Source organism: Eucyclogobius newberryi, unplaced genomic scaffold (assembly GCF_026437365.1).
Source record: "Eucyclogobius newberryi isolate DKJ021-1_F unplaced genomic scaffold, fEucNew1.0.hap1 SCAF_37, whole genome shotgun sequence".
NCBI classification, from domain to species: Eukaryota; Metazoa; Chordata; class Actinopteri; order Gobiiformes; family Gobiidae; genus Eucyclogobius; species Eucyclogobius newberryi.
In genome coordinates this window covers 418,090-489,206 of record NW_027316023.1, presented here as the reverse complement: position 1 = coordinate 489,206, position 71,117 = coordinate 418,090, and the positions used below count along the sequence as shown (strand labels likewise).

At 43.6% G+C, this 71,117-nt stretch overlaps 7 protein-coding genes across 7 annotated transcripts; 6 read left to right on the top strand and 1 right to left on the bottom strand.

Annotated features, from left to right (window-relative positions):
- Positions 1-25,156: 25,156 nt before the first annotated feature.
- Positions 25,157-25,852, top strand: LOC140376571 (histone H1-like). The gene has a single exon (XM_072462049.1). The coding sequence runs from the start codon at positions 25,216-25,218 to the stop codon at positions 25,828-25,830; it is 615 nt and encodes a 204-aa protein (XP_072318150.1). The 5' UTR covers positions 25,157-25,215; the 3' UTR covers positions 25,831-25,852.
- A 1,294-nt stretch (positions 25,853-27,146) lies between these two features.
- Positions 27,147-27,594, top strand: LOC140376604 (histone H3). The gene has a single exon (XM_072462086.1). It carries the CDS (start codon positions 27,168-27,170, stop codon positions 27,576-27,578), a length of 411 nt encoding a protein of 136 aa, XP_072318187.1. The 5' UTR covers positions 27,147-27,167; the 3' UTR covers positions 27,579-27,594.
- A 1,176-nt stretch (positions 27,595-28,770) lies between these two features.
- On the top strand, positions 28,771-29,238 carry LOC140376576 (histone H2A-like). Its single transcript, XM_072462053.1, has one exon. It carries the CDS (start codon positions 28,802-28,804, stop codon positions 29,177-29,179), a length of 378 nt encoding a protein of 125 aa, XP_072318154.1. The 5' UTR covers positions 28,771-28,801; the 3' UTR covers positions 29,180-29,238.
- A 2,751-nt stretch (positions 29,239-31,989) lies between these two features.
- LOC140376577 (histone H2B 1/2) lies at positions 31,990-32,450 on the top strand. The gene has a single exon (XM_072462054.1). It carries the CDS (start codon positions 32,007-32,009, stop codon positions 32,379-32,381), a length of 375 nt encoding a protein of 124 aa, XP_072318155.1. The 5' UTR covers positions 31,990-32,006; the 3' UTR covers positions 32,382-32,450.
- Positions 32,451-33,099: 649 nt separating this feature from the next.
- Positions 33,100-33,428, top strand: LOC140376630 (histone H4-like). Its single transcript, XM_072462116.1, has one exon. The coding sequence runs from the start codon at positions 33,100-33,102 to the stop codon at positions 33,409-33,411; it is 312 nt and encodes a 103-aa protein (XP_072318217.1). The 3' UTR covers positions 33,412-33,428.
- A 27,481-nt stretch (positions 33,429-60,909) lies between these two features.
- LOC140376635 (uncharacterized) lies at positions 60,910-62,512 on the bottom strand. The gene is made up of 4 exons (XM_072462121.1): positions 62,267-62,512; positions 61,777-62,196; positions 61,518-61,672; positions 60,910-61,406 (listed from the first exon to the last, which is right to left on the bottom strand). Exons 2-4 carry the CDS (start codon positions 62,194-62,196, stop codon positions 61,142-61,144), a joined length of 840 nt encoding a protein of 279 aa, XP_072318222.1. The 5' UTR covers positions 62,267-62,512; the 3' UTR covers positions 60,910-61,141.
- A 335-nt stretch (positions 62,513-62,847) lies between these two features.
- Positions 62,848-63,185, top strand: LOC140376614 (histone H4). The gene has a single exon (XM_072462098.1). It carries the CDS (start codon positions 62,856-62,858, stop codon positions 63,165-63,167), a length of 312 nt encoding a protein of 103 aa, XP_072318199.1. The 5' UTR covers positions 62,848-62,855; the 3' UTR covers positions 63,168-63,185.
- Positions 63,186-71,117: the final 7,932 nt, after the last annotated feature.

The window sequence follows — 71,117 nt, the reverse complement described above, 5'->3', positions numbered from 1 at the left end:
AACCAGGACTAAAGCAGGACTAAACCAGGACTAAACCAGGACTAAACCAGGACTAAACCAGGACTAAAGCAGGTCTAAACCAGGACTAAACCAGGACTAAACCAGGACTAAACCAGGTCTAAACCAGGACTAAACCAGGACTAAACCAGGACTAAACCAGGTCTAAACCAGGACTAAACCAGGTCTAAACCAGGACTAAAGCAGGTCTAAACCAGGTCTAAACCAGGTCTAAACCAGGACTAAACCAGGACTAAACCAGGTCAAAACCAGGTCTAAACCAGGTCTAAACCAGGACTAAACCAGGTCTAAACCAGGACTAAACCAGGACTAAACCAGTTCTAAACCAGGACTAAACCAGGTCTAAACCAGGACTAAACCAGGTCTAAACCAGGACTAAACCAGGACTAAACCAGGACTAAACCAGGTCTAAACCAGGACTAAACCAGGACTAAACCAGGACTAAACCAGGTAAAACCAGGTCTAAACCAGGACTAAACCAGGACTAAACCAGGACTAAACCAGGTCAAAACCAGGTCTAAACCAGGTCTAAACCAGGACTAAACCAGGTCTAAACCAGGACTAAACCAGGACTAAATCAGGTCTAAACCAGGACTAAACCAGGACTAAACCAGTTCTAAACCAGGACTAAACCAGGTCTAAACCAGGACTAAACCAGGTCTAAACCAGGACTAAACCAGGACTAAACCAGGACTAAACCAGGTCTAAACCAGGACTAAACCAGGACTAAACCAGGACTAAACCAGGTAAAACCAGGTCTAAACCAGGACTAAACCAGGTCAAAACCAGGTCTAAACCAGCAATAAACCAGGACTAAACCAGGTCTAAACTAGGACTGAACCAGGACTAAAGCAGGTCTAAACCAGGACTAAACCAGGACTAAACCAGTTCTAAACCAGGACTAAACCAGGTCTAAACCAGGACTAAACCAGGTCTAAACCAGGACTAAACCAGGTCTAAACCAGGACTAAACCAGGACTAAACCAGGACTAAACCAGGTAAAACCAGGTCTAAACCAGGACTAAACCAGGTCAAAACCAGGTCCAAACCAGCAATAAACCAGGACTAAACCAGGTCTAAACTAGGACTGAACCAGGACTAAAGCAGGTCTAAACCAGGTCTAAACCATTTCTAAACCAGGACTAAATCAGGACTAAACCAGGTCTAAACCAGGACTAAACCAGGTCTAAACCAGGACTAAACCAGGACTAAACCAGGACTAAACCAGGTCTAAACCAGGACTAAACCAGGACTATACCAGGTCTAAATCAGGACTAAACCAGGACTAAAAAAAGACTAAACCAGGTCTAAACCAGGTCTAAACCAGGACTAAACCAGGACTAAACCAGGTCTAAACCAGGTCTAAACCAGGACTAAACCAGGTCTAAACCAGGACTAAACCAGGACTAAACCAGGACTAAACCAGGTCTAAACCAGGTCTAAACAAGGACTAAACCAGGTCTAAACCAGGACTAAACCAGGATTAAAGCAGGTCTAAACCAGGACTAAACCAGGACTAAACCAGGACTAAAGCAGGTCTAAACCAGGACTAAACCAGGACTAAACCAGGACTGAACCAGGACTAAACCAGGATTAAAGCAGGTCTAAACCAGGACTAAACCAGGACTAAACCAGGACTAAAGCAGGTCTAAACCAGGACTAAACCAGGACTAAACCAGGACTAAACCAGGACTAAAGCAGGTCTAAACCAGGACTAAACCAGGACTAAACCAGGACTAAACCAGGTCTAAACCAGGACTAAACCAGGACTAAACCAGGACTAAACCAGGTCTAAACCAGGACTAAACCAGGTCTAAACCAGGACTAAAGCAGGTCTAAACCAGGTCTAAACCAGGTCTAAACCAGGACTAAACCAGGACTAAACCAGGTCAAAACCAGGTCTAAACCAGGTCTAAACCAGGACTAAACCAGGTCTAAACCAGGACTAAACCAGGACTAAACCAGTTCTAAACCAGGACTAAACCAGGTCTAAACCAGGACTAAACCAGGTCTAAACCAGGACTAAACCAGGACTAAACCAGGACTAAACCAGGTCTAAACCAGGACTAAACCAGGACTAAACCAGGACTAAACCAGGTAAAACCAGGTCTAAACCAGGACTAAACCAGGACTAAACCAGGACTAAACCAGGTCAAAACCAGGTCTAAACCAGGTCTAAACCAGGACTAAACCAGGTCTAAACCAGGACTAAACCAGGACTAAACCAGTTCTAAACCAGGACTAAACCAGGTCTAAACCAGGACTAAACCAGGTCTAAACCAGGACTAAACCAGGACTAAACCAGGACTAAACCAGGTCTAAACCAGGACTAAACCAGGACTAAACCAGGACTAAACCAGGTAAAACCAGGTCTAAACCAGGACTAAACCAGGTCAAAACCAGGTCTAAACCAGCAATAAACCAGGACTAAACCAGGTCTAAACTAGGACTGAACCAGGACTAAAGCAGGTCTAAACCAGGTCTAAACCAGGTCTAAACCAGGACTAAATCAGGACTAAACCAGGTCTAAACCAGGACTAAACCAGGTCTAAACCAGGACTAAACCAGGACTAAACCAGGACTAAACCAGGTCTAAACCAGGACTAAACCGGGACTATACCAGGTCTAAACCAGGACTAAACAGGGACTAAACCAGGTCCAAACCAGGTCTAAACCAGGACTAAACCAGGACTAAACCAGGTCTAAATCAGGACTAAACCAGGACTAAAACAGGACTAAACCAGGTCTAAACCAGGTCTAAACCAGGACTAAACCAGGACTAAACCAGGTCTAAACCAGGTCTAAACCAGGACTAAACCAGGTCTAAACCAGGACTAAACCAGGACTAAACCAGGACTAAACCAGGTCTAAACCAGGTCTAAACAAGGACTAAACCAGGTCTAAACCAGGACTAAACCAGGACTGAACCAGGACTAAACCAGGATTAAAGCAGGTCTAAACCAGGACTAAACCAGGACTAAACCAGGACTAAAGCAGGTCTAAACCAGGACTAAACCAGGACTAAACCAGGTCAAAACCAGGTCTAAACCAGGACTAAACCAGGTCTAAACCAGGACTAAACCAGGTCCAAACCAGGACTAAACCAGGACTAAACCAGGAATAAACCAGGACTAAACCAGGTCTAAACCAGGACTAAACCAGGACTAAACCAGGACTAAACCAGGTCAAAACCAGGTCAAAAACCAGGACTAAACCAGGACTAAACCAGGTCTAAACCAGGTCTAAACCAGGACTAAACCTGGACTAAACCAGGACTAAACCAGTTCTGAACAAGGACTAAACCAGGACTAAACCAGGTCAAAACCAGGACTAAACCAGGACTAAACCAGGACTAAACCAGGACTAAACCAGGACCAAACCAGGTCTAAACCAGGACCAAACCAGGACTAAACCAGGACTAAACCAGGTCTAAACCAGGTCTAAACCAGGACTAAACCAGGTCTAAACCAGGACTAAACCAGGTCTAAACCAGGACTAAACCAAGTCCAAACCAGGACTAAACCAGGTCTAAACCAGGACTAAACCAGGACTAAACCAGGACTAAACCAGGTCTAAACCAGGACTAAACCAGGACTAAACCAGGACTAAACCAGGTCTAAACCAGGTCTAAACCAGGACTAAACCAGGACTAAACCAGGACTAAACCAGGTCTAAACCAGGTCTAAACCAGGACTAAACCAGGACTAAACCAGGTCTAAACAAGGACTAAACCAGGACTAAACCAGGTCTAAACCAGGAATAAACCAGGACTAAACCAGGTCTAAACCAGGTCTAAACCAGGACTAAACCAGGTCTAAACCAGGACTAAACCAGGACTAAACCAGGTCCAAACCAGGTCTAAACCAGGACTAAACCAGGTCTAAACCAGGACTAAACCAGGTCTAAACCAGGACTAAACCAGGACTAAACCAGGTCTAAACCAGGACTAAACCAGGTCTAAACCAGGTCTAAACCAGGACTAAACCAGGACTAAACCAGGTCAAAACCAGGTCTAAACCAGGTCTAAACCAGGACTAAACCAGGTCTAAACCAGGACTAAACCAGGACTAAACCAGGTCTAAACAAGGACTAAACCAGGTCTAAACCAGGACTAAACCAGGTCTAAACCAGGACTAAACCATGACTAAACCAGGACTAAACCAGGACTAAACCAGGTCTAAACCAGGTCTAAACCAGGACTAAACCAGGACTAAACCAGGACTAAACCAGGTCAAAACCAGGTCTAAACCAGGACTAAACCAGGACTAAACCAGGACTAAACCAGGTCCAAACCAGGTCAAAACCAGGTCAAAACCAGGACTAAACCAGGACTAAACCAGGACTAAACCAGGACTAAACCAGGACCAAACCAGGTCTAAACCAGGACTAAACCAGGACTAAACCAGTTCTAAACCAGGACTAAACCAGGTCTAAACCAGGACTAAACCAGAACTAAACCAGTTCTAAACCAGGACTAAACCAGGTCTAAACCAGGACTAAACCTGGACTAAACCAGGACTAAACCAGGTCTAAACCAGGACTAAACCAGGACTATACCAGGTCTAAACCAGGACTAAACAGGGACTAAACCAGGTCCAAACCAGGTCTAAACCAGGACTAAACCAGGACTAAACCAGGTCTAAACCAGGACTAAACCAGGACTAAAACAGGACTAAACCAGGTCTAAACCAGGTCTAAACCAGGACTAAACCAGGACTAAACCAGGTCTAAACCAGGACTAAACCAGGTCTAAACCAGGACTAAACCAGGACTAAACCAGGACTAAACCAGGTCTAAACCAGGTCTAAACCAGGACTAAACCAGGTCTAAACCAGGACTAAACCAGGACTAAACAAGGACTAAACCAGGACTAAACCAGGACTAAACCAGGTCTAAACAAGGACTAAACCAGGAATAAACCAGGTCTAAACCAGGAATAAACCAGGACTAAACCAGGTCTAAACCAGGTCTAAACCAGGACTAAACCAGGTCTAAACCCGGACTAAACCAGGTCTAAACCAGGACTAAACCAGGACTAAACCAGGTCTAAACCAGGTCTAAACCAGGACTAAACCAGGTCTAAACCAGGACTAAACCAGGACTAAACCAGGTCTAAACCAGGACTAAACCAGGTCTAAACCAGGTCTAAACCAGGTCTAAACCAGGACTAAACCAGGTCTAAACCAGGACTAAACCAGGTCTAAACCAGGACTAGACCAGGACTAAACCAGGTCTAAACCAGGACTAAACCAGGACTAAACCAGGACTAAACCAGGTCTAAACCAGGTCTAAACCAGGACTAAACCAGGACTAAACCAGGACTAAACCAGGTCAAAACCAGGTCTAAACCAGGACTAAACCAGGACTAAACCAGGACTAAACCAGGACTAAACCAGGTCTAAACCAGGACTAAACCAGGACTAAACCAGGACTAAACCAGTTCTAAACCAGGACTAAACCAGGACTAAACCAGGTCAAAACCAGGACTAAACCAGGACTAAACCAGGACTAAACCAGGACCAAACCAGGTCTAAACCAGGACTAAACCAGGACTAAACCAGGACTAAACCAAGACTAAACCAGTTCTAAACCAGGACTAAACCAGGACTAAACCAGGTCTAAACCAGGACTAAACCAGGACTAAACCAGGACTAAACCAGGTCTAAACCAGGACTAAACCAGGACTAAACCAGTTCTAAACCAGGACTAAACCAGGTCTAAACCAGGACTAAACCAGGTCTAAACCAGGACTAAACCAGGACTAAACCAGGACTAAACCAGGTCTAAACCAGGACTAAACCAGGACTAAACCAGGACTAAACCAGGTAAAACCAGGTCTAAACCAGGACTAAACCAGGTCAAAACCAGGTCTAAACCAGCAATAAACCAGGACTAAACCAGGTCTAAACTAGGACTGAACCAGGACTAAAGCAGGTCTAAACCAGGTCTAAACCATTTCTAAACCAGGACTAAATCAGGACTAAACCAGGTCTAAACCAGGACTAAACCAGGTCTAAACCAGGACTAAACCAGGACTAAACCAGGACTAAACCAGGTCTAAACCAGGACTAAACCAGGACTATACCAGGTCTAAACCAGGACTAAACAGGGATTAAACCAGGTCCAAACCAGGTCTAAACCAGGACTAAACCAGGACTAAACCAGGTCTAAATCAGGACTAAACCAGGACTAAAACAGGACTAAACCAGGTCTAAACCAGGTCTAAACCAGGACTAAACCAGGACTAAACCAGGTCTAAACCAGGTCTAAACCAGGACTAAACCAGGTCTAAACCAGGACTAAACCAGGACTAAACCAGGACTAAACCAGGTCTAAACCAGGTCTAAACAAGGACTAAACCAGGTCTAAACCAGGACTAAACCAGGACTGAACCAGGACTAAACCAGGATTAAAGCAGGTCTAAACCAGGACTAAACCAGGACTAAACCAGGACTAAAGCAGGTCTAAACCAGGACTAAACCAGGACTAAACCAGGACTGAACCAGGACTAAACCAGGATTAAAGCAGGTCTAAACCAGGACTAAACCAGGACTAAACCAGGACTAAAGCAGGTCTAAACCAGGACTAAACCAGGACTAAACCAGGACTAAACCAGGACTAAAGCAGGTCTAAACCAGGACTAAACCAGGACTAAACCAGGACTAAACCAGGTCTAAACCAGGACTAAACCAGGACTAAACCAGGACTAAACCAGGTCTAAACCAGGACTAAACCAGGTCTAAACCAGGACTAAAGCAGGTCTAAACCAGGTCTAAACCAGGTCTAAACCAGGACTAAACCAGGACTAAACCAGGTCAAAACCAGGTCTAAACCAGGTCTAAACCAGGACTAAACCAGGTCTAAACCAGGACTAAACCAGGACTAAACCAGTTCTAAACCAGGACTAAACCAGGTCTAAACCAGGACTAAACCAGGTCTAAACCAGGACTAAACCAGGACTAAACCAGGACTAAACCAGGTCTAAACCAGGACTAAACCAGGACTAAACCAGGACTAAACCAGGTAAAACCAGGTCTAAACCAGGACTAAACCAGGACTAAACCAGGACTAAACCAGGTCAAAACCAGGTCTAAACCAGGTCTAAACCAGGACTAAACCAGGTCTAAACCAGGACTAAACCAGGACTAAACCAGTTCTAAACCAGGACTAAACCAGGTCTAAACCAGGACTAAACCAGGTCTAAACCAGGACTAAACCAGGACTAAACCAGGACTAAACCAGGTCTAAACCAGGACTAAACCAGGACTAAACCAGGACTAAACCAGGTAAAACCAGGTCTAAACCAGGACTAAACCAGGTCAAAACCAGGTCTAAACCAGCAATAAACCAGGACTAAACCAGGTCTAAACTAGGACTGAACCAGGACTAAAGCATGTCTAAACCAGGTCTAAACCAGGTCTAAACCAGGACTAAACCAGGACTAAACCAGGTCAAAACCAGGTCTAAACCAGCAATAAACCAGGACTAAACCAGGTCTAAACTAGGACTGAACCAGGACTAAAGCATGTCTAAACCAGGACTAAACCAGGTCTAAACCAGGACTAAACCAGGTCTAAACCAGGACTAAACCAGGACTAAACCAGGACTAAACCAGGTCTAAACCAGGACTAAACCAGGACTATACCAGGTCTAAACCAGGACTAAACAGGGACTAAACCAGGTCCAAACCAGGTCTAAACCAGGACTAAACCAGGACTAAACCAGGTCTAAATCAGGACTAAACCAGGACTAAAACAGGACTAAACCAGGTCTAAACCAGGTCTAAACCAGGACTAAACCAGGACTAAACCAGGTCTAAACCAGGTCTAAACCAGGACTAAACCAGGTCTAAACCAGGACTAAACCAGGACTAAACCAGGACTAAACCAGGTCTAAACCAGGTCTAAACAAGGACTAAACCAGGTCTAAACCAGGACTAAACCAGGACTGAACCAGGACTAAACCAGGATTAAAGCAGGTCTAAACCAGGACTAAACCAGGACTAAACCAGGACTAAAGCAGGTCTAAACCAGGACTAAACCAGGACTAAACCAGGACTGAACCAGGACTAAACCAGGATTAAAGCAGGTCTAAACCAGGACTAAACCAGGACTAAACCAGGACTAAAGCAGGTCTAAACCAGGACTAAACCAGGACTAAACCAGGACTAAACCAGGACTAAAGCAGGTCTAAACCAGGACTAAACCAGGACTAAACCAGGACTAAACCAGGTCTAAACCAGGACTAAACCAGGACTAAACCAGGACTAAACCAGGTCTAAACCAGGACTAAAGCAGGTCTAAACCAGGACTAAACCAGGACTAAACCAGGACTAAACCAGGTCAAAACCAGGTCTAAACCAGGTCTAAACCAGGACTAAACCAGGTCTAAACCAGGACTAAACCAGGACTAAACCAGGTCTAAACAAGGACTAAACCAGGTCTAAACAAGGACTAAACCAGGACTAAACCAGGACTAAACCAGGTCTAAACCAGGTCTAAACCAGGACTAAACCAGGTCTAAACCAGGACTAAACCAGGACTAAACCAGGACTAAACCAGGACTAAACCAGTTCTAAACCAGGACTAAACCAGGTCTAAACCAGGACTAAACCAGGTCTAAACCAGGACTAAACCTGGACTAAACCAGGACTAAACCAGGTCTAAACCAGGACTAAACCAGGACTAAACCAGGACTAAACCAGGTATAAAACAGGTCTAAACCAGGACTAAACCAGGGCTAAACCAGGTCAAAACCAGGTCTAAACTAGGACTAAACAGGGACTAAACCAGGTCCAAACCAGGTCTAAACCAGGTCTAAACCAGGACTAAACCAGGTCTAAACCAGGACTAAACCAGGACTAAAACAGGACTAAAACAGGTCTAAACCAGGTCCAAACCAGGACTAAACCAGGACTAAACCAGGACTAAACCAGGTCTAAACCAGGACTAAACCAGGTCTAAACCAGGACTAAACCAGGACTAAACCAGGACTAAACCAGGTCTAAACCAGGACTAAACCAGGACTAAACCAGGACTAAACCAGGTATAAACCAGGTCTAAACCAGGACTAAACCAGGTCAAAACCAGGTCTAAACCAGCAATAAACCAGGACTAAACCAGGTCTAAACCAGGACTAAACCAGGACTAAACCAGGACTAAACCAGGACTAAACAAGGACTAAACCAGGTCTAAACCAGGACTAAACCAGGACTAAACAAGGTCTAAACAAGGACTAAACAAGGACTAAACCAGGTCTAAACCAGGAATAAACCAGGACTAAACCAGGTCTAAACCAGGTCTAAACCAGAACTAAACCAGGTCTAAACCCGGACTAAACCAGGTCTAAACCAGGACTAAACCAGGACTAAACCAGGTCTAAACCAGGTCTAAACCAGGACTAAACCAGGTCTAAACCAGGACTAAACCAGGACTAAACCAGGTCTAAACCAGGACTAAACCAGGACTAAACCAGGTCTAAACCAGGACTAAACCAGGTCTAAACCAGGTCTAAACCAGGACTAAACCAGGTCAAAACCAGGACTAAACCAGGACTAAACCAGGTCTAAACCAGGTCTAAACCAGGACTAAACCAGGTCTAAACCAGGACTAAACCAGGTCTAAACCAGGACTAAACCAGGACTAAACCAGTTCTAAACCAGGACTAAACCAGGTCTAAACCAGGACTAAACCTGGACTAAACCAGGACTAAACCAGGTCTAAACCAGGACTAAACCAGGACTAAACCAGGACTAAACCAGGTATAAACCAGGTCTAAACCAGGACTAAACCAGGACTAAACCAGGTCAAAACCAGGTCTAAACTAGGACTAAACAGGGACTAAACCAGGTCCAAACCAGGTCTAAACCAGGTCTAAACCAGGACTAAACCAGGTCTAAACCAGGACTAAACCAGGACTAAACCAGGACTAAACCAGGTCTAAACCAGGTCCAAACCAGGACTAAACCAGGACTAAACCAGGACTAAACCAGGTCTAAACCAGGACTAAACCAGGTCTAAACCAGGACTAAACCAGGACCAAACCAGGACTAAACCAGGTCTAAACCAGGACTAAACCAGGACTAAACCAGGACTAAACCAGGACTAAACCAGGTATAAACCAGGTCTAAACCAGGACTAAACCAGGTCAAAACCAGGTCTAAACCAGCAATAAACCAGGACTAAACCAGGTCTGAACCAGGACTAAACCAGGACTAAACCAGGACTAAACCAGGACTAAACCAGGACTAAACAAGGACTAAACCAGGACTAAACCAGGTCTAAACAAGGACTAAACCAGGTCTAAACAAGGACTAAACCAGGACTAAACCAGGACTAAACCAGGTCTAAACCAGGTCTAAACCAGGACTAAACCAGGACTAAACCAGGTCTAAACCAGGACTAAACCAGGTCTAAACCAGGACTAAACCAGGACTAAACCAGGACTAAACCAGGACTAAACCAGTTCTAAACCAGGACTAAACCAGGTCTAAACCAGGACTAAACCAGGTCTAAACCAGGACTAAACCTGGACTAAACCAGGACTAAACCAGGTCTAAACCAGGACTAAACCAGGACTAAACCAGGACTAAACCAGGTATAAAACAGGTCTAAACCAGGACTAAACCAGGGCTAAACCAGGTCAAAACCAGGTCTAAACTAGGACTAAACAGGGACTAAACCAGGTCCAAACCAGGTCTAAACCAGGTCTAAACCAGGACTAAACCAGGTCTAAACCAGGACTAAACCAGGACTAAAACAGGACTAAAACAGGTCTAAACCAGGTCCAAACCAGGACTAAACCAGGACTAAACCAGGACTAAACCAGGTCTAAACCAGGACTAAACCAGGTCTAAACCAGGACTAAACCAGGACTAAACCAGGACTAAACCAGGTCTAAACCAGGACTAAACCAGGACTAAACCAGGACTAAACCAGGTATAAACCAGGTCTAAACCAGGACTAAACCAGGTCAAAACCAGGTCTAAACCAGCAATAAACCAGGACTAAACCAGGTCTAAACCAGGACTAAACCAGGACTAAACCAGGACTAAACCAGGACTAAACAAGGACTAAACCAGGTCTAAACCAGGACTAAACCAGGACTAAACCAGGTCTAAACAAGGACTAAACAAGGACTAAACCAGGTCTAAACCAGGAATAAACCAGGACTAAACCAGGTCTAAACCAGGTCTAAACCAGAACTAAACCAGGTCTAAACCCGGACTAAACCAGGTCTAAACCAGGACTAAACCAGGACTAAACCAGGTCTAAACCAGGTCTAAACCAGGACTAAACCAGGTCTAAACCAGGACTAAACCAGGACTAAACCAGGTCTAAACCAGGACTAAACCAGGTCTAAACCAGGTCTAAACCAGGACTAAACCAGGTCAAAACCAGGACTAAACCAGGACTAAACCAGGTCTAAACCAGGTCTAAACCAGGACTAAACCAGGTCTAAACCAGGACTAAACCAGGTCTAAACCAGGACTAAACCAGGACTAAACCAGTTCTAAACCAGGACTAAACCAGGTCTAAACCAGGACTAAACCTGGACTAAACCAGGACTAAACCAGGTCTAAACCAGGACTAAACCAGGACTAAACCAGGACTAAACCAGGTATAAACCAGGTCTAAACCAGGACTAAACCAGGACTAAACCAGGTCAAAACCAGGTCTAAACTAGGACTAAACAGGGACTAAACCAGGTCCAAACCAGATCTAAACCAGGTCTAAACCAGGACTAAACCAGGTCTAAACCAGGACTAAACCAGGACTAAACCAGGTCTAAACCAGGTCCAAACCAGGACTAAACCAGGACTAAACCAGGACTAAACCAGGTCTAAACCAGGACTAAACCAGGTCTAAACCAGGACTAAACCAGGACCAAACCAGGACTAAACCAGGTCTAAACCAGGACTAAACCAGGACTAAACCAGGTATAAACCAGGTCTAAACCAGGACTAAACCAGGTCAAAACCAGGTCTAAACCAGCAATAAACCAGGACTAAACCAGGTCTGAATCAGGACTAAACCAGGACTAAACCAGGACTAAACCAGGACTAAACCAGGACTAAACAAGGACTAAACCAGGTCTAAACCAGGACTAAACCAGGACTAAACCAGGTCTAAACAAGGACTAAACAAGGACTAAACCAGGTCTAAACCAGGAATAAACCAGGACTAAACCAGGTCTAAACCAGGTCTAAACCAGAACTAAACCAGGTCTAAACCCGGACTAAACCAGGTCTAAACCAGGACTAAACCAGGACTAAACCAGGTCTAAACCAGGTCTAAACCAGGTCTAAACCAGGACTAAACCAGGACTAAACCAGGTCTAAACCAGGACTAAACCAGGTCTAAACCAGGACTAAACCAGGTCTAAACCAGGTCTAAACCAGGACTAAACCAGGACTAAACCAGGTCAAAACCAGGTCTAAACCAGGTCTAAACCAGGACTAAACCAGGTCTAAACCAGGACTAAACCAGTCCTAAACCAGGTCTAAACAAGGACTAAACCAGGTCTAAACCAGGTCTAAACCAGGACTAAACCAGGTCTAAACCAGGACTAAACCAGGACTAAACCAGGACTAAACCAGGACTAAACCAGGTCTAAACCAGGTCTAAACCAGGACTAAACCAGGTCTAAACCAGGACTAAACTTGGACTAAACCAGGACTAAACCAGGTCTAAACCAGGACTAAACCAGGACTAAACCAGGACTAAACCAGGTATAAACCAGGTCTAAACCAGGACTAAACCAGGACTAAACCAGGTCAAAACCAGGTCTAAACCAGCAATAAACCAGGACTAAACCAGGTCTAAACTAGGACTGAACCAGGACTAAAGCAGGTCTAAACCAGGTCTAAACCAGGTCTAAACCAGGAATAAATCAGGACTAAACCAGGTCTAAACCAGGACTAAACCAGGTCTAAACCAGGTCTAAACCAGGACTAAACCAGGTCTAAACCAGGGCTAAACCAGGACTAAACCAGGACTAAACCAGGTCTAAACCAGGACTAAACCAGGACTATACCAGGTCTAAACCAGGACTAAACAGGGACTAAACCAGGTCCAAACCAGGACTATACCAGGTCTAAACCAGGACTAAACCAGGTCTAAACCAGGTCTAAACCAGGACTAAACCAGGTCTAAACCAGGGCTAAACCAGGACTAAACCAGGACTAAACCAGGTCTAAACCAGGACTAAACCAGGACTATACCAGGTCTAAACCAGGACTAAACAGGGACTAAACCAGGTCCAAACCAGGACTATACCAGGTCTAAACCAGGTCTAAACCAGGTCTAAACCAGGTCTAAACCAGGACTAAACCAGGACTAAACCAGGTCTAAACCAGGACTAAACCAGGTCTAAACCAGGACTAAACCAGGTCTAAACCAGGTCTAAACCAGGACTAAACCAGGACTAAACCAGGTCAAAACCAGGTCTAAACCAGGTCTAAACCAGGACTAAACCAGGTCTAAACCAGGACTAAACCAGTCCTAAACCAGGTCTAAACAAGGACTAAACCAGGTCTAAACCAGGTCTAAACCAGGACTAAACCAGGACTAAACCAGGTCAAAACCAGGTCTAAACCAGGTCTAAACCAGGACTAAACCAGGTCTAAACCAGGACTAAACCAGTCCTAAACCAGGTCTAAACAAGGACTAAACCAGGTCTAAACCAGGTCTAAACCAGGACTAAACCAGGTCTAAACCAGGACTAAACCAGGACTAAACCAGGACTAAACCAGGTCTAAACCAGGTCTAAACCAGGACTAAACCAGGACTAAACCAGGTCTAAACCAGGTCTAAACCAGGTCTAAACCAGGACTAAACCAGGACTAAACCAGGTCTAAACCAGGACTAAACCAGGTCTAAACCAGGACTAAACCAGGTCTAAACCAGGTCTAAACCAGGACTAAACCAGGACTAAACCAGGTCAAAACCAGGTCTAAACCAGGTCTAAACCAGGACTAAACCAGGTCTAAACCAGGACTAAACCAGTCCTAAACCAGGTCTAAACAAGGACTAAACCAGGTCTAAACCAGGTCTAAACCAGGACTAAACCAGGTCTAAACCAGGACTAAACCAGGACTAAACCAGGACTAAACCAGGACTAAACCAGGTCTAAACCAGGTCTAAACCAGGACTAAACCAGGTCTAAACCAGGACTAAACTTGGACTAAACCAGGACTAAACCAGGTCTAAACCAGGACTAAACCAGGACTAAACCAGGACTAAACCAGGTCAAAACCAGGTCTAAACCAGCAATAAACCAGGACTAAACCAGGTCTAAACTAGGACTGAACCAGGACTAAAGCAGGTCTAAACCAGGTCTAAACCAGGTCTAAACCAGGAATAAATCAGGACTAAACCAGGTCTAAACCAGGACTAAACCAGGTCTAAACCAGGTCTAAACCAGGACTAAACCAGGTCTAAACCAGGGCTAAACCAGGACTAAACCAGGACTAAACCAGGTCTAAACCAGGACTAAACCAGGACTATACCAGGTCTAAACCAGGACTAAACAGGGACTAAACCAGGTCCAAACCAGGACTATACCAGGTCTAAACCAGGACTAAACAGGGACTAAACCAGGTCCAAACCAGGTCTAAACCAGGTCTAAACCAGGTCTAAACCAGGACTAAACCAGGTCTAAACCAGAACTAAACCAGGACTAAAACAGGACTAAACCAGGTCTAAACCAGGTCCAAACCAGGACTAAACCAGGACTAAACCAGGACTAAACCAGGACTAAACCAGGTCTAAACCAGGTCTAAACCAGGACTAAACCAGGACTAAACCAGGTCTAAACCAGGACTAAACCAGGACTAAACCAGGTCTAAACCAGGACTAAACCAGGACTAAACCAGGTCTAAACCAGGACTAAACCAGGACTAAACCAGGACTAAACCAGGACTAAACCAGGTCTAAACCAGGACTAAACCAGGACTAAACCAGGACTAAACAAGGACTAAACCAGGACTAAACCAGGTCTAAACAAGGACTAAACCAGGTCTAAACCAGGTCTAAACCAGGACTAAACAAGGACTAAACCAGGACTAAACCAGGTCTAAACAAGGACTAAACCAGGTCTAAACCAGGTCTAAACCAGGACTAAACCAGGTCTAAACCAGGACTAAACCAGGTCTAAACCAGGTCTAAACCAGGACTAAACCAGGTCTAAACCAGGACTAAACCAGGACTAAACCAGGTCTAAACCAGGTCTAAACCAGGACTAAACCAGGACTAAACCAGGACTAAACCAGTTCTAAACCAGGACTAAACCAGGACTAAACCAGGTCAAAACCAGGACTAAACAAGGACTAAACCATGACTAAACCAGGACTAAACCAGGACCAAACCAGGTCTAAACCAGGACTAAACTAGGACTAAACCAGGACTAAACCAGTTCTAAACCAGGACTAAACCAGGACTAAACCAGGTCTAAACCAGGACTAAACCAGGTCTAAACCAGGTCTAAACCAGGTCAAAACCAGGACTAAACCAGGACTAAACCAGGACTAAACCAGGACCAAACCAGGTCTAAACCAGGACTAAACCAGGACTAAACCAGGACTAAACCAGGACTAAACCAGGTCAAAACCAGGTCTTAACCAGGACTAAACCAGGTCTAAACCAGGACTAAACCAGGTCTAAACCAGGACTAAACCAGGACTAAACCAGGTCTAAACAAGGACTAAACCAAGTCTAAACCAGGACTAAACCAGGTCTAAACCAGGACTAAACCAGGACTAAACCAGGACTAAACCAGGTCTAAACCAGGTCTAAACCAGGACTAAACCAGGACTAAACCAGGTCAAAACCAGGTCTAAACCAGGACTAAACCAGGACTAAACCAGGTCTAAACCAGGACTAAACCAGGACTAAACCAGGTCTAAACAAGGACTAAACCAGGACTAAACCAGGTCTAAACCAGGACTAAACCAGGTCTAAACCAGGACTAAACCAGGACTAAACCAGGACTAAACCAGGTCTAAACCAGGACTAAACCTGGACTAAACCAGGACTAAACCAGGACTAAACCAGGACTAAACCAGGTCTAAACCAGGTCTAAACCAGGACTAAACCAGGACTAAACCAGGACTAAACCAGGACTAAACCAGGTCTAAACCAGGACTAAACCAGGTCTAAACCAGGACTAAACCAGGACTAAACCAGGTCTAAACCAGGTCTAAACCAGGACTAAACCAGGACTAAACCAGGACTAAACCAGTTCTAAACCAGGACTAAACCAGGACTAAACCAGGTCAAAACCAGGACTAAACAAGGACTAAACCATGACTAAACCAGGACTAAACCAGGACCAAACCAGGTCTAAACCAGGACTAAACTAGGACTAAACCAGGACTAAACCAGTTCTAAACCAGGACTAAACCAGGACTAAACCAGGTCTAAACCAGGACTAAACCAGGTCTAAACCAGGTCTAAACCAGGTCAAAACCAGGACTAAACCAGGACTAAACCAGGACTAAACCAGGACCAAACCAGGTCTAAACCAGGACTAAACCAGGACTAAACCAGGACTAAACCAGGACTAAACCAGGTCAAAACCAGGTCTTAACCAGGACTAAACCAGGTCTAAACCAGGACTAAACCAGGTCTAAACCAGGACTAAACCAGGACTAAACCAGGTCTAAACAAGGACTAAACCAAGTCTAAACCAGGACTAAACCAGGTCTAAACCAGGACTAAACCAGGACTAAACCAGGACTAAACCAGGTCTAAACCAGGTCTAAACCAGGACTAAACCAGGACTAAACCAGGTCAAAACCAGGTCTAAACCAGGACTAAACCAGGACTAAACCAGGTCTAAACCAGGACTAAACCAGGACTAAACCAGGTCTAAACAAGGACTAAACCAGGACTAAACCAGGTCTAAACCAGGTCTAAACCAGGAATAAACCAGGACTAAACCAGGTCTAAACCAGGTCTAAACCAGGACTAAACCAGGACTAAACCAGGACTCAACCAGGTCTAAACCAGGACTAAACCAGGACTAAACCAGGTCCAAACCAGGTCTAAACCAGGACTAAACCAGGACTAAACCAGGACTAAACCAGGACTAAACCAGGTCTAAACCAGGACTAAACCAGGACTAAACCAGGTCTAAACCACGACTAAACCAGGTCTAAACCAGGTCTAAACCAGGACTAAACCAGGATTAAACCAGGTCAAAACCAGGTCTAAACCAGGTCAAAACCAGGTCTAAACTAGGACTAAACCAGGTCTAAACAAGTACTAAACCAGGTCTAAACCAGGTCTAAACCAGGACTAAACCATGACTAAACCAGGTCAAAACCAGGACTAAACCAGGACTAAACCAGGACTAAACCAGGTCTAAACCAGGACTAAACCAGGACTAAACCAGGTCAAAACCAGGTCTAAACCAGCAATAAACCAGGACTAAACCAGGTCTAAACTAGGACTGAACCAGGACTAAAGCAGGTCTAAACCAGGTCTAAACCAGGTCTAAACCAGGTCTAAACCAGGACTAAATCAGGACTAAACCAGGTCTAAACCAGGACTAAACCAGGTCTAAACCAGGACTAAACCAGGACTAAAACAGGACTAAACCAGGTCTAAACCAGGACTAAACCAGGACTATACCAGGTCTAAACCAGGACTAAACAGGGACTAAACCAGGACTAAACCAGGTCTAAACCAGGACTAAACCAGGACTAAACCAGGACTAAACCAGGTCTAAACCAGGACTAAACCAGGTCTAAACCAGGACTAAACCAGGACTAAACAAGGACTAAACCAGTTCTAAACCAGGACTAAACCAGGACTAAACCAGGTCTAAACCAGGACTAAACCAGGACTAAACCAGGACTAAACCAGGCCTAAACCAGGACTAAACCAGGACTAAACCAGGACTAAACCAGGTATAAACCAGGTCTAAACCAGGACTAAACCAGGTCAAAACCAGGTCTAAACCAGCAATAAACCAGGACTAAACCAGGTCTAAACTAGGACTGAACTAGGACTAAAGCAGGTCTAAACCAGGTCTAAACCAGGACTAAATCAGGACAAAACCAGGTCTAAACCAGGACTAAACCAGGTCTAAACCAGGTCTAAACCAGGACTAAACCAGGACTAAACCAGGACTAAACCAGGACTAAACCAGGTCTAAACCAGGACTAAACCAGGACTATACCAGGTCTAAACCAGGACTAAACAGGGACTAAACCAGGTCCAAACCAGGTCTAAACCAGGACTAAACCAGGACTAAACCAGGTCTAAATCAGGACTAAACCAGGACTAAAACAGGACTAAACCAGGTCTAAACCAGGTCTAAACCAGGACTAAACCAGGACTAAACCAGGTCTAAACCAGGTCTAAACCAGGACTAAACCAGGTCTAAACCAGGACTAAACCAGGACTAAACCAGGACTAAACCAGGTCTAAACCAGGTCTAAACCAGGACTAAACCAGGTCTAAACCCGGACTAATCCAGGTCTAAACCAGGACTAAACCAGGACTAAACCAGGTCTAAACCAGGACTAAACCAGGACTAAACCAGGTCTAAACCAGGACTAAACCAGGACTAAACCAGGACTAAAGCAGGTCTAAACCAGGACTAAACCAGGTCTAAACCAGGTCTAAACCAGGACTAAACCAGGTCTAAACCAGGACTAAACCAGGTCTAAACCAGGACTAAACCAGGACTAAACCAGGTCTAAACAAGGACTAAACCAGGTCTAAACCAGGACTAAACCAGGTCTAAACCAGGACTAAACCAGGACTAAACCAGGACTAAACCAGGACTAAACCAGGTCTAAACCAGGTCTAAACCAGGACTAAACCAGGACTAAACCAGGACTAAACCAGGTCAAAACCAGGTCTAAACCAGGACTAAACCAGGACTAAACCAGGACTAAACCAGGTTTAAACCAGGTCTAAACCAGGACTAAACCAGGACTAAACCAGGACTAAACCAGTTCTAAACCAGGACTAAACCAGGACTAAACCAGGTCAAAACCAGGACTAAACCAGGACTAAACCAGGACTAAACCAGGACCAAACCAGGACTAAACCAGGACTAAACCAGGACTAAACCAAGACTAAACCAGTTCTAAACCAGGACTAAACCAGGACTAAACCAGGTCTAAACCAGGACTAAACCAGGACTAAACCAGGACTAAACCAGGTCTAAACCAGGACTAAACCAGGTCTAAACCAGGACTAAACCAGTTCTAAACCAGTTCTAAACCAGGACTAAACCAGGTCTAAACCAGGACTAAACCAGGTCTAAACCAGGACTAAACCAGGACTAAACCAGGACTAAACCAGGTCTAAACCAGGACTAAACCAGGACTAAACCAGGACTAAACCAGGTATAAACCAGGTCTAAACCAGGACTAAACCAGGTCAAAACCAGGTCTAAACCAGCAATAAACCAGGACTAAACCAGGTCTAAACTAGGACTGAACCAGGACTAAAGCAGGTCTAAACCAGGTCTAAACCAGGACTAAATCAGGACTAAACCAGGTCTAAACCAGGACTAAACCAGGTCTAAACCAGGTCTAAACCAGGACTAAACCAGGACTAAACCAGGACTAAACCAGGTCTAAACCAGGACAAAACCAGGACTATACCAGGTCTAAACCAGGACTAAACAGGGACTAAACCAGGTCCAAACCAGGTCTAAACCAGGACTAAACCAGGACTAAACCAGATCTAAATCAGGACTAAACCATTACTAAAACAGGACTAAACCAGGTCTAAACCAGGTCTAAACCAGGACTAAACCAGGACTAAACCAGGTCTAAACCAGGTCTAAACCAGGACTAAACCAGGACTAAACCAGGACTAAACCAGGTCTAAACCAGGACTAAACCAGGTCTAAACCAGGACTAAACCAGGACTAAACCAGGACTAAACCAGGATTAAAGCAGGTCTAAACCAGGACTAAACCAGGACTAAACCAGGACTAAAGCAGGTCTAAACCAGGACTAAACCAGGACTAAACCAGGACTAAAGCAGGTCTAAACCAGGACTAAACCAGGACTAAACCAGGACTAAACCAGGTCTAAACCAGGACTAAACCAGGTCTAAACCAGGACTAAAGCAGGTCTAAACCAGGTCTAAACCAGGTCTAAACCAGGTCTAAACTTGATCAACATGAAGTGTGCCCCTCATTTTGCTTCACAACAACTATATTACTGGCAATGAAATACTTGAAATACTAAAACTCTTCAAAACTACTCAAAAACAGCATGATTCCTTTCGTTCGTTCTTCCTCTTTGACTATTTGTCATGTGACTAATGTTTACATTACTCGTGTGCGTCCTGAACATCCGGGTTAGCACAAGCTAACGTTTTTTTCAGATCCTTTTTATCACAAAAGACGACAAAGTTATTATAATAAATGCAACGCGCGCATAAAAGAGCGCATATTTTTCCGCACATTTTTAATGGAATTGAAATGATCATTACTTCGGTTTTATTAGGTGGATTTACACAAAACTTTACTCAGACGTAGCATGTTCATGAGTGTGAGTTGGTGGGCGGAGCATGTTCATGAGTGTGAGTTGGTGGGCGGAGCATGTTCATGAGTGTGAGTTGGTGGGCGGAGCATGTTCATGAGTGTGAGTTGGTGGGCGGAGCATGTTCATGAGTGAGTTGGTGGGCGGAGCATGTTCATGAGTGTGAGTTGGTGGGCGGAGCATGTTCATGACGCTGTAAACATGCCACAGTCTTTCATGCTCTGTCCCACATAAGATAAGGTAAGATAAGCCTTTATTGTCCACACATGGGGAAATTTTGATGTTGCAACGCAGTAGATACAGGGGTAAAGAACAGAAAACTTATAGGAAGTTAAAAAAAACACTCTTAATAGAAGAATTCTTATAAAGAAAAAAAAAAAAACTCTTATTAACAAAACTCCTGTAAACAGGTCCTCTCATATCTTAATAGGGAATGGAGGGAAGAAAATAAAAATAAAGATAAAATAAGATAAGATAAGATAAGATAAGATAAGATAAGATAAGATAATCCTTTATTGTCCCACATGGGGAAATTCCATTGATGCAACGCAGGTAGATACAGAGGTAGATACAGAAGAAAAGAACAAATAACTTATAGAAAGTTTGAAAAACACTCTCAGTAGAAGATCTCTTATAAAAAATCTCAATAATAATAATAATAATAATAGCTGGCATTAGACAAATAATACTAATAATAATGGTAAAGTAAACACTCTTATTTACATCAGTTATATGCACATGGGTATGACAGTATTGCACATGGGTATGACAGCATTGCACATGGGTATGACAGTATTGCACATGGGTATGACAGTATTGCACATGGGTATGACAGTATTGCACATGGGTATGTCAGTATTGCACATGGGTATGACAGGATTGGACATGGGTATGACAGGATTGCACATGGGTATGATAGTATTGCACATGGGTGTGACAGTATTGCACATGGGTATGACAGTATTGCACATGAGTATGTCAGTATTGCACATGGGTGTGACAGTATTGCACATGGGTATGACAGTATTGCACATGGGTGTGACAGTATTGCACATGGGTATGACAGTATTGCACATGGGTATGACAGTATTGCACATGGGTGTGACAGTATTGCACATGAGTATGACAGTATTGCACATGGGTGTGACCGTATTGCACATGGGTGTGACCGTATTGCACATGGGTATGACAGTATTGCACATGGGTGTGACAGTATTGCACATGGGTATGACAGTATTGCACATGGGTGTGACAGTATTGCACATGGGTATGACAGTATTGCACATGTGTATGACAGTATTGCACATGGGTATGACAGTATTGCACATGGGTATGACAGTGTGTGTTGAAGAGTGTGACAGCAGCAGAAGGACAGACTGTGAAACGTCTCCTTCACACAGCGAGGGTGGATCAGTCACTGAAGGTGCTCTCCAGAGTGGACAGAGTGTCCTGCAGGGGGCAGAGTGTCCTGCAGGGGGCGACACTCATGGTCCAGCATAGATGTGAGTTTAGCCAGGACCCTTCTGTCCCCCACCTCCTGCACCGAGTCCAAAGGACAGCCCAGGACGGAGCTTTGTCCAGCTTCTTCCTCTCCCTCTCTGTGATGCTGCTGCTCCAGCAGACCACACCTACAGGAGCTGATGCACCACAGAGTCAGAGAAGGTCTTCAGGAGTGGCCCTGTCAGGAGTGGCCCTGTCACTCCAAAAGACCTGAGTCTCCTCAGGAGGTAGAGCCCACTCTGGCTCTTCCTGTACAGTCTGTGTTATGAGTCCAGTCCAGTTTGTGGTTCAGATGAACACCAGGTCCTTGTATGAGTCACTCTCTCAATGTCCCGTCCCTGGATGTTCTCTGGTGAGGGGGGCGTGGCCTCTGTGGAAGTCCACCACCATCTCCTTGGTCTTCCCCGCGTTGATGAGGAGGTGGTTCCGCTGACACCAGTCCACAAAGTCCTGCTCCAGTCCTCTGTCCTCCACATCATCATCGTCCGTGATGAGTCCGATGATGGCAGAGTGGTCAGAGAACTTCTGCAGGACACAGCTGTCCGTGTCGTGTCTGAGGTCTGCAGTGTAGAGGGTGAAGAGAAAGGGCGCAAGGATGGTGCCCTGGGGCGCCCCCACACTGCAGGGCCCCCACACTGCAGGTCCCACACTGCAGGTCCGAGTGTCAGACACACAGTCCCGGGCTCTCACAAACTGGGGTCGGTCTGTGAGGTCGTCCAGGATCCACTCTGCAGGTCGTACTCCACACCAGCCGTCTCCAGCTTGTCCCTCAGGAGCTGATGGTGTTGAAGGCGCTGGAGAGATGAAAGAACAGGATCCTCACAGAGCTGCCAGGCTTCTCCAGGTGAGAGAGAGAGCGGTGCAGCAGGAGATGACGGCGTCCTCCACTCCGATGTCAGGCCGATATGCAAACTGCAGCGGGTCCATGGCTGGGCTCACGGTGGAGCGGAGGTGGTCCAGGACCAGCTCCAGTGTCTTCATCAGGACGTGAGACCCACCGGCCTGAAGCTGTTGAGGTCTTTGGCGTGTGGTGTCTTGGGCACAGGTACCAGACAAGAGGTCTTCAGACCTGTGGTACCACCCTCAGCTTCAGGCTCATGTTCCGCGGCTTGTTGTATGGAAAACACCGTCCGGAGGGAACAGTGTTCTCAAAACAGAAGTTGATGTAGTCCTGATGCTCTGTGATGGTGCTGATGTCCTCCCCATGTGGGCCATAGAGCTCAGTCCAGACAGTGGTGCTGAAGCAGTCCCTCAGAGTCTCCTCGCTCTCAGCAGAGCACCTCCTCACCACACGGGGCATGTTTAACACTTTATATGTGACACATGTTTAACACTTTATATGTGACACGTGTTTAACACTTTATATGTGACACGTGTTTAACACTTTATATGTGACACGTGTTTAACACTTTATATGTGACACGTGTTTAACACTTTATATGTGACACGTGTTTAACACTTTATATGTGACACATGTTTAACACTTTATATGTGACACATGTTAAACATGTGTCACATATAAAGTGTTAAACACTTTATATGTGACACATGTTTAACACTTTATATGTGACACATGTTTAACACTTTATATGTGACACGTGTTTAACACTTTATATGTGACACATGTTTAACACTTTATATGTGACACATGTTTAACACTTTATATGTGACACATGTTTAACACTTTATATGTGACACATGTTTAACACTTTATATGTGACACATGTTTAACACTTTATATGTGACACGTGTTTAACACTTTATATGTGACACGTGTTTAACACTTTATATGTGACACATGTTTAACACTTTATATGTGACACATGTTTAACACTTTATATGTGACACATGTTTAACACTTTATATGTGACACATGTTTAACACTTTATATGTGACACATGTTTAACACTTTATATGTGACACATGTTTAACACTTTATATGTGACACGTGTTTAACACTTTATATGTGACACGTGTTTAACACTTTATATGTGACACATGTTTAACACTTTATATGTGACACATGTTTAACACTTTATATGTGACACATGTTTAACACTTTATACTTCTGTTTAAAAGGCCTCGATTGTTACAGCTGTCCTTAGACAATGGAGCGGTATATATTTTTAACACTTTTTGGTTTTTTTTATTTTGACAATTTGACACCAGGAAATGATCATTAACATATGATCACTTATGGTCGTATCATAACTGTTTGTAAAATATATGATCCTATTATATTATAGCACAATCTCCACTTATTTGTGTTGGTTTGGGTTTTAATCCAAAACTGAACATCTCACTTTACATCTTAATACTTAATTTGTCATGCACCGTTGGTAACTCATGTATAAAATGTGCCCGGGCATGGACGTATACTTTGACTGTCATCTGTTTTTAAGGCAAACGTTCCATTACTTAATGTATAACTGAGCCATCAGTGATTTACCTACAATATTGTGCTTGTACTTACAATGCCTGTGTACATCAAATACATTATATCCTTCTAACACAAATTCAGCAATTAACCAAGTCGCCATGGTTTGAAATGTACATGTTGATTTCTGATATTCCTTAATTTGTTCCAAAACCTTTCTCCACACAGTTTCCACACATCACACTCGTGTAAACACATATAGTTATGTACATGAACAGAATTATACCATTGCCCCAGCGCAGACTGACACAGAAAGGCTCCTCAGCTTTGTGTTTACTACCGCCACAAACTCGGTTAATTACAACTAAACACTGAAGCCACACTACAAGTTTAGTTTGTGTATTTACTCCTTGACATCTCTTTTGTTTGTCTAAATACAAATAGTTTCTTATGTATCAAAGTTTAGTCCACTTTAAAGCTAAATGTAGGAAAAAGTCGATGCCGAGTGTCTCGCTGGTGTGGACATGGCCAGGGTTTGATGGCTCGTTCTTAAAAACACAAGACTCTGTCAGTCTATGACTGCATTAGACAACTAGATGTGACTTTGTTCTAAAGATTCGTGTCAAATAGTTTGCAAAAAATTAGTCACGTTACTGTATTTTTAACTCTAAACTGCGAAGAGAAAACACAAAGCGGAGCCGGCGCCGCTCAGCAGAGAGGGTTGAGTCTCTACGGTTCTCATGTCCGTTATAAGGATCCTCCGCGCGCGCCCCGGCTCCAGACACAGATCTAACCGACACGAATCATGGCAGAGACCGCTCCCGCAGCAGCCCCGGCTCCGGCCAAAGCCAAGGCCCCCAAGAAGAAGGCCGCGGCCAAGAAGAAGGACGCGGGCCCCAGCCTCACGAAGCTGATCACCGACGCCATCGCCGAGTCCAAGGAGCGCAAGGGCACTTCCGTGGCCGCGGTGAAGAAGGCGCTGGCGGCAAAGGGCGTCGATGTGGCGAAAGCCAACAAGCGCATCAACACCACTCTGAAGAAGATGGTGGCCTCAGGCACCGTGAGCCAGACCAAGGGCACGGGGGCCTCCGGCTCCTTCAAACTGGCCACGAAGGAGGCCAAGCCCAAGACCGCAGCGAAGAAGAAGAGCCCCGTTAAAGCCAAGAAGCCCGCGGCGGCGGCGAAGAAGGCAGCTTCCCCCAAGAAGAAGGTGGTGAAGAAGGCGCCCGCCAAGAAGGCCAAGTCCCCGGCCAAGAAAGCGGCGAAGAAGCCCGCCAAGAGCCCCAAGAAAGTGGCAGCCAAGAAGCCCGCCAAGAGCCCCAAGAAAGCTGCGCCCAAGAAGGCCGCCAAGGCAGTGAAGAAGAGCCCCGCGAAGAAGGCCCCCGCAAAGAAGGCCCCGGCAAGGAAGGCCAAGAAGTAAAGTCACAGCGACCACCACGACCCTCAAAAGGCTCTTTTAAGAGCCACCACTCTCTCTAAAGAGCAGCTCTTCCCTTGAATATCAATGTTGCAGAATCACAATCACAGTAATCATGAAACACATTATGTTTATTACTGGGAGAGTCAGTTTGGTTTCAGGAAAGAACGACCTACATCTTTAGCACTTCCACAGAAAACAGAACATATCACCACAGCAATTGAAAATAAACAGCGCTCTAGCACTTTATATCGACCTCAAAAAGAACTTCCAAACCATAGACCATATTCATTGAAGACAATTACAGGGATTGCAGGGGGCGCCACAATGACAATATCTGTGGCTCGGGTAAAACTTTGGGACTCATTGGATTGTCACTCAAAAACATCACCTAAGCTCTCTATATTTATCAGTTTAAAGCAACAACAAAATCATATTAATTTGAAAAGGGAAAAAAAATGACTGAACCATTGAAGTGTGGCATGTCGTAAATGAGAAACGTTAAACAAGTTGTCTTAAACAAAATGTGTTCAAAACCATCTTGTTTTGTTGTTGTTTTTATATATTTGTTTTCTTCTCTGCTCCTTTTTGATTGTGCTGGTCATTTCTGTGAACGTAAATAGCACAACATTGACACAAAACGGTTCTTCTGTGAGACTCACCCACAGAAGAACAGAATTATAATACAATACTATAGTACTTTACAAGGCAGTGCAATAGGCACGTTGTCTTGCTTTATTTCATCAGTTTCACGTTTTTATACATTTATAAAAATAGTATATATTTTGTATTTTTTATTATTATGTTTTCAATATTCTCTGTCCATGAAACAGCTGTAAATAAGAGTGTCACTATTGTTATTATATAGTATAAGAGCTTTTTTTATAAGAGCTTTTCGAGTTGTTTTCATCCGTTATTTTTCACTTCTGTACCTACTTTGTGTTGCAACAGTGGAATTTCCACATTGTGGGACAAATAAAGGCTTGTGATCTTATATCACTACAATATATTATTCTATGTGATCCTGAAACATGGACGCATTGTGACGTTTTTGACGAACAAAGTGTTTAATATGTTTGATGAGGACAACTCAAAATGAACTGTTACAGTTTCAAAAGCCTTGAAGAAACTCAAACTAAAATCTGATCACGTTATTTATGAAGTTATAGAATGAAAGGGACAGAACACGGGGCGCGTGGGACAGAGGCGTGGTTAATGTTTGAATTCAGAGCGCGAGCCCAGCTCAGCCAATCGGCTTCGCCCTGGTTGTATAAAGCCCGCTGCCGCTGGCTGAGAGAGCAAAGAGTTTCAGGTTTGACACTGACCCAAGAGCAGAGAAAATGGCCAGAACGAAGCAGACAGCGCGTAAATCCACCGGAGGAAAGGCTCCCAGGAAGCAGCTCGCCACCAAGGCGGCCCGCAAGAGCGCCCCGGCCACCGGCGGCGTCAAGAAGCCTCACCGTTACAGGCCCGGCACCGTGGCCCTGAGGGAGATCCGCCGCTACCAGAAGTCCACCGAGCTGCTCATCCGCAAGCTGCCCTTCCAGCGCCTCGTCAGGGAGATCGCCCAGGACTTCAAGACCGACCTGCGCTTCCAGAGCTCTGCCGTCATGGCTCTGCAGGAGGCCAGCGAGGCCTACCTGGTGGGTCTGTTCGAGGACACCAACCTGTGCGCCATCCACGCCAAGAGAGTGACCATCATGCCCAAGGACATCCAGCTGGCCCGACGCATCCGCGGAGAGAGGGCTTAAACTGACCCCGAGTGAACCCAAAGCAACGGCTCTTTTAAGAGCCACCAACACATTCTAAGAGCCATACTTGACCAGAACATTGCTTGGAATCCTAAATAGGGCCACCTTTAAAAAAACATATTAAATACCAACTCAATTAGGTGAAACTGTCATGTTCATGTGCAATTATACTCTAAAGCAATTAAGGCCAAGTTCATGTGCCTATAACTGATGTAAATAAGAGTGTACGTAACTGTATTAGTATTTTAGTCTTATTCTAGCTAGTTTTACTTTACTTTTATTTATGGTTTTCCTCCATTCCCTATTAAGATATGAGAGGAGTTTTGTTCTATAAGAAGTTTTTTTTCTCATACTTCCTAAAGTTAATTCAGCCTAACACGTATGTTATATCATATATTTATAAGACATTTTTTTTTTTTGCCATTGCCAATGAACTGAATTCACGAACATAAGATTAAGATAAACCTTTAATAATCCACACAGTGGGGAAATGTCAGTGTTACAACATAGGTACAGAAGTGAGACATCAGATAACTTACACTTTTAATAGTTAAGATATTCCTTTATTGTCCCACATGGGGAAATTTCATTGGTGCAACGTTGGTAGATACAGATCACTTATAGGAAGTCTGAAAAACACTTTCAGTAGAAGATCTCCTATAAATAAATAAAAACTCCCATAGACAAATAAATAAATACATAAATACCATTGCATGTGATCACGACAGTAATTGCACATGCATATGTGTCACGACAGCACATAGACTGCACATGCATTTCACAGTAATTGCAATTCATGTGCAAATAGAGGAGCCCTTACAAAAGGAAAAAAAGAAAAACCTTATATTCTTAACAAAAGTAAAAAAATAAATGAAACAAAAATGTACAATGATAAAACAACTTTTATAAACTCAAAACGAAAAACAATTCTAATCTGCTACAGGATACAATTATCAACATTACAATTTAGTAGTAGTGTTATAGCCACAGTGTTGTTCCCCATTGTAAGTTCTCTTGTCCTAAATGTACAGTCGTGAACTTGAATGTATTGTTTCATGTATTGTTACTTTGGTAAAGCGGAGAGGATATCCGTGCTCTGATTGGAGAATCAAACTAACGCTCAGCCGACCAATCAGAAGTCAGCACTGCTGCTATATATACCGCCTGTGAGCGGCCACAGAGAACAGTTTCTCCCTCGTGTGAAATCATCTGATACTACAAACATGTCTGGAAGAGGAAAGGGCGCCGGTAAAGCCAGAGCAAAGGCAAAGAGCCGCTCCTCCAGAGCCGGGCTGCAGTTCCCCGTGGGCCGTGTGCACAGGCTGCTGAGGAAGGGTAACTACGCCCAGCGCGTCGGAGCCGGAGCTCCCGTCTACCTGGCCGCGGTGCTCGAGTACCTGACCGCTGAGATCCTGGAGTTGGCCGGTAACGCCGCCAGAGACAACAAGAAGACCAGGATCATCCCCCGCCACCTGCAGCTGGCCGTCCGCAACGACGAGGAGCTGAACAAGCTGCTGGGAGGAGTGACCATCGCCCAGGGAGGCGTGCTGCCCAACATCCAGGCCGTGCTCCTGCCCAAGAAGACCGAGAAGGCCAAGTAAAGCCAGACCCGGATAACAACACAACGGCTCTTTTAAGAGCCACCCACTCCAGAGAAGGAAACAAAACTGTTGCCTGATTTCTAACTGAAACTTGTTTGCAGGTCAACTTGTCCACATTTTAGTGACTTACAAATGGGTGAGAATATGTCAAACATGGCAAAGAAAATAATTGTCAAACGTCTCACTGGTCAAAACTAACAGTGATGAATTGGTCAAATCCCAAAACTAAAAGCCTGTTAAATATTCCAACAACCGAATTGAATTAAACCATATAAATTATAAAGTGCTGTGATTTCAGGTACTCTTGAGTCTTGTTTTGCTTTGTCTGTCCAAAAGTTAAAACTTGTCTAAATCCAGTTAAATGCCATATTATCTTCGCTCTCTAGTGGTGGATTTGATCACTGACGGTCATTTAACTGTGTATTCAAGTCACAGACAAAGCTCCCATTTATATATATATATATATTACATTTTTTTACGATTAAATAAACACAATTTTGATTGTTTTGTTTCATTTAGCAAAACCCTACACACAATTAGCACAACCACAAACCCAATTAGCAAAACACCTTAGCTCCTTTGCAAAATGAACCACTCTTGTAAAAACTCTTCACTAATTGATCAAAACCATATTTTTTTACCATATGAAACACACATGTTGCATATGACTTATCTATGTTTGCACCAGTTACACACCAGTTACACACCAGTTACACACCAGATACACACAAGTTACACACCAGTTACACACCAGATACACACCAGTTACACACCAGTTACACACCAGATACACACCAGATACACACCAGTTACACACCAGTTACACACCAGATACACACCAGATACACACCAGTTACACACCAGTTACACACCAGATACACACCAGATACACACCAGTTACACACCAGATACACACAAGTTACACACCAGTTACACACCAGATACACACCAGTTACACACCAGTTACACACCAGATACACACCAGATACACACCAGTTACACACCAGATACACACCAGATACACACCAGATACACACCAGATACACACCAGATACACACAAGTTACACACCAGTTACACACCAGATACACTCCAGTTACACTCCAGTTACACACCAGTTACACACCAGATACACACCAGATACACACCAGTTACACACCAGATACACACCAGATACACACCAGATACACACCAGATACACACCAGATACACACAAGTTACACACAAGTTACACACCAGTTACACACCAGATACACTCCAGTTACACGCCAGTTACACACCAGTTACACACCAGATACACACCAGTTACACACCAGATACACTCCAGTTACACAGCAGTTACACACCAGTTACACACCAGATACACACCAGTTACACACCAGATACACTCCAGTTACACACCAGTTACACACCAGATACACACCAGATACACACCAGTTACACTCCAGATACACACCAGTTACACACCAGATACACACCAGATACACACCAGATACACACAAGTTACACACCAGTTACACACCAGATACACTCCAGTTACACGCCAGTTACACACCAGTTACACGCCAGTTACACACCAGTTACACACCAGATACACACCAGTTACACACCAGTTACACACCAGATACACTCCAGTTACACACCAGTTACACACCAGTTACACACCAGATACACACCAGTTACACACCAGATACACTCCAGTTACACACCAGTTACACACCAGATACACACCAGATACACACCAGTTACACTCCAGATACACACCAGTTACACACCAGATACACTCCAGTTACACACCAGTTACACACCAGATACACACCAGTTACACACCAGTTACACACCAGTTACACACCAGATACACACCAGTTACACACCAGATGGGTGTGGTCATTTGGCTCATGGGTGTGGTCATTTGGCACATGGGTGTGGTCATTTGACAGTCAGTGCTTTAGCATTGCAAAGAAGTGACATTTTGATAAACTTCTGTGTCTTAAATACATACAAGTGTGTTCAGTGTTGTAAATCACTGTGTGTGTTGTTTTGCACAAAGTGTGAACTGACTTATTGTGTTACAGTGGTGCAGATCTGAGGCCCAGTTTTGCTCCTTGACTGTAAGGTTTTGATAATTGGGCTAAACTTTAGATTTTAGTGTTTATTCAATAGTAAAAACAACTATAATATTAGTTAAAGTTTGTAGATCCCACAAGCACTTCTGTGAAAGAACTGTGTTTGTTAATTGTGTGGTTTGCAGTTATTTTTGTTGAGTTGTTTAATACACAGTAAAGTACCATCAGTGATGAGATCAACTGCTTTGAAAATACATTTACTGTATCAGAAAACAAAATAAACACGTGTTCTAACTAAGAAAGGGTTAGGGTCAATTACAGAATTCACAGACTGGGAAATGCTTTGGCATCAAAGGTGCAACATACAATGTAAAATATATGAAAAAGGGAATGCATAATATTTTGTATTTACAAACAACTGGATTGAAGCTATGAATTTACCTTGTAATTATTTCTTGTGATTTAGTAAGAATTGAGCATTATTATCAATATGTGTACTTTTGGTTTTATTAAATGATAGTTCTGAATTTAGTAGTTTCATCTGAGATTTTCTTTTCTTTTTTTTTATTTAGATATTTTAGAAATCCTTTAGTTCTTTATTTCAATATTTCCCAGAGGAATTGTAAAAGAGAAAACACCACTTCTTATAATCCACCAATCAGCTTCGAGGAACAGCACAGCTTATCTGCATGAGGCTTGCTTTAAAGCGCGGGGCGGCGCGCTCTCAAGTCATTCGTCCGTCTGTCCTCAGAACAGCTCACGATGCCTGAACCCGCCAAGGCCGCGCCCAAGAAGGGCTCCAAGAAAGCCGTGACCAAGACCGCTGGGAAAGGCGGCAAGAAGAGGAGAAAGTCCAGGAAGGAGAGCTACGCCATCTACGTGTACAAGGTGCTGAAGCAGGTCCACCCCGACACCGGCATCTCCTCCAAGGCCATGGGCATCATGAACTCTTTCGTCAACGACATCTTCGAGAGGATCGGCGGAGAGGCCTCCCGCCTGGCGCACTACAACAAGCGCTCCACCATCACCTCCAGAGAGATCCAGACCGCCGTGCGCCTCCTGCTGCCCGGAGAGCTGGCCAAGCACGCCGTGTCCGAGGGCACCAAGGCCGTGACCAAGTACACCAGCTCCAAGTAAACCCCAGTGTGCTCCAACCTTTCAACAACGGCCCTTCTCAGGGCCACCCACATCTGACAAAGATGAACGTCTACCACTTGCTTTTATATATGTATATATATATATATATATATAATTAGATAAGAGGTCTCCACCCAGAGTAAAATTAGGTTGGTTAAACCGCTCTAAATTTGCAACGTCTGGTTAAATTCAAAGATTGTTTGACGGACTTGAAATGAATCATGCTCTGAATAAAGCAGTAAACTAAATATGTAAAGTTAGTTACTGGAGTGTTATACTCTATTGTAAATGGAAATGTTAAGTATTCATTCACAAATGTTACAACCTCGTAGATGAGCATATTTAATGTAGGCCCATATTATTAATAATGTATATACTTAGATTTTTGTGAAATGTTTCAAAAGTGGAAAGATGAGCACTTACGCACTTTATTGTGGAGTTAATTGTATGCTGTGAATGAACAGTATTTTCATTTAAGTGAAAGGGCATCGTTTTTCAGTTTGTTAATATCGTGAGAAATGTGTACGTTTTTTTCTTTTAAGACTAAAAAAAGCAAAAGTATTGTTCTGCGTAAACGACCTTTGGGAGGCACGTTCCTATTGGTGGAAGAACGGCCACGCCCACAGACTGTCTTCACCTGCGTCCGCAAAAGCAGGATAAACACCATTGGAGCGGCCGTTAGAGCCACATCTGACTCTTCCACCAAGAAACAGTAAACATGAGTAGACGCGGCAAAGGAGGAAAAGGACTCGGTAAAGGAGGCGCCAAGCGCCACCGCAAAGTTCTCCGTGACAACATCCAGGGCATCACCAAGCCCGCTATCCGCCGTCTGGCTCGCCGCGGCGGCGTGAAGCGTATCTCCGGTCTGATCTACGAGGAGACCCGCGGAGTGCTCAAGGTTTTCCTGGAGAACGTGATCCGTGACGCCGTCACCTACACCGAGCACGCCAAGAGGAAGACCGTGACCGCCATGGACGTGGTGTACGCCCTGAAGAGACAGGGCCGCACTCTGTACGGCTTCGGAGGTTAAACGACACTTGACTGAACACGACAACAACAACAACGGCTCTTTTAAGAGCCACACACATGTGCAGAAGAGCATTATCTTTTCTCATGGTTACACCTCGTTTGATCCTAAATTATTAAAACTGGAAAAAGTAGAATAAAACCGTAGATCTACAGCGTGGCTATGAACTGTCTCAGATATATATTGTATTTTATATATATATATATATATATATAAATGGGAGCTCTATCTGTGACTTAAATTCACAGATAAATGACCAGTGATCACATCCACCACCAGAGAGTGAAGATAATATGGGATTTAACTGGATTTAGACAGTTTTAACTTCTGGATATAAAGACAAAACAAGACTCAAGAGTACCTGAAATCACAGCCCTTTATCATTTGTATGGTGATTATATGGATGAAATGGACTGAACTGAAGTAACTGGACATTTACAAAATGAAAAGACCAACTTTAGCAGTGAACCTGAAAATGGGCACTTGGAGGTAATATTGAATGTACTGGTCAACTAAATATATTAGAACAAAATCATAACTTGATTTTGGGCCCAAAATGAGTCCAAGACATTGTAACATCTTTCTGTTGTCTTTAGTCCACATCCAGAGCTGTCACAGCCCAGACAACCCCCTCTGCTCAAAACAATCTTCTGCTTCTTTATGCATTATCTCCCCCCGGGATGGTAAATAAGTTGGGAAGTATGAACCCGCCCAAACGTTATGAACCTGAGACTGGCCGTTGGATACGGGCCTGAGTCCGTCAATCGATCATGTTTATATGTTTGCAGACTGTGAGGATGCAGAGTTTACAACCGGCCACTAGAGGCCTGTATAGTCCAAGCTCAGGGAGCCGAGTAAAAGACCTGAGGACGGGCGAGCAGAGAGTGTGGAGCACGGGACGTAACATCGATTAGTTTATACCTGGCAAAACATTCCATTTCCATAGCATTTATTACACGGCCCTCAGACCCACGGCCCTCAGACCCACGGCCCTCAGACCCACGGCCCTCAGACCCACGGCCCTCAGACCCACGGCCCTCAGAGGCCCTCAGACCCACGGCCCTCAGACCCACGGCCCTCAGAGCCCCTCAGAGGCCCTCAGAGGCCCTCAGACCCACGGCCCTCAGGCCCGTGGTGGTCATCAGTTTGATGATATGTTCAGTTATTAAACTCATGGATCATAGTTTTACGCCTGTAGGTTATTCGAGGCATTTGGGCTCACCCACGGCACCTCGCCCGTTCACGTCACCTACACGCGCTCTGATTGGTCTAGACCAGGGGGGTCAAACTCAATTGGGTCGCGGGCCGAACACAACGTAAAAAATAAAACAATACAAAATATAAGAACTAAATAGCTTTATAAAGCCTACGCTGTTTTTCAAGCAATTACTGGATCAATTAAAAGAAATTACAAACACGTTTGTTCTCATAAACTGAAATGTATTTAGAAAAACAAGTGTCATTTCACCAACTCTGAGCTTCAGTTTATGAGCATCACAACTTCAGAGTTGATCTACAGAGATAAACATTTAGTCTATTGTTAAATATAGTTAAATATTGTATTTGAATTAACAAAATAAACTTCTCAAGATCTAAAAAAACCTTTTAAAAGTACTAAGTAACATTTCCACTTCTGTGTAGTCCTCTGTAGTTCTCTGTAGTTCTCTGTAGTTCTCTGTAGTCCTCTGTAGTTCTCTGTAGTTCTCTGTAGTCCTCTGTAGTCATCTGTAGTCCTCTGTAGTTCTCTGTAGTCATCTGTAGTTCTCTGTAGTTCTCTGTAGTCATCTGTAGTCCTCTGTAGTCCTCTGTAGTTCTCTGTAGTCATCTGTAGTCCTCTGTAGTTCTCTGTAGTCATCTGTAGTCCTCTGTAGTCCTCTGTAGTTCTCTGTAGTTCTCTGTAGTCATCTGTAGTTCTCTGTAGTCATCTGTAGTCCTCTGTAGTTCTCTGTAGTCATCTGTAGTTCTCTGTAGTTCTCTGTAGTCCTCTGTAGTCATCTGTAGTCCTCTGTAGTTCTCTGTAGTCCTCTGTAGTTCTCTGTAGTTCTCTGTAGTCCTCTGTAGTTCTCTGTAGTCATCTGTAGTCCTCTGTAGTTCTCTGTAGTCATATGTAGTTCTCTGTAGTTATCTGTAGTCATCTGTAGTTCTCTGTAGTTCTCTGTAGTTCTCTGTAGTCCTCTGTAGTTCTCTGTAGTCCTCTGTAGTTCTCTGTAGTTCTCTGTAGTCATCTGTAGTCCTCTGTAGTTCTCTGTAGTTCTCTGTATCATCTGTAGTCCTTTGTAGTTCTCTGTAGTCCTCTGTAGTTCTCTGTAGTTCTCTGTAGTCCTCTGTAGTTCTCTGTAGTCATCTGTAGTCCTCTGTAGTTCTCTGTAGTTCTCTGTAGTTCTCTGTAGTCATCTGTAGTCCTCTGTAGTCCTCTGTAGTTCTCTGTAGTTCTCCGTAGTTCTCTGTAGTTCTCTGTAGTTCTCTGTAGGTCTCTGTAGTCATCTGTAGTTCTCTGTAGTTTTCTGTAGTTCTCTGTAGTTCTCTGTAGTTCTCCGTAGTTCTCTGTAGTTCTCTGTAGGTCTCTGTAGGTCTCTGTAGTTCTCTGTAGTTCTCTGTAGTTCTCTGTAGTTTTCTGTAGTTCTCTGTAGTCATCTGTAGTTCTCTGTAGTTCTCTGTAGTCATCTGTAGTCCTCTGTAGTTCTCTGTAGTTCTCTGTAGGTCTCTGTAGTTCTCTGTAGTTCTCTGTAGTTCTCTGTAGTCATCTGTAGTCCTCTGTAGTCCTCTGTAGTTCTCTGTAGTCATCTGTAGTTCTCTGTAGTTCTCTGTAGTCCTCTGTAGTCCTCTGTAGTTCTCTGTAGTCCTCTGTAGTTCTCTGTAGTTATCTGTAGTTCTCTGTAGTCCTCTGTAGTTCTCTGTAGTTCTCTGTAGTTCTCTGTAGTCCTCTGTAGTTCTCTGTAGTTATCTGTAGTTCTCTGTAGTCCTCTGTAGTTCTCTGTAGTCCTCTGTAGTTCTCTGTAGTCATCTGTAGTCCTCTGTAGTTCTCTGTAGTCATATGTAGTTCTCTGTAGTTATCTGTAGTTATCTGTAGTTCTCTGTAGTTCTCTGTAGTTCTCTGTAGTCCTCTGTAGTTCTCTGTAGTCCTCTGTAGTTCTCTGTAGTTCTCTGTAGTCATCTGTAGTCCTCTGTAGTTCTCTGTAGTTCTCTGTATCATCTGTAGTCCTTTGTAGTTCTCTGTAGTCCTCTGTAGTTCTCTGTAGTTCTCTGTAGTCCTCTGTAGTTCTCTGTAGTCATCTGTAGTCCTCTGTAGTTCTCTGTAGTTCTCTGTAGTTCTCTGTAGTCATCTGTAGTCCTCTGTAGTCCTCTGTAGTTCTCTGTAGTTCTCCGTAGTTCTCTGTAGTTCTCTGTAGTTCTCTGTAGGTCTCTGTAGTCATCTGTAGTTCTCTGTAGTTTTCTGTAGTTCTCTGTAGTTCTCTGTAGTTCTCCGTAGTTCTCTGTAGTTCTCTGTAGGTCTCTGTAGGTCTCTGTAGTTCTCTGTAGTTCTCTGTAGTTTTCTGTAGTTCTCTGTAGTCATCTGTAGTTCTCTGTAGTTCTCTGTAGTCATCTGTAGTCCTCTGTAGTTCTCTGTAGTTCTCTGTAGGTCTCTGTAGTTCTCTGTAGTTCTCTGTAGTTCTCTGTAGTCATCTGTAGTCCTCTGTAGTCCTCTGTAGTTCTCTGTAGTCATCTGTAGTTCTCTGTAGTTCTCTGTAGTCCTCTGTAGTCCTCTGTAGTTCTCTGTAGTCCTCTGTAGTTCTCTGTAGTTATCTGTAGTTCTCTGTAGTCCTCTGTAGTTCTCTGTAGTTCTCTGTAGTTCTCTGTAGTCCTCTGTAGTTCTCTGTAGTTATCTGTAGTTCTCTGTAGTCCTCTGTAGTTCTCTGTAGTCCTCTGTAGTCCTCTGTAGTTCTCTGTAGTCATCTGTAGTTCTCTGTAGTTCTCTGTAGTTCTCTGTAGTCCTCTGTAGTCCTCTGTAGTTCTCTGTAGTCATCTGTAGTTCTCTGTAGTTCTCTGTAGTTCTCTGTAGTTCTCTGTAGTCATCTGTAGTTCTCTGTAGTCATCTGTAGTTCTCTGTAGTTCTCTGTAGTCATCTGTAGTCCTCTGTAGTCCTCTGTAGTTCTCTGTAGTCATCTGTAGTCCTCTGTAGTTCTCTGTAGTCATCTGTAGTCCTCTGTAGTCCTCTGTAGTTCTCTGTAGTTCTCTGTAGTCCTCTGTAGTTCTCTGTAGTCCTCTGTAGTCCTCTGTAGTTCTCTGTAGTCATCTGTAGTCCTCTGTAGTCCTCTGTAGTTCTCTGTAGTCATCTGTAGTCCTCTGTAGTTCTCTGTAGTCATCTGTAGTTCTCTGTAGTTCTCTGTAGTTCTCTGTAGTCCTCTGTAGTCATCTGTAGTCCTCTGTAGTTCTCTGTAGTCCTCTGTAGTTCTCTGTAGTTCTCTGTAGTCCTCTGTAGTTCTCTGTAGTCATCTGTAGTTCTCTGTAGTTCTCTGTAGTTCTCTGTAGTTCTCTGTAGTCCTCTGTAGTCCTCTGTAGTTCTCTGTAGTCATCTGTAGTTCTCTGTAGTTCTCTGTAGTTCTCTGTAGTTCTCTGTAGTCATCTGTAGTTCTCTGTAGTCATCTGTAGTTCTCTGTAGTTCTCTGTAGTCCTCTGTAGTTCTCTGTAGTTCTCTGTAGTCATCTGTAGTCCTCTGTAGTTCTCTGTAGTTCTCTGTATCATCTATAGTTCTCTGTAGTCATCTGTAGTCCTCTGTAGTTCTCTGTAGTTCTCTGTAGTTCTCTGTAGTCCTCTGTAGTCCTCTGTAGTTCTCTGTAGTTCTCTGTAGTTCTCTGTAGTTCTCTGTAGGTCTCAGTAGTTCTCTGTAGTTCTCTGTAGTTCTCTGTAGTTCTCTGTAGTTTTCTGTAGTTCTCTGTAGTCATCTGTAGTCCTCTGTAGTTCTCTGTAGTTCTCTGTAGGTCTCTGTAGTTCTCTGTAGTCCTCTGTAGTTCTCTGTAGTTCTCTGTAGTTATCTGTAGGTCTCTGTAGTCCTCTGTAGTTCTCTGTAGTTCTCTGTAGTCCTCTGTAGTTCTCTGTAGTTCTCTGTAGTTCTCTGTATTCCTCTGTAGTTCTCTGTAGTTCTCTGTAGTTCTCTGTAGTTCTCTGTAGTCATCTGTAGTCCTCTGTAGTCCTCTGTAGTTCTCTGTAGTCATCTGTAGTTCTCTGTAGTTCTCTGTAGTCCTCTGTAGTTCTCTGTAGTCCTCTGTAGTTCTCTGTAGTTATCTGTAGTTCTCTGTAGTCCTCTGTAGTTCTCTGTAGTCATCTGTAGTCCTCTGTAGTTCTCTGTAGTCATCTGTAGTTCTCTGTAGTTCTCTGTAGTTCTCTGTAGTTCTCTGTAGTCATCTGTAGTTCTCTGTAGTTCTCTGTAGTCCTCTGTAGTTCTCTGTAGTTCTCTGTAGTTCTCTGTAGTTCTCTGTAGTCATCTGTAGTCCTCTGTAGTCCTCTGTAGTTCTCTGTAGTTCTCTGTAGTTCTCTGTAGTCATCTGTAGTCCTCTGTAGTTCTCTGTAGTCATCTGTAGTTCTCTGTAGTTCTCTGTAGTCATCTGTAGTTCTCTGTAGTCATCTGTAGTCCTCTGTAGTTCTCTGTAGTCATCTGTAGTTCTCTGTAGTTCTCTGTAGTCATCTGTAGTCCTCTGTAGTCCTCTGTAGTTCTCTGTAGTCATCTGTAGTCCTCTGTAGTTCTCTGTAGTCATCTGTAGTCCTCTGTAGTCCTCTGTAGTTCTCTGTAGTTCTCTGTAGTCATCTGTAGTTCTCTGTAGTCATCTGTAGTCCTCTGTAGTTCTCTGTAGTCATCTGTAGTTCTCTGTAGTTCTCTGTAGTCCTCTGTAGTCATCTGTAGTCCTCTGTAGTTCTCTGTAGTCCTCTGTAGTTCACTGTAGTTCTCTGTAGTCCTCTGTAGTTCTCTGTAGTCATCTGTAGTCCTCTGTAGTTCTCTGTAGTCATATGTAGTTCTCTGTAGTTATCTGTAGTCATCTGTAGTTCTCTGTAGTTCTCTGTAGTTCTCTGTAGTCCTCTGTAGTTCTCTGTAGTTCTCTGTAGTTCTCTGTAGTTCTCTCTAGTCCTCTGTAGTTCTCTGTAGTCATCTGTAGTCCTCTGTAGTTCTCTGTAGTCATATGTAGTTCTCTGTAGTTCTCTGTAGTCATCTGTAGTTCTCTGTAGTTCTCTGTAGTTCTCTGTAGTCCTCTGTAGTTCTCTGTAGTCATCTGTAGTTCTCTGTAGTCATCTGTAGTCCTATGTAGTTCTCTGTAGTTCTCTGTAGTCCTCTGTAGTTCTCTGTAGTCCTCTGTAGTCCTCTGTAGTTCTCTGTAGTCCTCTGTAGTTCTCTGTAGTCATATTTAGTTCTCTGTAGTTCTCTGTAGTCCTCTGTAGTTCTCTGTAGTTCTCTGTAGTTCTCTGTAGTTCTCTGTAGTTCTCTGTAGTTCTCTGTAGTCCTCTGTAGTTCTCTGTAGTCCTCTGTAGTTCTCTGTAGTTCTCTGTAGTCATCTGTAGTCCTCTGTAGTTCTCTGTAGTTCTCTGTATCATCTGTAGTCCTTTGTAGTTCTCTGTAGTCCTCTGTAGTTCTCTGTAGTTCTCTGTAGTCCTCTGTAGTTCTCTGTAGTCATCTGTAGTCCTCTGTAGTTCTCTGTAGTTCTCTGTAGTTCTCTCTAGTTCTCTGTAGTCATCTGTAGTCCTCTGTAGTCCTCTGTAGTTCTCTGTAGTTCTCTGTAGGTCTCTGTAGTTCTCTGTAGTTCTCTGTAGGTCTCTGTAGTTCTCTGTAGTTCTCTGTAGTTTTCTGTAGTCATCTGTAGTCCTCTGTAGTTCTCTGTAGTTCTCTGTAGGTCTCTGTAGTTCTCTGTAGTCCTCTGTAGTTCTCTGTAGTTCTCTGTAGTTATCTGTAGGTCTCTGTAGTCCTCTGTAGTTCTCTGTAGTTCTCTGTAGTCCTCTGTAGTTCTCTGTAGTTCTCTGTATTCCTCTGTAGTTCTCTGTAGTTCTCTGTAGTTCTCTGTAGTTCTCTGTAGTCATCTGTAGTCCTCTGTAGTCCTCTGTAGTTCTCTGTAGTCATCTGTAGTTCTCTGTAGTTCTCTGTAGTCCTCTGTAGTCCTCTGTAGTTCTCTGTAGTCCTCTGTAGTTCTCTGTAGTTATCTGTAGTTCTCTGTAGTCCTCTGTAGTTCTCTGTAGTCCTCTGTAGTCCTCTGTAGTTCTCTGTAGTCATCTGTAGTTCTCTGTAGTTCTCTGTAGTTCTCTGTAGTCATCTGTAGTTCTCTGTAGTCCTCTGTAGTTCTCTGTAGTCATCTGTAGTTCTCTGTAGTTCTCTGTAGTCATCTGTAGTTCTCTGTAGTTCTCTGTAGTTCTCTGTAGTCATCTGTAGTTCTCTGTAGTTCTCTGTAGTTCTCTTTACACCTGAACTGACTCACCATTAAACACAAACACACGTGGAGCGTTTAAGGAGGTTAAGTTTCGCCTCAGGCCTTGAAAATATAGAATAAGTTGCATGAGCCACAGTTTCCATCAAACCAAACTCTTTCTCAAATCGTGGGCCAAATATTATGTACAAAATAAAACAATACAAAATGGCCACTGGGGGAGTCTGCGACATGCTGCAGCGAGCCACGCCCTATCCAGATATTATAATAGATCCATGCATGATGATCTGGTGCCGACCATAACTTTATTCACACGTATTTACGACATAATAAGCATCATGTTTAGCATTTTGTGGCGCTGGCTTCTTCCTGGTGTATTTGTCGATACACTTATGATGCTAATGTAGACTTATTTATGTTTGTTTTTCAGTTTCATTCGAACTTTTCACACCACAATTGTAAATCATTGTAAGCTGTCTTGATCTGCGTTTCAAATACACAACTATTCAACGCGTAGAGAGCAGATCTGAGAGCAGTACAGTATCTGTGTTAGAGATAATTGTGATGTAGAATGTACCAGCTTTAGCTCACACTTCCAGGTTTGTTCTCTACTGTTATTGTCTGTGTTAAGGATAACTGTTGTGTTATTTTAACATAACGGTTGTGTTATTTTAACATAACTGTTGTGTTATTTTAACATAACTGTTGTGTTATTTTAACATAACTGTTGTGTTATTTTAACATAACTGTTGTGTTATTTTAACATAACTGTTGTGTTATTTTAACTTAACTGTTGTGTTATTTTAACATAACTGTTGTGTTGTTTTAACATAACTGTTGTGTTATTTTACCATAACTGTTGTGTTATTTACCTGCCTTCTCTTACACGGTTTGTCTGCAGTGCTTCTTCATTGTTGTCATTAAATAGTTTTCCTGACATTTAGTGTATTTTTTCAGTTACCGTTGCTAAATATACTTTAACCCTTCGGGGTCCGAAGCTTTTTTGGCCGTTCTTGGGTACCTTCAATTTTGCCCTGATATACTACATTAAGAAATGTTTACCAGACCAATGTTGGGTATCTTTTTTCCAGCACAACCTCATCAATATGTTCAGTTAGTTTTTCACTTTGACATACTATTTCAACATACTGGACCTAAACACACACAGAAAACACAAAGTCTAGAAAAATTATGTTTTTTTCATTATAAAACCCTCAAACATGCTCAACCAAGCGTTTAAAAAGGTTCAAAGTGAACCACAAGGTGCAAATATGAACATATAAAAGTATTCTTGTGATATATACAAGCAATAAACAACTATTTACAATAAAAAGTTGCTAAATCCACAGGCGTTTTTCTATTTGTGCTACAACAGTTAGAGAGCCACATCACAGGCCTTGTACTTCCATGTGAGTGATGTTCAGAAGGAGCTCTAAACCAGGTCTAAACCAGGACTGAACCAGGACTAAACCAGGACTAAACCAGGACTAAACCAGGTCTAAACCAGGTCTAAACCAGGACTAAACCAGGTCTAAACCAGGACTAAACCAGGTCTAAACCAGGACTAAACCAGGACTAAACCAGGTCTAAACCAGGTCTAAACCATGTCTAAACCAGGACTAAACCAGGTCTAAACCAGGACTAAACCAGGACTAAACCAGTTCTAAACCAGGACTAAACCAGGTCTAAACCAGGACTAAACCAGGTCTAAACCAGGACTAAACCAGGACTAAACCAGGACTAAACCAGGTCTAAACCAGGACTAAACCAGGACTAAACCAGGACTAAACCAGGTAAAACCAGGTCTAAACCAGGACTAAACCAGGACTAAACCAGGACTAAACCAGGTCAAAACCAGGTCTAAACCAGGTCTAAACCAGGACTAAACCAGGTCTAAACCAGGACTAAACCAGGACTAAATCAGGTCTAAACCAGGACTAAACCAGGACTAAACCAGTTCTAAACCAGGACTAAACCAGGTCTAAACCAGGACTAAACCAGGTCTAAACCAGGACTAAACCAGGACTAAACCAGGACTAAACCAGGTCTAAACCAGGACTAAACCAGGACTAAACCAGGACTAAACCAGGTAAAACCAGGTCTAAACCAGGACTAAACCAGGTCAAAAACAGGTCTAAACCAGCAATAAACCAGGACTAAACCAGGTCTAAACTAGGACTGAACCAGGACTAAAGCAGGTCTAAACCAGGACTAAACCAGGACTAAACCAGTTCTAAACCAGGACTAAACCAGGTCTAAACCAGGACTAAACCAGGTCTAAACCAGGACTAAACCAGGTCTAAACCAGGACTAAACCAGGACTAAACCAGGACTAAACCAGGTAAAACCAGGTCTAAACCAGGACTAAACCAGGTCAAAACCAGGTCCAAACCAGCAATAAACCAGGACTAAACCAGGTCTAAACTAGGACTGAACCAGGACTAAAGCAGGTCTAAACCAGGTCTAAACCATTTCTAAACCAGGACTAAATCAGGACTAAACCAGGTCTAAACCAGGACTAAACCAGGTCTAAACCAGGACTAAACCAGGACTAAACCAGGACTAAACCAGGTCTAAACCAGGACTAAACCAGGACTATACCAGGTCTAAATCAGGACTAAACCAGGACTAAAAAAAGACTAAACCAGGTCTAAACCAGGTCTAAACCAGGACTAAACCAGGACTAAACCAGGTCTAAACCAGGTCTAAACCAGGACTAAACCAGGTCTAAACCAGGACTAAACCAGGACTAAACCAGGACTAAACCAGGTCTAAACCAGGTCTAAACAAGGACTAAACCAGGTCTAAACCAGGACTAAACCAGGATTAAAGCAGGTCTAAACCAGGACTAAACCAGGACTAAACCAGGACTAAAGCAGGTCTAAACCAGGACTAAACCAGGACTAAACCAGGACTGAACCAGGACTAAACCAGGATTAAAGCAGGTCTAAACCAGGACTAAACCAGGACTAAACCAGGACTAAAGCAGGTCTAAACCAGGACTAAACCAGGACTAAACCAGGACTAAACCAGGACTAAAGCAGGTCTAAACCAGGACTAAACCAGGACTAAACCAGGACTAAACCAGGTCTAAACCAGGACTAAACCAGGACTAAACCAGGACTAAACCAGGTCTAAACCAGGACTAAACCAGGTCTAAACCAGGACTAAAGCAGGTCTAAACCAGGTCTAAACCAGGTCTAAACCAGGACTAAACCAGGACTAAACCAGGTCAAAACCAGGTCTAAACCAGGTCTAAACCAGGACTAAACCAGGTCTAAACCAGGACTAAACCAGGACTAAACCAGTTCTAAACCAGGACTAAACCAGGTCTAAACCAGGACTAAACCAGGTCTAAACCAGGACTAAACCAGGACTAAACCAGGACTAAACCAGGTCTAAACCAGGACTAAACCAGGACTAAACCAGGACTAAACCAGGTAAAACCAGGTCTAAACCAGGACTAAACCAGGACTAAACCAGGACTAAACCAGGTCAAAACCAGGTCTAAACCAGGTCTAAACCAGGACTAAACCAGGTCTAAACCAGGACTAAACCAGGACTAAACCAGTTCTAAACCAGGACTAAACCAGGTCTAAACCAGGACTAAACCAGGTCTAAACCAGGACTAAACCAGGACTAAACCAGGACTAAACCAGGTCTAAACCAGGACTAAACCAGGACTAAACCAGGACTAAACCAGGTAAAACCAGGTCTAAACCAGGACTAAACCAGGTCAAAACCAGGTCTAAACCAGCAATAAACCAGGACTAAACCAGGTCTAAACTAGGACTGAACCAGGACTAAAGCAGGTCTAAACCAGGTCTAAACCAGGTCTAAACCAGGACTAAATCAGGACTAAACCAGGTCTAAACCAGGACTAAACCAGGTCTAAACCAGGACTAAACCAGGACTAAACCAGGACTAAACCAGGTCTAAACCAGGACTAAACCGGGACTATACCAGGTCTAAACCAGGACTAAACAGGGACTAAACCAGGTCCAAACCAGGTCTAAACCAGGACTAAACCAGGACTAAACCAGGTCTAAATCAGGACTAAACCAGGACTAAAACAGGACTAAACCAGGTCTAAACCAGGTCTAAACCAGGACTAAACCAGGACTAAACCAGGTCTAAACCAGGTCTAAACCAGGACTAAACCAGGTCTAAACCAGGACTAAACCAGGACTAAACCAGGACTAAACCAGGTCTAAACCAGGTCTAAACAAGGACTAAACCAGGTCTAAACCAGGACTAAACCAGGACTGAACCAGGACTAAACCAGGATTAAAGCAGGTCTAAACCAGGACTAAACCAGGACTAAACCAGGACTAAAGCAGGTCTAAACCAGGACTAAACCAGGACTAAACCAGGTCAAAACCAGGTCTAAACCAGGACTAAACCAGGTCTAAACCAGGACTAAACCAGGTCCAAACCAGGACTAAACCAGGACTAAACCAGGAATAAACCAGGACTAAACCAGGTCTAAACCAGGACTAAACCAGGACTAAACCAGGTCAAAACCAGGTCAAAAACCAGGACTAAACCAGGACTAAACCAGGTCTAAACCAGGTCTAAACCAGGACTAAACCTGGACTAAACCAGGACTAAACCAGTTCTAAACAAGGACTAAACCAGGACTAAACCAGGTCAAAACCAGGACTAAACCAGGACTAAACCAGGACTAAACCAGGACTAAACCAGGACCAAACCAGGTCTAAACCAGGACCAAACCAGGACTAAACCAGGACTAAACCAGGTCTAAACCAGGTCTAAACCAGGACTAAACCAGGTCTAAACCAGGACTAAACCAGGTCTAAACCAGGACTAAACCAGGTCTAAACAAGGACTAAACCAAGTCCAAACCAGGACTAAACCAGGTCTAAACCAGGACTAAACCAGGACTAAACCAGGACTAAACCAGGTCTAAACCAGGACTAAACCAGGACTAAACCAGGACTAAACCAGGTCTAAACCAGGTCTAAACCAGGACTAAACCAGGACTAAACCAGGACTAAACCAGGTCTAAACCAGGTCTAAACCAGGACTAAACCAGGACTAAACCAGGTCTAAACAAGGACTAAACCAGGACTAAACCAGGTCTAAACCAGGAATAAACCAGGACTAAACCAGGTCTAAACCAGGTCTAAACCAGGACTAAACCAGATCTAAAACCAGGACTAAACCAGGACTAAACCAGGTCCAAACCAGGTCTAAACCAGGACTAAACCAGGTCTAAACCAGGACTAAACCAGGTCTAAACCAGGACTAAACCAGGACTAAACCAGGTCTAAACCAGGACTAAACCAGGTCTAAACCAGGTCTAAACCAGGACTAAACCAGGACTAAACCAGGTCAAAACCAGGTCTAAACCAGGTCTAAACCAGGACTAAACCAGGTCTAAACCAGGACTAAACCAGGACTAAACCAGGTCTAAACAAGGACTAAACCAGGTCTAAACCAGGACTAAACCAGGTCTAAACCAGGACTAAACCAGGACTAAACCAGGTCTAAACCAGGTCTAAACCAGGACTAAACCAGGACTAAACCAGGACTAAACCAGGTCAAAACCAGGTCTAAACCAGGACTAAACCAGGACTAAACCAGGACTAAACCAGGTCCAAACCAGGTCTAAACCAGGACTAAACCAGGACTAAACCAGTTCTAAACCAGGACTAAACCTGGACTAAACCAGGTCAAAACCAGGTCAAAACCAGGACTAAACCAGGACTAAACCAGGACTAAACCAGGACTAAACCAGGACCAAACCAGGTCTAAACCAGGACTAAACCAGGACTAAACCAGTTCTAAACCAGGACTAAACCAGGTCTAAACCAGGACTAAACCAGAACTAAACCAGTTCTAAACCAGGACTAAACCAGGTCTAAACCAGGACTAAACCTGGACTAAACCAGGACTAAACCAGGTCTAAACCAGGACTAAACCAGGACTATACCAGGTCTAAACCAGGACTAAACAGGGACTAAACCAGGTCCAAACCAGGTCTAAACCAGGACTAAACCAGGACTAAACCAGGTCTAAACCAGGACTAAACCAGGACTAAAACAGGACTAAACCAGGTCTAAACCAGGTCTAAACCAGGACTAAACCAGGACTAAACCAGGTCTAAACCAGGACTAAACCAGGTCTAAACCAGGACTAAACCAGGACTAAACCAGGACTAAACCAGGTCTAAACCAGGTCTAAACCAGGACTAAACCAGGTCTAAACCAGGACTAAACCAGGACTAAACAAGGACTAAACCAGGACTAAACCAGGACTAAACCAGGTCTAAACAAGGACTAAACCAGGAATAAACCAGGTCTAAACCAGGAATAAACCAGGACTAAACCAGGTCTAAACCAGGTCTAAACCAGGACTAAACCAGGTCTAAACCCGGACTAAACCAGGTCTAAACCAGGACTAAACCAGGACTAAACCAGGTCTAAACCAGGTCTAAACCAGGACTAAACCAGGTCTAAACCAGGACTAAACCAGGACTAAACCAGGTCTAAACCAGGACTAAACCAGGTCTAAACCAGGTCTAAACCAGGTCTAAACCAGGTCTAAACCAGGACTAAACCAGGTCTAAACCAGGACTAAACCAGGTCTAAACTAGGACTAGACCAGGACTAAACCAGGTCTAAACCAGGACTAAACCAGGACTAAACCAGGACTAAACCAGGTCTAAACCAGGTCTAAACCAGGACTAAACCAGGACTAAACCAGGACTAAACCAGGTCAAAACCAGGTCTAAACCAGGTCTAAACCAGGACTAAACCAGGACTAAACCAGGACTAAACCAGGACTAAACCAGGTCTAAACCAGGTCTAAACCAGGACTAAACCAGGACTAAACCAGGACTAAACCAGTTCTAAACCAGGACTAAACCAGGACTAAACCAGGTCAAAACCAGGACTAAACCAGGACTAAACCAGGACTAAACCAGGACCAAACCAGGTCTAAACCAGGACTAAACCAGGACTAAACCAGGACTAAACCAAGACTAAACCAGTTCTAAACCAGGACTAAACCAGGACTAAACCAGGTCTAAACCAGGACTAAACCAGGACTAAACCAGGACTAAACCAGGTCTAAACCAGGACTAAACCAGGACTAAACCAGTTCTAAACCAGGACTAAACCAGGTCTAAACCAGGACTAAACCAGGTCTAAACCAGGACTAAACCAGGACTAAACCAGGACTAAACCAGGTCTAAACCAGGACTAAACCAGGACTAAACCAGGACTAAACCAGGTAAAACCAGGTCTAAACCAGGACTAAACCAGGTCAAAACCAGGTCTAAACCAGCAATAAACCAGGACTAAACCAGGTCTAAACTAGGACTGAACCAGGACTAAAGCAGGTCTAAACCAGGTCTAAACCATTTCTAAACCAGGACTAAATCAGGACTAAACCAGGTCTAAACCAGGACTAAACCAGGTCTAAACCAGGACTAAACCAGGACTAAACCAGGACTAAACCAGGTCTAAACCAGGACTAAACCAGGACTATACCAGGTCTAAACCAGGACTAAACAGGGACTAAACCAGGTCCAAACCAGGTCTAAACCAGGACTAAACCAGGACTAAACCAGGTCTAAATCAGGACTAAACCAGGACTAAAACAGGACTAAACCAGGTCTAAACCAGGTCTAAACCAGGACTAAACCAGGACTAAACCAGGTCTAAACCAGGTCTAAACCAGGACTAAACCAGGTCTAAACCAGGACTAAACCAGGACTAAACCAGGACTAAACCAGGTCTAAACCAGGTCTAAACAAGGACTAAACCAGGTCTAAACCAGGACTAAACCAGGACTGAACCAGGACTAAACCAGGATTAAAGCAGGTCTAAACCAGGACTAAACCAGGACTAAACCAGGACTAAAGCAGGTCTAAACCAGGACTAAACCAGGACTAAACCAGGACTGAACCAGGACTAAACCAGGATTAAAGCAGGTCTAAACCAGGACTAAACCAGGACTAAACCAGGACTAAAGCAGGTCTAAACCAGGACTAAACCAGGACTAAACCAGGACTAAACCAGGACTAAAGCAGGTCTAAACCAGGACTAAACCAGGACTAAACCAGGACTAAACCAGGTCTAAACCAGGACTAAACCAGGACTAAACCAGGACTAAACCAGGTCTAAACCAGGACTAAACCAGGTCTAAACCAGGACTAAAGCAGGTCTAAACCAGGTCTAAACCAGGTCTAAACCAGGACTAAACCAGGACTAAACCAGGTCAAAACCAGGTCTAAACCAGGTCTAAACCAGGACTAAACCAGGTCTAAACCAGGACTAAACCAGGACTAAACCAGTTCTAAACCAGGACTAAACCAGGTCTAAACCAGGACTAAACCAGGTCTAAACCAGGACTAAACCAGGACTAAACCAGGACTAAACCAGGTCTAAACCAGGACTAAACCAGGACTAAACCAGGACTAAACCAGGTAAAACCAGGTCTAAACCAGGACTAAACCAGGACTAAACCAGGACTAAACCAGGTCAAAACCAGGTCTAAACCAGGTCTAAACCAGGACTAAACCAGGTCTAAACCAGGACTAAACCAGGACTAAACCAGTTCTAAACCAGGACTAAACCAGGTCTAAACCAGGACTAAACCAGGTCTAAACCAGGACTAAACCAGGACTAAACCAGGACTAAACCAGGTCTAAACCAGGACTAAACCAGGACTAAACCAGGACTAAACCAGGTAAAACCAGGTCTAAACCAGGACTAAACCAGGTCAAAACCAGGTCTAAACCAGCAATAAACCAGGACTAAACCAGGTCTAAACTAGGACTGAACCAGGACTAAAGCATGTCTAAACCAGGTCTAAACCAGGTCTAAACCAGGACTAAACCAGGACTAAACCAGGTCAAAACCAGGTCTAAACCAGCAATAAACCAGGACTAAACCAGGTCTAAACTAGGACTGAACCAGGACTAAAGCATGTCTAAACCAGGACTAAACCAGGTCTAAACCAGGACTAAACCAGGTCTAAACCAGGACTAAACCAGGACTAAACCAGGACTAAACCAGGTCTAAACCAGGACTAAACCAGGACTATACCAGGTCTAAACCAGGACTAAACAGGGACTAAACCAGGTCCAAACCAGGTCTAAACCAGGACTAAACCAGGACTAAACCAGGTCTAAATCAGGACTAAACCAGGACTAAAACAGGACTAAACCAGGTCTAAACCAGGTCTAAACCAGGACTAAACCAGGACTAAACCAGGTCTAAACCAGGTCTAAACCAGGACTAAACCAGGTCTAAACCAGGACTAAACCAGGTCTAAACCAGGACTAAACCAGGACTAAACCAGGACTAAACCAGGTCTAAACCAGGTCTAAACAAGGACTAAACCAGGTCTAAACCAGGACTAAACCAGGACTGAACCAGGACTAAACCAGGATTAAAGCAGGTCTAAACCAGGACTAAACCAGGACTAAACCAGGACTAAAGCAGGTCTAAACCAGGACTAAACCAGGACTAAACCAGGACTGAACCAGGACTAAACCAGGATTAAAGCAGGTCTAAACCAGGACTAAACCAGGACTAAACCAGGACTAAAGCAGGTCTAAACCAGGACTAAACCAGGACTAAACCAGGACTAAACCAGGACTAAAGCAGGTCTAAACCAGGACTAAACCAGGACTAAACCAGGACTAAACCAGGTCTAAACCAGGACTAAACCAGGACTAAACCAGGACTAAACCAGGTCTAAACCAGGACTAAAGCAGGTCTAAACCAGGACTAAACCAGGACTAAACCAGGACTAAACCAGGTCAAAACCAGGTCTAAACCAGGTCTAAACCAGGACTAAACCAGGTCTAAACCAGGACTAAACCAGGACTAAACCAGGTCTAAACAAGGACTAAACCAGGTCTAAACAAGGACTAAACCAGGACTAAACCAGGACTAAACCAGGTCTAAACCAGGTCTAAACCAGGACTAAACCAGGTCTAAACCAGGACTAAACCAGGACTAAACCAGGACTAAACCAGGACTAAACCAGTTCTAAACCAGGACTAAACCAGGTCTAAACCAGGACTAAACCAGGTCTAAACCAGGACTAAACCTGGACTAAACCAGGACTAAACCAGGTCTAAACCAGGACTAAACCAGGACTAAACCAGGACTAAACCAGGTATAAAACAGGTCTAAACCAGGACTAAACCAGGGCTAAACCAGGTCAAAACCAGGTCTAAACTAGGACTAAACAGGGACTAAACCAGGTCCAAACCAGGTCTAAACCAGGTCTAAACCAGGACTAAACCAGGTCTAAACCAGGACTAAACCAGGACTAAAACAGGACTAAAACAGGTCTAAACCAGGTCCAAACCAGGACTAAACCAGGACTAAACCAGGACTAAACCAGGTCTAAACCAGGACTAAACCAGGTCTAAACCAGGACTAAACCAGGACTAAACCAGGACTAAACCAGGTCTAAACCAGGACTAAACCAGGACTAAACCAGGACTAAACCAGGTATAAACCAGGTCTAAACCAGGACTAAACCAGGTCAAAACCAGGTCTAAACCAGCAATAAACCAGGACTAAACCAGGTCTAAACCAGGACTAAACCAGGACTAAACCAGGACTAAACCAGGTCTAAACCAGAACTAAACCAGGTCTAAACCCGGACTAAACCAGGTCTAAACCAGGACTAAACCAGGACTAAACCAGGTCTAAACCAGGTCTAAACCAGGACTAAACCAGGTCTAAACCAGGACTAAACCAGGACTAAACCAGGTCTAAACCAGGACTAAACCAGGTCTAAACCAGGTCTAAACCAGGTCTAAACCAGGACTAAACCAGGTCAAAACCAGGACTAAACCAGGACTAAACCAGGTCTAAACCAGGTCTAAACCAGGACTAAACCAGGTCTAAACCAGGACTAAACCAGGTCTAAACCAGGACTAAACCAGGACTAAACCAGTTCTAAACCAGGACTAAACCAGGTCTAAACCAGGACTAAACCTGGACTAAACCAGGACTAAACCAGGTCTAAACCAGGACTAAACCAGGACTAAACCAGGACTAAACCAGGTATAAACCAGGTCTAAACCAGGACTAAACCAGGACTAAACCAGGTCAAAACCAGGTCTAAACTAGGACTAAACAGGGACTAAACCAGGTCCAAACCAGGTCTAAACCAGGTCTAAACCAGGACTAAACCAGGTCTAAACCAGGACTAAACCAGGACTAAACCAGGACTAAACCAGGTCTAAACCAGGTCCAAACCAGGACTAAACCAGGACTAAACCAGGACTAAACCAGGTCTAAACCAGGACTAAACCAGGTCTAAACCAGGACTAAACCAGGACCAAACCAGGACTAAACCAGGTCTAAACCAGGACTAAACCAGGACTAAACCAGGACTAAACCAGGTATAAACCAGGTCTAAACCAGGACTAAACCAGGTCAAAACCAGGTCTAAACCAGCAATAAACCAGGACTAAACCAGGTCTGAACCAGGACTAAACCAGGACTAAACCAGGACTAAACCAGGACTAAACCAGGACTAAACAAGGACTAAACCAGGACTAAACCAGGTCTAAACAAGGACTAAACCAGGTCTAAACAAGGACTAAACCAGGACTAAACCAGGACTAAACCAGGTCTAAACCAGGTCTAAACCAGGACTAAACCAGGACTAAACCAGGTCTAAACCAGGACTAAACCAGGTCTAAACCAGGACTAAACCAGGACTAAAACAGGACTAAACCAGGACTAAACCAGTTCTAAACCAGGACTAAACCAGGTCTAAACCAGGACTAAACCAGGTCTAAACCAGGACTAAACCTGGACTAAACCAGGACTAAACCAGGTCTAAACCAGGACTAAACCAGGACTAAACCAGGACTAAACCAGGTATAAAACAGGTCTAAACCAGGACTAAACCAGGGCTAAACCAGGTCAAAACCAGGTCTAAACTAGGACTAAACAGGGACTAAACCAGGTCCAAACCAGGTCTAAACCAGGTCTAAACCAGGACTAAACCAGGTCTAAACCAGGACTAAACCAGGACTAAAACAGGACTAAAACAGGTCTAAACCAGGTCCAAACCAGGACTAAACCAGGACTAAACCAGGACTAAACCAGGTCTAAACCAGGACTAAACCAGGTCTAAACCAGGACTAAACCAGGACTAAACCAGGACTAAACCAGGTCTAAACCAGGACTAAACCAGGACTAAACCAGGACTAAACCAGGTATAAACCAGGTCTAAACCAGGACTAAACCAGGTCAAAACCAGGTCTAAACCAGCAATAAACCAGGACTAAACCAGGTCTAAACCAGGACTAAACCAGGACTAAACCAGGACTAAACCAGGACTAAACAAGGACTAAACCAGGTCTAAACCAGGACTAAACCAGGACTAAACCAGGTCTAAACAAGGACTAAACAAGGACTAAACCAGGTCTAAACCAGGAATAAACCAGGACTAAACCAGGTCTAAACCAGGTCTAAACCAGAACTAAACCAGGTCTAAACCCGGACTAAACCAGGTCTAAACCAGGACTAAACCAGGACTAAACCAGGTCTAAACCAGGTCTAAACCAGGACTAAACCAGGTCTAAACCAGGACTAAACCAGGACTAAACCAGGTCTAAACCAGGACTAAACCAGGTCTAAACCAGGTCTAAACCAGGACTAAACCAGGTCAAAACCAGGACTAAACCAGGACTAAACCAGGTCTAAACCAGGTCTAAACCAGGACTAAACCAGGTCTAAACCAGGACTAAACCAGGTCTAAACCAGGACTAAACCAGGACTAAACCAGTTCTAAACCAGGACTAAACCAGGTCTAAACCAGGACTAAACCTGGACTAAACCAGGACTAAACCAGGTCTAAACCAGGACTAAACCAGGACTAAACCAGGACTAAACCAGGTATAAACCAGGTCTAAACCAGGACTAAACCAGGACTAAACCAGGTCAAAACCAGGTCTAAACTAGGACTAAACAGGGACTAAACCAGGTCCAAACCAGATCTAAACCAGGTCTAAACCAGGACTAAACCAGGTCTAAACCAGGACTAAACCAGGACTAAACCAGGTCTAAACCAGGTCCAAACCAGGACTAAACCAGGACTAAACCAGGACTAAACCAGGTCTAAACCAGGACTAAACCAGGTCTAAACCAGGACTAAACCAGGACCAAACCAGGACTAAACCAGGTCTAAACCAGGACTAAACCAGGACTAAACCAGGTATAAACCAGGTCTAAACCAGGACTAAACCAGGTCAAAACCAGGTCTAAACCAGCAATAAACCAGGACTAAACCAGGTCTGAATCAGGACTAAACCAGGACTAAACCAGGACTAAACCAGGACTAAACCAGGACTAAACAAGGACTAAACCAGGTCTAAACCAGGACTAAACCAGGACTAAACCAGGTCTAAACAAGGACTAAACAAGGACTAAACCAGGTCTAAACCAGGAATAAACCAGGACTAAACCAGGTCTAAACCAGGTCTAAACCAGAACTAAACCAGGTCTAAACCCGGACTAAACCAGGTCTAAACCAGGACTAAACCAGGACTAAACCAGGTCTAAACCAGGTCTAAACCAGGTCTAAACCAGGACTAAACCAGGACTAAACCAGGTCTAAACCAGGACTAAACCAGGTCTAAACCAGGACTAAACCAGGTCTAAACCAGGTCTAAACCAGGACTAAACCAGGACTAAACCAGGTCAAAACCAGGTCTAAACCAGGTCTAAACCAGGACTAAACCAGGTCTAAACCAGGACTAAACCAGTCCTAAACCAGGTCTAAACAAGGACTAAACCAGGTCTAAACCAGGTCTAAACCAGGACTAAACCAGGTCTAAACCAGGACTAAACCAGGACTAAACCAGGACTAAACCAGGACTAAACCAGGTCTAAACCAGGTCTAAACCAGGACTAAACCAGGTCTAAACCAGGACTAAACTTGGACTAAACCAGGACTAAACCAGGTCTAAACCAGGACTAAACCAGGACTAAACCAGGACTAAACCAGGTATAAACCAGGTCTAAACCAGGACTAAACCAGGACTAAACCAGGTCAAAACCAGGTCTAAACCAGCAATAAACCAGGACTAAACCAGGTCTAAACTAGGACTGAACCAGGACTAAAGCAGGTCTAAACCAGGTCTAAACCAGGTCTAAACCAGGAATAAATCAGGACTAAACCAGGTCTAAACCAGGACTAAACCAGGTCTAAACCAGGTCTAAACCAGGACTAAACCAGGTCTAAACCAGGGCTAAACCAGGACTAAACCAGGACTAAACCAGGTCTAAACCAGGACTAAACCAGGACTATACCAGGTCTAAACCAGGACTAAACAGGGACTAAACCAGGTCCAAACCAGGACTATACCAGGTCTAAACCAGGACTAAACAGGGACTAAACCAGGTCCAAACCAGGTCTAAACCAGGTCTAAACCAGGACTAAACCAGGTCTAAACCAGAACTAAACCAGGACTAAAACAGGACTAAACCAGGTCTAAACCAGGTCCAAACCAGGACTAAACCAGGACTAAACCAGGACTAAACCAGGACTAAACCAGGTCTAAACCAGGTCTAAACCAGGACTAAACCAGGACTAAACCAGGTCTAAACCAGGACTAAACCAGGACTAAACCAGGTCTAAACCAGGACTAAACCAGGACTAAACCAGGACTAAACCAGGACTAAACCAGGTCTAAACCAGGACTAAACCAGGACTAAACCAGGACTAAACAAGGACTAAACCAGGACTAAACCAGGTCTAAACAAGGACTAAACCAGGTCTAAACCAGGTCTAAACCAGGACTAAACAAGGACTAAACCAGGACTAAACCAGGTCTAAACAAGGACTAAACCAGGTCTAAACCAGGTCTAAACCAGGACTAAACCAGGTCTAAACCCGGACTAAACCAGGTCTAAACCAGGACTAAACCAGGACTAAACCAGGTCTAAACCAGGTCTAAACCAGGACTAAACCAGGTCTAAACCAGGACTAAACCAGGACTAAACCAGGTCTAAACCAGGACTAAACCAGGTCTAAACCAGGACTAAACCAGGTCTAAACCAGGTCTAAACAAGGACTAAACCAGGTCTAAACCAGGACTAAACCAGGTCTAAACCAGGACTAAACCAGGACTAAACCAGGACTAAACCAGGACTAAACCAGGTCTAAACCAGGACTAAACCAGGACTAAACCAGGTCTAAACCAGGACTAAACCAGGACTAAACCAGGACTAAACCAGGACTAAACCAGGTCTAAACCAGGACTAAACCAGGACTAAACCAGGACTAAACCAGTTCTAAACCAGGACTAAACCAGGTCTAAACCAGGACTAAATCAGGACTAAACCAGGACTAAACCAGGTCTAAACCAGGACTAAACCAGGACTAAACCAGGACTAAACCAGGTCTAAACCAGGTCTAAACCAGGTCAAAACCAGGACTAAACCAGGACTAAACCAGGACTAAACCAGGACCAAACCAGGACTAAACCAGGACTAAACCAGGACTAAACCAGGACTAAACCAGGTCAAAACCAGGTCTTAACCAGGACTAAACCAGGTCTAAACCAGGACTAAACCAGGTCTAAACCAGGACTAAACCAGGACTAAACCAGGTCTAAACAAGGACTAAACCAAGTCTAAACCAGGACTAAACCAGGTCTAAACCAGGACTAAACCAGGACTAAACCAGGACTAAACCAGGTCTAAACCAGGTCTAAACCAGGACTAAACCAGGACTAAACCAGGTCAAAACCAGGTCTAAACCAGGACTAAACCAGGACTAAACCAGGTCTAAACCAGGACTAAACCAGGACTAAACCAGGTCTAAACAAGGACTAAACCAGGACTATCACCCTGTCACTCCAAAAGACCTGAGTCTCCTCAGGAGGTAGAGCCCACTCTGGCTCTTCCTGTACAGTCTGTGTTATGAGTCCAGTCCAGTTTGTGGTTCAGATGAACACCAGGTCCTTGTATGAGTCACTCTCTCAATGTCCCGTCCCTGGATGTTCTCTGGTGAGGGGGGCGTGGCCTCTGTGGAAGTCCACCACCATCTCCTTGGTCTTCCCCGCGTTGATGAGGAGGTGGTTCCGCTGACACCAGTCCACAAAGTCCTGCTCCAGTCCTCTGTCCTCCACATCATCATCGTCCGTGATGAGTCCGATGATGGCAGAGTGGTCAGAGAACTTCTGCAGGACACAGCTGTCCGTGTCGTGTCTGAGGTCTGCAGTGTAGAGGGTGAAGAGAAAGGGCGCAAGGATGGTGCCCTGGGGCGCCCCCACACTGCAGGGCCCCCACACTGCAGGTCCCACACTGCAGGTCCGAGTGTCAGACACACAGTCCCGGGCTCTCACAAACTGGGGTCGGTCTGTGAGGTCGTCCAGGATCCACTCTGCAGGTCGTACTCCACACCAGCCGTCTCCAGCTTGTCCCTCAGGAGCTGATGGTGTTGAAGGCGCTGGAGAGATGAAAGAACAGGATCCTCACAGAGCTGCCAGGCTTCTCCAGGTGAGAGAGAGAGCGGTGCAGCAGGAGATGACGGCGTCCTCCACTCCGATGTCAGGCCGATATGCAAACTGCAGCGGGTCCATGGCTGGGCTCACGGTGGAGCGGAGGTGGTGCAGGACCAGCTCCAGTGTCTTCATCAGGACGTGAGACCCACCGGCCTGAAGCTGTTGAGGTCTTTGGCGTGTGGTGTCTTGGGCACAGGTACCAGACAAGAGGTCTTCAGACCTGTGGTACCACCCTCAGCTTCAGGCTCATGTTCCGCGGCTTGTTGTATGGAAAACACCGTCCGGAGGGAACAGTGTTCTCAAAACAGAAGTTGATGTAGTCCTGATGCTCTGTGATGGTGCTGATGTCCTCCCCATGTGGGCCATAGAGCTCAGTCCAGACAGTGGTGCTGAAGCAGTCCCTCAGAGTCTCCTCGCTCTCAGCAGAGCACCTCCTCACCACACGGGGCATGTTTAACACTTTATATGTGACACATGTTTAACACTTTATATGTGACACATGTTTAACACTTTATATGTGACACGTGTTTAACACTTTATATGTGACACGTGTTTAACACTTTATATGTGACACGTGTTTAACACTTTATATGTGACACATGTTTAACACTTTATATGTGACACATGTTAAACATGTGTCACATATAAAGTGTTAAACACTTTATATGTGACACATGTTTAACACTTTATATGTGACACGTGTTTAACACTTTATATGTGACACGTGTTTAACACTTTATATGTGACACGTGTTTAACGCTTTATATGTGACACATGTTTAACACTTTATATGTGACACATGTTTAACACTTTATATGTGACACGTGTTTAACACTTTATATGTGACACATGTTTAACACTTTATATGTGACAGGTGTTTAACACTTTATATGTGACACATGTTTAACACTTTATATGTGACACATGTTTAACACTTTATATGTGACACGTGTTTAACACTTTATATGTGACACGTGTTTAACACTTTATATGTGACACGTGTTTAACACTTTATATGTGACACATGTTTAACACTTTATATGTGACACATGTTTAACACTTTATATGTGACAGGTGGAATCTTTACAGACGCGACGCTAAACACTTCGACCGGCTCAAGTTTCTTTCATAAAAAATATAAATATCCGCACGTTTTACGACCTCGTTCAGAATGACACTGGAATATGTCACAAATGTATTATAATGAGTGTCTGCTTATGATTATCATATTATTATGATTATCATAAACAGACACTATATGTTCATTGTAGGTTTTTTGACGCGTTTCAGCTCCTTCACACTTTCACCGTCTTAGGGGCTGTTGCTTTAGACATTTTTTACATACCAGAATATTTTTCAGTATTTGCAAAAGTAAATTGCTAATGCTAAGCGTCTCTACAGGGAGGAGGGGGTGCAGCCGGGTCACAGAGGCTCTCTCTTTCTCCCTGCTCAGGTCTGCGTTCAGCACGATCTTGCAATTTGTCAGGACAAACTACTATTTGAGTCGCAAACTACGCAATCTGTGAATTACTGAGCGTCGTTTGGTATGTCACAAAACGCAGCAGAAAACATGGACGGGCGGCAGGCTGAATATATATCAGCAAATATTGAAAATGTTCAACAACTCATGTAGTACTCTGACACACGTGTCACAACTAAACTACATGTTGTTGTTGTTGTTGTTTTTATGGCGGTTGGTATCCAAGTGTTGCATCACCGCCAGACTTTATTCTTTCGACTTCATTTGTCAGAGTCCGACCGGCTTTATTCCAGGACTGACTCCTTCATCTTCCTCTCCTTTGACGTTCGGTGCTTCTGCCACAGCTTTATTCTTTAGGCTTTGATATTTCCACTGATGTCGTTGCTTGGCAGCCGTGCATCTACGAGACTGGGCGAGGACAGGAGACCACGCCCACCTCCAGTTCTTCACTCTGATCACTCTGACTCCCCAAAAGTAGAACCTCCATCACTCCGACTCCCATTTAGCACCTTTAGCCTGTTTTTTATTTCTGCCCAATCCAGCTCTTTTGTTCCAAGGAATCTTCCTGTAGCTTTAGCAATGATCCTGATCCTTTCAGTTTTGTTGTTGTTGTTGTTTTATGGCGGTTGGTTTCCAAGCGTTACATCGCCTTCCATTACTTTGGTGTTTCAAAGCCCATGAGTTCAAAGCACGTTATAACATCCTCTTCCTCCTCATCCTCAATGCTCATTCCATGGCTCGAGCCGAACAAGAATAAAGTCTTTACTACACATGTAGTACTTTTATGCAAGAATGCAGACACTCTCAATGGCTTCAACCATTGCACAATATCTAGTTTATATATATTTTTGTAAAGGTGGATTTATTGGTAGGAGCTGTACGCCAAAAAGTTTTTTTTTTTCTTATGCCATGTGTTTATTTCTATACTGCACATTTTCAGTGATTCAATAGTGTCACTCAAATCCGAAACAATTAAAATGTATTTAATGAAGTTGATTGTTTTATCCCTTTATTGGAGGGAAAAAGGGATATTTTTTGTCGACTTTGAATTTGCTGAATTCACTCACACATATAATTTAGAATATGTTTACAGCAGAAGAGACAGTTTAGGTCTAAAACATGAGATCTGGATCGTGCTCCTCAAAAACATCTTCACCTTCTGTCTGCGCCTCCTTGTGGTTTGAATCAGAAATGTCTGTTCTATTGTTGTTTCGCTGCAGTAAGTTAGATTCAGATTTGACTGTAGATTGAGACATTTTGTTGTTTGAAGATAAAATTCCATCTAAATAATGTCAGCCTTTGCGATTTGATAATTGTGCCGAATCAAATGGTGATTGTCATATTTTGTGGTCTTATTGAGGACATTTGCAGAGGGTCTGGTGGATGTCGCCCTCTTGTGGCAGAACAGAGTAAGTTTCACACACGCTGCAGACTTGAATGTATAAGATTGATAATGATGAAGGTAAACTTTTAAAAGTGATCTCAGAGGATTTGACTGACGTTTTTTTAGAGAACTGTTTAATTGATCAAAATAGCTAGAATTATTTTTTTTCAATTCAAATTACTAAGTCTAGAATAAATAGAATATACAGGACTCTAAATATACTGCTCAGAATGGGCCACGTACACGTAACACAAAGCTTCTTATTCTATTTCTTCATCTTTATTTGAGGGGTCCCTTGGGATTACTTTAAATTAATAATTTGATCGATCACAGATTATTCATATTCTGGACATGATCGAGGCCGTCTCTAATGGACAGGAATACTGTCCATGTTCAGTTTTTCTGCAACATGTTCCAAGCAAAAGGCTCTGTGCAGGTGAAAGGACCAGGGCAGCAGTGATAGAGCCAGTGATTCTCTGGGTGATAAAGTACAAATACAGAGGCATTCATCCAAGCACAGTCACTACCAAAGACTCAAACTCCTAGTGGCCAGAGAAGTTTGTTCCACCTCTGAAGACCGTGAGTACATTATAGGTTTGAACAGTTAGTCAGTGTAAACTGTGACTACTGTCATTAGTCACACTGACATCTGGTATCTGTAGTTCTTCCCTCTACAGGTGTCACTGAAGACTCAAGAATTGTAGTGTTGTTAATATTGATGTAGTGTTATTTTCATTAGGACTTGAATCAGAATTACAAGGTACTTTATTAAAATGGAAATGCTTTGATTGAATAACATGCATTAATACACAGTGCAGTTTTAAGTCAGTAGACTTTGGAGGCAACACAATAAGTCAGAACTAGAGTAAAGTGAATTTAGTCCAGGCTGTTGGAGGGAGAGGCTGTGCATAAGGGCTAACATAGCAAGCAAGAGGTTGTGAAGGAGAGTCCAATTACATCAGAGATCACATCCGCATCCTCTTCCGCATATTCTTCTCTGTAGTGACTCTTGGAGCTGGGCATGTGATGTCTTTAGCCTGGTCAGCACAGAAAGGCCTGATTTTTTCATGCAGATAGGTCTGCCTGTCAAAGTTCAGTCCAGGTGGGACCAGGACAGGAAGACAGTCAACCGGAGGCAGATCAGCTGAATTGCGCAGTAGCTGAAATTCCACAGGTTCTGCTTCACAGTGACTTTTTGCAAGCACCACACCTGGTCTCTCGGCATCAAAGCTGTAAACAATTAACAGGACATTTAAGAAATAGCAAACTATTTATCATAAAACACCATCATTAACCAATTAATTTTATATGAACACAATATGAGAGTTTCAATATAAACACCTGAAGTGCTGATAACTCTTGATCTTTGGAAGCCGTCTGAAGAAGGGACTCAGATGCTTCTGCCAGTCCAAGTTCTTGACAAACACTTTGCCATCCGCCGTTCCAACAAGCTGTGGGATATTGAGGTGAGACTCAGGAGAGCTGTTTTCCACTACCTGATGACAAGAGCGACAAATGTAAAAAAAATGAGAACAGAAGAAAAATAAGTTTTGCCAGGCTAATGTTTACACATTATAGTAGTCAAATAATATAAACTAACCTGAGCGATGTCTTCCAGAGTGTCGACCCTGGTCTTCATGTATGCTCGCTTGATAAGTCCAAAGCCACAATCAGGGGAGAATTTGGTGTGTCCAGCAATGGGGAAGTGGATGTCCATTGTGTGGTGAAGCTTGTGTCCAACACGCCAGGCAGCATACCACAACATGAAACTGTTTTTGTTTTGGCCACTGCAGTTGTCACAATGAAGATCCACGTATTTTTCTCCAACACCAAAGTTGTTGAAGAAATGATGCATGTAGCTTATGACTTCATTGCTTCCCTTACTTGACGACATGCCTTCATCGATCAGGAAATTGACCTGCTTCTGCATCCCTTCACAGGAGACACCAAAAAGGCCACATTGTCGTGGAGACAGGAAATACATTGGCCCCGGCTGCAGAGGGTTTGAGGGAAAGTGCATCTGTAGAAGACAGAGAGAGATTAGATTAAGACATGTGACATTTGATTAAGACATTTGTGTTTATTCATACAGTAACTGTCTAATATAGTTGTGATTCTGCATTTGCACTATTATTCTGCGACTCGGTTCAATGCTTCTACAGTAGTGCTAAAGCCAGAGCGTGAGCCAGAATAAGTAGCCATGTGTATCGCTTTGTGCAGCTGATTGGTCGAAAAATAACAAAAGCGCTGCAGCAGTTCATATGGAAATTAGGTAACACGTTTATAATGAGGCGTACACTGTGATAGTAATACGCGCGCCGAAAAACACGACCAAAAACAACAGCACACTTCCGGTTACCCACAATGCCCCGCTCTCTCTTAAAGGGTCAGCCAGGCCGGTAACACAGTTCAGCATATTAATATTAATGTGAAGTTAATTTATGCTGTGAACAGTGCATACTTAGATAAATACAGCTGTATTGTCATAAAAGTCATAAAAGCATTGTCGAAAAAAGCAAAAGTATTGTTTGTTCCGGGACATCTCCCCTTCGCCCGTTCCTATTGGTGGAAGAACTGCCCCGCCACAGACTGTCTTCACCTACGTCCGGAAAAGCAGTTTAAATTCCATGGAGCGGCCACTGGTGCCACATCCGACTCTTCTACTACGAAACAGTAAACATGAGTGGACGCGGCAAAGGAGGAAAAGGACTCGGTAAAGGAGGCGCCAAGCGCCACCGCAAAGTTCTCCGTGACAACATCCAGGGCATCACCAAGCCCGCTATCCGCCGTCTGGCTCGCCGCGGCGGCGTGAAGCGTATCTCCGGTCTGATCTACGAGGAGACCCGCGGAGTGCTCAAGGTTTTCCTGGAGAACGTGATCCGTGACGCCGTCACCTACACCGAGCACGCCAAGAGGAAGACCGTGACCGCCATGGACGTGGTGTACGCCCTGAAGAGACAGGGCCGCACTCTGTACGGCTTCGGAGGTTAAACGACACTTGACTGAACACGACAACAACAACAACGGCTCTTTTAAGAGCCACACACATGTGCAGAAGAGCATTATCTTTTCTCATGGTTACACCTCGTTTGATCCTAAATTATTAAACCTGGAAAAAGTAGAATAAAACCTTAGATCTACAGCGTGGCTATGAACTGTCTCAGATATATATTGTATTTTATATATATATATAAATGGGAGCTCTATCTGTGACTTAAATTCACAGATAAATGACCAGTGATCACATCCACCACCAGAGAGTGAAGATAATATGGGATTTAACTGGATTTAGACAGTTTTAACTTCTGGATATAAAGACAAAACAAGACTCAAGAGTACCTGAAATCACAGCCCTTTATCATTTATATGGTGATTATATGGATGAAATGGACTGAACTGAAGTAACTGGACATTTACAAAATGAAAAGACCAACTTTAGCAGTGAACCTGAAAATGGGCACTTGGAGGTAATATTGAATGTACTGGTCAACTAAATGTATTAGAACAAAATCATAACTTCGTCCCTGGATGTCTTGGGCCCAAAATGAGTCCAAGACATTGTAACATCTTTCTGTTGTCTTTAGTCCACATCCAGAGCTGTCACAGCCCAGACAACCCCCTCTGCTCAAAACAATCTTCTGCTTCTTTATGCATTATCTCCCCCCGGGATGGTAAATAAGTTGGGAAGTATGAACCCGCCCAAACGTTATGAACCTGAGACTGGCCGTTGGATACGGGCCTGAGTCCGTCAATCGATCATGTTTATATGTTTGCAGACTGTGAGGATGCAGAGTTTACAACCGGCCACTAGAGGCCTGTATAGTCCAAGCTCAGGGAGCCGAGTAAAAGACCTGAGGACGGGCGAGCAGAGAGTGTGGAGCACGGGACGTAACATCGATTAGTTTATACCTGGCAAAACATTCCATTTCCATAGCATTTATTACACGGCCCTCAGACCCACGGCCCTCAGATCCACGGCCCTCAGAGGCCCTCAGAGGCCCTCAGACCCACGGCCCGCAGAGGCCCTCAGACCCACGGCCCTCAGAGGCCCTCAGAGGCCCTCAGAGGCCCTCAGACCCACGGCCCTCAGAGGCCCTCAGACCCACGGCCCTCAGAGGCCCTCAGAGGCCCTCAGACCCACGGCCCTCAGGCCCGTGGTGGTCATCAGTTTGATGATATGTTCAGTTATTAAACTCATGGATCATAGTTTTACGCCTGTAGGTTATTCGAGGCATTTGGGCTCACCCACGGCACCTCGCCCGTTCACGTCACCTACACGCGCTCTGATTGGTCTAGACCAGGGGGGTCAAACTCAATTGGGTCGCGGGCCGAACACAACGTAAAAATTAAAACAATACAAAATATAAGAAATAAATAGCTTTATAAAGCCTACGCTGTTTTTCAAGCAATTACTGGATCAATTAAAAGAAATTACAAACACGTTTGTTCTCATAAACTGAAATGTATTTAGAAAAACAAGTGTCATTTCACCAACTCTGAGCTTCAGTTTATGAGCATCACAACTTCAGAGTTGATCTACAGAGATAAACATTTAGTCTATTGTTAAATATAGTTAAATATTGTATTTGAATTAACAAAATAAACTTCTCAAGATCTAAAAAAAAACTTTTAAAAGTACTAAGTAACATTTCCACTTCTGTGTAGTTCTCTGTAGTTCTCTGTAGTTCTCTGTAGTCATCTGTAGTCCTCTGTAGTTCTCTGTAGTCATCTGTAGTTCTCTGTAGTTCTCTGTAGTCATCTGTAGTCCTCTGTAGTTCTCTGTAGTTCTCTGTAGTTCTCTGTAGTTCTCTGTAGTCATCTGTAGTTCTCTGTAGTTCTCTGTAGTTCTCTGTAGTCATCTGTAGTTCTCTGTAGTCCTCTGTAGTTCTCTGTAGTCATCTGTAGTTCTCTGTAGTCATCTGTAGTTCTCTGTAGTCATCTGTAGTCCTCTGTAGTTCTCTGTAGTTCTCTGTAGTTCTCTGTAGTTCTCTGTAGTCATCTGTAGTCCTCTGTAGTCCTCTGTAGTCCTCTGTAGTCCTCTGTAGTTCTCTGTAGTTCTCTGTAGTCATCTGTAGTCCTCTGTAGTCCTCTGTAGTCCTCTGTAGTCCTCTGTAGTTCTCTGTAGTCATCTGTAGTCCTCTGTAGTTCTCTGTAGTCATCTGTAGTCCTCTGTAGTCCTCTGTAGTTCTCTGTAGTTCTCTGTAGTCATCTGTAGTTCTCTGTAGTCATCTGTAGTCCTCTGTAGTTCTCTGTAGTCATCTGTAGTTCTCTGTAGTTCTCTGTAGTCCTCTGTAGTCATCTGTAGTCCTCTGTAGTTCTCTGTAGTCCTCTGTAGTTCTCTGTAGTTCTCTGTAGTCCTCTGTAGTTCTCTGTAGTCATCTGTAGTCCTCTGTAGTTCTCTGTAGTCATATGTAGTTCTCTGTAGTTATCTGTAGTCATCTGTAGTTCTCTGTAGTTCTCTGTAGTTCTCTGTAGTTCTCTGTAGTTCTCTGTAGTTCTCTGTAGTTCTCTCTAGTCCTCTGTAGTTCTCTGTAGTCATCTGTAGTCCTCTGTAGTTCTCTGTAGTCATATGTAGTTCTCTGTAGTTCTCTGTAGTCATCTGTAGTTCTCTGTAGTTCTCTGTAGTTCTCTGTAGTCCTCTGTAGTTCTCTGTAGTCCTCTGTAGTTCTCTGTAGTCATCTGTAGTCCTATGTAGTTCTCTGTAGTTCTCTGTAGTCCTCTGCAGTTCTCTGTAGTCCTCTGTAGTCCTCTGTAGTTCTCTGTAGTCCTCTGTTGTTCTCTGTAGTCATATGTAGTTCTCTGTAGTTCTCTGTAGTTCTCTGTAGTTCTCTGTAGTCATCTGTAGTCCTCTGTAGTTCTCTGTAGTCATATGTAGTTCTCTGTAGTTCTCTGTAGTCATCTGTAGTTCTCTGTAGTTCTCTGTAGTTCTCTGTAGTCCTCTGTAGTTCTCTGTAGTCCTCTGTAGTTCTCTGTAGTCATCTGTAGTCCTATGTAGTTCTCTGTAGTTCTCTGTAGTCCTCTGCAGTTCTCTGTAGTCCTCTGTAGTCCTCTGTAGTTCTCTGTAGTCCTCTGTAGTTCTCTGTAGTCATATGTAGTTCTCTGTAGTTCTCTGTAGTTCTCTGTAGTCATCTGTAGTTCTCTGTAGTTCTCTGTAGTCCTCTGTAGTTCTCTGTAGTTCTCTGTAGTTCTCTGTAGTCCTCTGTAGTTCTCTGTAGTTCTCTGTAGTTCTCTGTAGTCCTCTGTAGTTCTCTGTAGTTCTCTGTAGTTCTCTGTAGTTCTCTGTAGTTCTCTCTAGTCCTCTGTAGTTCTCTGTAGTCATCTGTAGTCCTCTGTAGTTCTCTGTAGTCATATGTAGTTCTCTGTAGTTCTCTGTAGTCATCTGTAGTTCTCTGTAGTTCTCTGTAGTTCTCTGTAGTCCTCTGTAGTTCTCTGTAGTCATCTGTAGTCCTCTGTAGTTCTCTGTAGTCATATGTAGTTCTCTGTAGTTCTCTGTAGTCATCTGTAGTTCTCTGTAGTCCTCTGTAGTTCTCTGTAGTCATCTGTAGTCCTATGTAGTTCTCTGTAGTTCTCTGTAGTCCTCTGCAGTTCTCTGTAGTCCTCTGTAGTCCTCTGTAGTTCTCTGTAGTCCTCTGTAGTTCTCTGTAGTCATATGTAGTTCTCTGTAGTTCTCTGTAGTTCTCTGTAGTTCTCTGTAGTCATCTGTAGTCCTCTGTAGTTCTCTGTAGTCATATGTAGTTCTCTGTAGTTCTCTGTAGTCATCTGTAGTTCTCTGTAGTTCTCTGTAGTTCTCTGTAGTCCTCTGTAGTTCTCTGTAGTCCTCTGTAGTTCTCTGTAGTCATCTGTAGTCCTATGTAGTTCTCTGTAGTTCTCTGTAGTCCTCTGCAGTTCTCTGTAGTCCTCTGTAGTCCTCTGTAGTTCTCTGTAGTCCTCTGTAGTTCTCTGTAGTCATATGTAGTTCTCTGTAGTTCTCTGTAGTTCTCTGTAGTTCTCTGTAGTCATCTGTAGTTCTCTGTAGTTCTCTGTAGTCCTCTGTAGTTCTCTGTAGTTCTCTGTAGTTCTCTGTAGTCCTCTGTAGTTCTCTGTAGTTCTCTGTAGTTCTCTGTAGTCCTCTGTAGTTCTCTGTAGTCCTCTGTAGTTCTCTGTAGTTCTCTGTAGTCATCTGTAGTCCTCTGTAGTTCTCTGTAGTTCTCTGTATCATCTGTAGTCCTTTGTAGTTCTCTGTAGTCCTCTGTAGTTCTCTGTAGTTCTCTGTAGTCCTCTGTAGTTCTCTGTAGTCATCTGTAGTCCTCTGTAGTTCTCTGTAGTTCTCTGTAGTTCTCTGTAGTTCTCTGTAGTCATCTGTAGTCCTCTGTAGTCCTCTGTAGTTCTCTGTAGTTCTCCGTAGTTCTCTGTAGTTCTCTGTAGTTCTCTGTAGGTCTCTGTAGTTCTCTGTAGTTCTCTGTAGTTCTCTGTAGTTTTCTGTAGTTCTCTGTAGTCATCTGTAGTCCTCTGTAGTTCTCTGTAGTTCTCTGTAGGTCTCTGTAGTTCTCTGTAGTCCTCTGTAGTTCTCTGTAGTTCTCTGTAGTTATCTGTAGGTCTCTGTAGTCCTCTGTAGTTCTCTGTAGTTCTCTGTAGTCCTCTGTAGTTCTCTGTAGTCCTCTGTAGTTCTCTGTAGTTCTCTGTATTCCTCTGTAGTTCTCTGTAGTTCTCTGTAGTTCTCTGTAGTTCTCTGTAGTCCTCTGTAGTCCTCTGTAGTCCTCTGTAGTTCTCTGTAGTCATCTGTAGTTCTCTGTAGTTCTCTGTAGTCCTCTGTAGTCCTCTGTAGTTCTCTGTAGTCCTCTGTAGTTCTCTGTAGTTATCTGTAGTTCTCTGTAGTCCTCTGTAGTTCTCTGTAGTCCTCTGTAGTCCTCTGTAGTTCTCTGTAGTCATCTGTAGTTCTCTGTAGTTCTCTGTAGTTCTCTGTAGTTCTCTGTAGTCATCTGTAGTTCTCTGTAGTTCTCTGTAGTTCTCTGTAGTCATCTGTAGTTCTCTGTAGTTCTCTGTAGTCATCTGTAGTTCTCTGTAGTTCTCTGTAGTCCTCTGTAGTCCTCTGTAGTCCTCTGTAGTTCTCTGTAGTCATCTGTAGTCCTCTGTAGTTCTCTGTAGTCATCTGTAGTCCTCTGTAGTCCTCCGTAGTTCTCTGTAGTTCTCTGTAGTCATCTGTAGTTCTCTGTAGTCATCTGTAGTCCTCTGTAGTTCTCTGTAGTCATCTGTAGTTCTCTGTAGTTCTCTGTAGTTCTCTGTAGTCCTCTGTAGTCATCTGTAGTCCTCTGTAGTTCTCTGTAGTCCTCTGTAGTTCTCTGTAGTTCTCTCTAGTCCTCTGTAGTTCTCTGTAGTCATCTGTAGTTCTCTGTAGTTCTCTGTAGTTCTCTGTAGTCCTCTGTAGTTCTCTGTAGTCCTCTGTAGTTCTCTGTAGTCATCTGTAGTCCTATGTAGTTCTCTGTAGTTCTCTGTAGTCCTCTGTAGTTCTCTGTAGTCCTCTGTAGTCCTCTGTAGTTCTCTGTAGTCCTCTGTAGTTCTCTGTAGTCATATGTAGTTCTCTGTAGTTCTCTGTAGTTCTCTGTAGTCATCTGTAGTTCTCTGTAGTTCTCTGTAGTTCTCTGTAGTCCTCTGTAGTTCTCTGTAGTTCTCTGTAGTTCTCTGTAGTCCTCTGTAGTTATCTGTAGTTCTCTGTAGTTCTCTGTAGTCCTCTGTAGTTCTCTGTAGTCCTCTGTAGTTCTCTGTAGTTCTCTGTAGTCATCTGTAGTCCTCTGTAGTTCTCTGTAGTTCTCTGTATCATCTATAGTTCTCTGTAGTCATCTGTAGTCCTCTGTAGTTCTCTGTAGTTCTCTGTAGTTCTCTGTAGTTCTCTGTAGTTCTCTGTAGTCATCTGTAGTCCTCTGTAGTCCTCTTTAGTTCTCTGTAGTTCTCTGTAGTTCTCTGTAGTTCTCTGTAGTTCTCTGTAGGTCTCAGTAGTTCTCTGTAGTTCTCTGTAGTTCTCTGTAGTTCTCTGTAGTTTTCTGTAGTTCTCTGTAGGTCTCTGTAGTTCTCTGTAGTCCTCTGTAGTTCTCTGTAGTTCTCTGTAGTTCTCTGTAGGTCTCTGTAGTCCTCTGTAGTTCTCTGTAGTTCTCTGTAGGTCTCTGTAGTTCTCTGTAGTCCTCTGTAGTTCTCTGTAGTTCTCTGTAGTTATCTGTAGGTCTCTGTAGTCCTCTGTAGTTCTCTGTAGTTCTCTGTAGTCCTCTGTAGTTCTCTGTAGTCCTCTGTAGTTCTCTGTAGTTCTCTGTATTCCTCTGTAGTTCTCTGTAGTTCTCTGTAGTTCTCTGTAGTTCTCTGTAGTCATCTGTAGTCCTCTGTAGTCCTCTGTAGTTCTCTGTAGTCATCTGTAGTTCTCTGTAGTTCTCTGTAGTCCTCTGTAGTTCTCTGTAGTCCTCTGTAGTTCTCTGTAGTTATCTGTAGTTCTCTGTAGTCCTCTGTAGTTCTCTGTAGTCATCTGTAGTTCTCTGTAGTTCTCTGTAGTTCTCTGTAGTCATCTGTAGTTCTCTGTAGTTCTCTGTAGTTCTCTGTAGTCATCTGTAGTCCTCTGTAGTCCTCTGTAGTTCTCTGTAGTTCTCTGTAGTTCTCTTTACACCTGAACTGACTCACCATTAAACACAAACACACGTGGAGCGTTTAAGGAGGTTAAGTTTCGCCTCAGGCCTTGAAAATATAGAATAATTTGCATGAGCCACAGTTTCCATCAAACCAAACTCTTTCTCAAATCGTGGGCCAAATATTATGTACAAAATAAAACAATACAAAATGGCCACTGGGGGAGTCTGCGACATGCTGCAGCGAGCCACGCCCTATCCAGATATTATAATAGATCCATGCATGATGATCTGGTGCCGACCATAACTTTATTCACACGTATTTACGACATAATAAGCATCATGTTTAGCATTTTGTGGCGCTGGCTACTTCCTGGTGTATTTGTCGATACACTTATGATGCTAATGTAGACTTATTTATGTTTGTTTTTCAGTTTCATTCGAACTTTTCACACCACAATTGTAAATCATTGTAAGCTGTCTTGATCTGCGTTTCAAATACACAACTATTCAACGCGTAGAGAGCAGATCTGAGAGCAGTACAGTATCTGTGTTAGAGATAATTGTGATGTAGAATGTACCAGCTTTAGCTCACACTTCCAGGTTTGTTCTCTACTGTTATTGTCTGTGTTAAGGATAACTGTTGTGTTATTTTAACATAACTGTTGTGTTATTTTAACATAACTGTTGTGTTATTTTAACATAACTGTTGTGTTATTTTAACATAACTGTTGTGTTATTTTAACATAACTGTTGTGTTATTTTAACTTAACTGTTGTGTTATTTTAACATAACTGTTGTGTTGTTTTAACATAACTGTTGTGTTATTTTAACATAACTGTTGTGTTATTTTAACTTAACTGTTGTGTTATTTTAACATAACTGTTGTGTTGTTTTAACATAACTGTTGTGTTATTTTACCATAACTGTTGTGTTATTTACCTGCCTTCTCTTACACGGTTTGTCTGCAGTGCTTCTTCATTGTTGTCATTAAATAGTTTTCCTGACATTTAGTGTATTTTTTCAGTTACCGTTGCTAAATATACTTTAACCCTTCGGGGTCCGAAGCTTTTTTGGCCGTTCTTGGGTACCTTCAATTTTGCCCTGATATACTACATTAAGAAATGTTTACCAGACCAATGTTGGGTATCTTTTTTCCAGCACAACCTCATCAATATGTTCAGTTAGTTTTTCACTTTGACATACTATTTCAACATACTGGACCTAAACACACACAGAAAACACAAAGTCTAGAAAAATTATGTTTTTTTCATTATAAAACCCTCAAACATGCTCAACCAAGCGTTTAAAAAGGTTCAAAGTGAACCACAAGGTGCAAATATGAACATATAAAAGT

Excerpts from the sequence above, each read along its gene's own strand:
- LOC140376576 (XM_072462053.1), top strand. The coding sequence starts at position 28,802 with ATGTCTGGAAGAGGAAAGGGCGCCGGTAAAGCCAGAGCAAAGGCAAAG.
- LOC140376635 (XM_072462121.1), bottom strand. The coding sequence starts at position 62,196 with ATGCACTTTCCCTCAAACCCTCTGCAGCCGGGGCCAATGTATTTCCTG. Across the intron at positions 61,673-61,776 it reads CTCTGGAAGACATCGCTCAG|GTAGTGGAAAACAGCTCTCC; the intron begins GTTAGTTTATAT and ends TCTTGTCATCAG. Across the intron at positions 61,407-61,517 it reads AAGAGTTATCAGCACTTCAG|CTTTGATGCCGAGAGACCAG; the intron begins GTGTTTATATTG and ends AATTGTTTACAG.
- LOC140376604 (XM_072462086.1), top strand. The coding sequence starts at position 27,168 with ATGGCCAGAACGAAGCAGACAGCGCGTAAATCCACCGGAGGAAAGGCT.
- LOC140376614 (XM_072462098.1), top strand. The coding sequence starts at position 62,856 with ATGAGTGGACGCGGCAAAGGAGGAAAAGGACTCGGTAAAGGAGGCGCC.
- LOC140376571 (XM_072462049.1), top strand. The coding sequence starts at position 25,216 with ATGGCAGAGACCGCTCCCGCAGCAGCCCCGGCTCCGGCCAAAGCCAAG.
- LOC140376577 (XM_072462054.1), top strand. The coding sequence starts at position 32,007 with ATGCCTGAACCCGCCAAGGCCGCGCCCAAGAAGGGCTCCAAGAAAGCC.
- LOC140376630 (XM_072462116.1), top strand. The coding sequence starts at position 33,100 with ATGAGTAGACGCGGCAAAGGAGGAAAAGGACTCGGTAAAGGAGGCGCC.